This window comes from Microtus oregoni, unplaced genomic scaffold (assembly GCF_018167655.1).
Source record: "Microtus oregoni isolate MIOR12 unplaced genomic scaffold, Mior012 000015F_ref0000493, whole genome shotgun sequence".
Classification (NCBI taxonomy): Eukaryota; Metazoa; Chordata; class Mammalia; order Rodentia; family Cricetidae; genus Microtus; species Microtus oregoni.
This window is the reverse complement of record NW_024543074.1, coordinates 38860094-38930404: the sequence shown is the minus strand read 5'-3', so window position 1 is coordinate 38930404 and position 70311 is coordinate 38860094. Positions and strand designations below refer to the sequence as shown.

The 70311-nt window shown below is 51.7% G+C and overlaps 1 protein-coding gene across 1 annotated transcript; it reads left to right on the top strand.

Annotated features, from left to right (window-relative positions):
* The first annotated feature begins 17372 nt into the window (after positions 1-17372).
* On the top strand, positions 17373-42481 carry Wnt9a (Wnt family member 9A). The gene is made up of 4 exons (XM_041663918.1): positions 17373-17490; positions 36508-36764; positions 37448-37710; positions 39868-42481. The coding sequence occupies exons 1-4, from the start codon at positions 17396-17398 to the stop codon at positions 40348-40350; spliced, it is 1098 nt and encodes a 365-aa protein (XP_041519852.1). The 5' UTR covers positions 17373-17395; the 3' UTR covers positions 40351-42481.
* Positions 42482-70311: the final 27830 nt, after the last annotated feature.

The following is a 70311-nucleotide window of genomic DNA, read 5'->3' as shown; positions in this document are numbered from 1 at the left end:
GAAGCTGCTGTTCTTGGGCTCAGATTCTGGAACCACCACTTCTAGTTCTGTTCAAGGCAGTATCAGCCTATTCAAGAAAAAAAACCAAAAAACCCAAACTGACGATTTTTGGCAAGCCTTATTATTTTGTCGATTGGACAGGCAAAGAGAATTCTCCAAAGTCACACACTCTGATTCCTCCTGACTGAGCCGTATGCAGAATTTTGTAGCCCAGGGAAAGACCCTAAGGAGTTTTGTAATTTGAGAATAAAGTACGAGTTTGGATGCGCCCAGCTTCTCCCTGGGGCACCTGGGGTATGACAGGTAAGAAACCCCTCCTACCAGGCACTTGAGGCTATAAAGGAAGGAAGCTCAGCAGGAATTTCGTGACATTTCAGATTGAAGAAAGAGCCACCATGGCCCAGCAAGTTTCAGGCTTGTTAATGGTGTACTGTCCATTTCTAGAACCCTTGGTCTTGAGTTATGACTCACCCTGGGGCTTGGGGTTGGGAGCATAAAGTGGTCTCTGGTGGTGGTGGTGTGGGATGGGGGGAGCACCCTGTGCAGCGTTGTTTCTCAGAGCAGGAGGTGGCCTGCTGTTTCTGTCAGTTTAGTACAGACTGAAGAAACAGGCTGCTCCCCAGGGCCCGCCCACCCAAAGTCCATATTTGGTTACCGTCAGTAAAGGGAGGTCATTATGTTGAGGATGCCATCCATGGTTTTATAGACCCTGGCTCCAGGAGTCACCTGGAGATGGCACTAGGAAACCCAAGTTACTTGGGTTGAAGTAAGTCTGGCCTCCGTCCACCCTTCCTAGTTTGAGTCACTGCTAGACCCCTATCCTCAGAGGGAAGGAGGGAAGGACTCTGGAATGAGGCAGAAGGAGAGCTGGCTCATCAGTACTTTGAACTGTCCCTTTTTCAGTGAAAATCCCACCCAATTATCGAATCGCTGGGAGAATCGCTGTGGATGGTGTGGAAACCTGAGTCCAATCAGAAAACTCCCAGCGCCTCCACCTTCCCAGTGCTGTGGTCTGGGGATTAGAGCATTGGTGAGGAGAGTTCCAGAGATTGCTGGCTCTCCAGACACAGGTTTACCCTAAGTGCCCACCAGCAGGGTGCATCCTTGTTCTCCACAGAACTTTTCCAGATTCCACCGAATGAGGCATGTAGGCACTCTTTCCTCAGGCCCCCCTTCCCACTCATGTCTACAAAGGTTTCTCGGCATCTTCTGTAAGAGGCCACCTGTGTTCCACCTGTGAAGGGCCAGTACCCCACCTCCTATCAGTACAGGGAGAGCTGGAACTGAGAGCCCATGTGAGAATTGAGCTCCGCCCCCTCCAGGGCTTGCAGGTGGTGCTCTGTCCTGCTGGACTTTTGCTGGGGAGTTGAATGATCACACCATGTCTTCAGGACCGTGGAGCAAAGCCAGCCAGGGCAGGTGGGGGTTGTTTGGGGACTGGGACATCCAGGACAGTGCAGGGAGGGGCTCTTCTTGACTCCTGCAGTACTGTTGGCCCCTACACAACCAGCTAGAGGGAGGGGGAGAACAGAGTACCTTGGCTTTCCAGGTAGGGGAGAAGTCTGAGGGATTGCTAGCCCTCCAAGGCCAGGTTTGCTCAGCTAGTACGCAACCACCAAGATATGAGAGGCCCTGCCCTTTTCTGGATCTCATCACCGGGCAGCAGAATGGCAGCCTCAGCGGAGCCTGGGAGATGGCTTCCCGGTTGGTGTGGACCATTGCAGTAGAAGGATTTTCTACTACACCAGAATCGCTGGGATTCTCTCTTCCATCCCTCCATTTCTGCATTCTTCCTTCCCCAGCTCTCCACTGCCTTTTCCTTCCTGCCTATCTTCCCTTTTGGGTCTGGAACTCACTCTCTAACTCAGTCTGGCCTTGGACTTTTGCGTCAGCCTCTGTTTTGCAGAAGCTCTGTGCCATTACTCCCAGTGTTTCTTGCTTGCTCTTTGACTAGCAGTCTGGCTTTGGAGGCTGTGCAATCCACAACACACCTGCATTTTGTCTCCCTTACTGGATGCACTTGCATTGCCTGTGGTTTCCTTCTTGTCTGGGGGTCAGGGTGTTCCTAGGAGCGCCCTCTGCTGTCTCAGAAGGAGCTGTCCGTTAACCAGCCAGTATGCTGCCAAACCACGAAAGTAAGGGGATAGAGCAGCATCTGTACCCTGGTCACAAGGGTGGGCACTTGGTGAATACAACATGGTGGATACTGGAAGGTGAGACCAAGTCTCTCTCTCTCTCTCTTTCTCTCTCTCTTTCTCTTTCTTTCTTTTGAGCGACCAAAATTTCATCTTTTTATGAAATCTGTAGATTTTTTCTGAAGATAATGTGCACTTGCGGTGTCCAGGCAGGCTCTCTGCTGGCAGGTGTCCTTCACACAAATGCTAAGGATTAGCTTCAGGCATTAGTTTAGTGCCTCGGAAAGAATTTTAGAAGCACACACGAGGAGTCAGAACCCTTCCTCTGAAGATACTGTCTGAAGAGTTACCAGCCACTGGCAGGCTCCACATGTCACAGGAGATGTCCAAGCCCTTGCCTACATGCGCAGCACTAACTGGACTCAGTGATTACTAATGACAGCTTAAAGAAAAGATGACATGAAGTTGGGAGACAGACGGGGAACACGGGGGAGGGCGGAAGTGAGGAAGAGTGGTTGGGCACGATCAATACATTGTATGAATGTACGAAACTTTCAACTAGTAAAACATTTTAAAATAAGAACATGAAATGGAACTGGGTGTTCAGGCCTTTAATCCCAGCACGCGGGAGACAGAGGCAGGCATATTTTTGTGAGTTTGAGTCTAGCCTGAGACCAAGTGTCTTTAACTACAGACCTTCTCCTAGGGCATAACTGAGAGAGCTGAGCTAGGGTGGGACAGAGAAGTGGGTGAGGATGTTGAGCCAGTATTACAAATGGTTTGTAGTGTCAGAGGTGTTTGAATTTTTTCTATGGAAACCACTTTGGAGCTGAGCCGCAAAGAACTAGCCGTGGATTTGATAAGACAAGACACCACTATGTATGAGTGGTCCTGGAGGAAAAATCATTTTTGTCCCAATGGAGTAATTAGTAAGCAGGCAGGATGGGATTCCGAGGGCAGAGGGGGCAGCCCCCTTCCACCCTACCCTGCAGCCTGCAGGAGTTCCCCTCACTGATCTTATGAGTCCTTCTCATAACCTTTTTACAGGAGTGGGTCCTCGAAGCTCATCTGCATCCAGGCTAAAAGAAGCACCTAAGGGCTTTCTGTAGTGAGAAATTAGATCCAAGAAATATTCAGAAGTTACCTTCAAAAAATCCACATAGATTGAAAGAAATGCATACTGATTCATGTGTGTGTGAATGTGTGTATGTATATATATATGTGTGTGTGCGTGTTTATGTATGTGTTTGCATGTGTGTATGTATATGTATGTATGTGTGTGTATGTATGTTTGTGTATGTGTGTGTGTGGTGCTGGGGACCAAACTCAGCATGCAAGTACGCTGACAGTGAGCCACATCCACAGTCAACACATGTTATTGTGATATTTTTACTTTATTACTTTATATTTTACGGATATTAAGTGTTTCCCTGAATGTATGCATGTTTAACACAATCACATTGTGCCTGGTACCCAAAGAAATTAGAAGTGGAACTTCTAATTAGATTACATTCCCTGGAACTTGAGCTACAGATGCTTGTAAGCCACCATGTGGGTGCTGGGAACTGAACCCAGGTCCTCTGCAAGAGGAGCAAATGCTCTTCATCACGGAGTCATTTCTTGAGCCGCCTTTTTATTTTTTATTTACATGTATATGTGTGTGTGTGTACGTGTGCGTGCACACATGTACCATGTACATGCAGTGTCTATAGAGGCTAGAAAGAGGGTGTCAGATCTCCTGGAATTGGAATAGATGGTTGCAAGCCACCGTGTGGATGCTGAGACTAGAACCTGGGTCCTCAGGAAGTGTTCTTAACCACTTAGCCATCTCTCCAGCCACACGTGCAATTTTATGTTCATCTTTTATTGCTGTTTGAGACAGGGTCTCTTTATGCAATCCTGGAACTTGCTGTGTAGACTAGGGTGGCCTTAACTCAAAGATGTCTGCCTTGGGGATGGAGAGATGGCTCAGAGGTTAAGAACTGCTCTTCCAAAGGTCTGCTCTTCCAAAGGTCTTGAGTTCAATTCCCAGCAACCACATGGTGGCTCACAACCATCTGTAATGGGGTCTGGTGCCCTCTTCTGGCCTGCAGGCATACACACAGACAGAATATTGTATACATAATAAATAAATAAATAAATAAACAAATAAATAAATAAATATTGTTTTAAAAAAAGATGTCTGCCTATCTGTGCCACCTGAATTCTAGGAGTAAAAACATGTACCACTGTCCTTAATTGATTCCATCCTCCCCTCCACGAACTGTAGTTCCCCTCTGACCAAAGGCAGCACCTTGATCCCTCTACTCTGTGGAGCCTGCAAGCTGCTGTGCACAACGCCTTTGCTTTTAGTGGTAGCAACAGCCTCCAAGCCCAGCTTCACACAGACAAAATCTTTGGGAGGAATTGGGAACCATCTGTACTTAGACGAAATATACCTGTATCTAATAGAGAGATTCCGCCCTGGAGAGCAGAAACCATTCTACAGCACACTGGGAGCGTTCTGGGGCCCGCTGGGCTGCCTTGGCACACACTTCAAGAAAGACAGCACTAGAGCAAGCAGGTGGAACTGTGCCCCGGATGCATGGGTGGGTGGGGCTGACAGGAAGGAAGAAAATGATTCAGTCATATCTGCTCCTGGATCTGTCCTTGAAGACTGAACTTTCCTGACCCTGGACTCTGCTCTCCCTCTACCCACTTCTACCCTCTGTTAAGTCGCTTAGCCTTTCTGTGTGGATTACTCTGTCCTGTTGATGGTGTGTTCTTTTCTTCATAGCTAGTGAGCATCCTGTTCACCAGGGACTGCTTTTTCTTCTTGTCCCTTCTCTCCACGTCTTTGTCTCTCCCCTGCCCACTGCGTCTTCTCAGGAACCAACAGCATTGCCACTTCCTTGACCATGTTTGTGGCTATCACTGACATGGACATGTCTTTGCAGGGCCTTTGCAGCAAGGCTTCCAGCCCAGGGTGCTCTGTCTATGAGGCTCACTTCACTTGGTCTTCTGTGCGAGGCTGCTGCTTGCACGGTCTATGTCTATTCTATACTTTTCCCCAGCATGCACTGCGGTTGTTGCCAGCTCATGCAGTGCTCTATTCAGGCTGGACTCTTGCTTGCTGTCTGGTTTTGTGCGGGGCAGGTGCAGCCCTAGCAGCCGTTCCATTTGTGGTGTTGTGCCCACCAGCTTTCTGGGTGTTCTGCTTGCTCAACCATTCCCCTTGCTTTGGCATCTCCTCCTACTGACTTAGTGTGCTTCTTCTGTCAGATTGTCTGTTTCTTACATTGGGCCTGCCCGTCCTTCTTTCCTTCCTTCCTTCCTTCCTTCCTTCCTTCCTTCTTTCATTCTCTCTTATTTATTTTGAGACAGGGAGCTCCTGTATCCAAGGCTGATTGTAATGTAGCTATGGATGACTTGGTCATGATGCCACTGCCTCTGAGTGCCTTGTTTTCTTCATTTACAGTAATGCTTACAGTCGCCTCCCTTCAACCTTTATTCAAAGTTTTACTTTCTCTGGTTTCAATCTCACTCAATTAACAACAGTCCAGAAACACTGCGGGGAAAATTCCAGAAATAAGCAATTTATGAGCTTTAAATCTTGCTCCCTTGTGTGCTGTGTGATGAATCTGCCTCGTGTGGAATGGGCATTACCTCGTTACCCCATTGTCCAACACCCCATGCTGTGGACTCTACCCTCTCCTTAAGTCTTCTGGAGATGGATAGAATCCATACCAAAGTGCTTCCATTCAAGTGGCCCTTCCTTTCCTCGATAGCCCAAAAGAGGAGTGATGCTGGGATTCAAGTATGCAGATAGATGCTCGAAAGTGTTTCCTTTGATTGAAATGGTAAAAGTAATCAATGAGGAAAGAAAAATGATTCTCTGCTGAGGCTGCTCAGAGCCGCACAAGACTGAGTCTTCTGTCTTCAGAGCCGTGAGGCGGGAAGCAGCTCCAGTCCATCTGAGTTTGGTTGTTTAGCTCCTAGTATGCCTCATTCATAAATTCACCTTCATCACAGGTATGTGAGGGGAATTAATATATGTAGGATGTGGTTGTTGTTGTTGCTTTCATGCATTCATGGTTTTTTCTTGAAGTGTTCCCCAAGGTTACAGGGAGCTACTGTATATCTCCCTCCTCTAGTTCCGACTCCGTGCTCTCTTGGTTCCTGGGGAAATTCTTAGTGCAATACAGGCTTCCAGTGAGAAGATTTCTCCAAGGCCCTGGGAGGATGAGAACAGTAAGGGCACTGCTGTAGGCCTGGGCCTCTGTCAGGGCTCTGTGGACACAATGTAGCAGCTCTCCTGATGCCCTGGAGGTTGTCCCCACCTCTCTGAGGGTTACATTCCAGCCCTCTAAGGTGGGGATAGAGACCGTTGGGCTCAGAAGATGAACTGCTGTCTGGGCTGCTTGGTGGGATGTGCCGGGCGGATTACATCTCCGAGGAGAAGCAGCTGTGGTGATTCGGTTGAGTGCACAGGAACTAGAGTCGCCATGAAGATAGACCCCTGGGCATGTCAGTGAGGCAGTTTCTAGGTTAGGTTAACTGAGGTTGAAGGTCCGCCTTAAATGTGAGCAGTGCCATTCCATGGGATGAGGTCCTAGGCTTCTTGGAAAGGAGACTTGTAGCTGAGCACTGGGAGCAGCTGCCTCTTCGAGCTCCTGCCATCTTGGACCGAAACCTCAAACCATGAGCCAAGCAATGAAAACGGTGACTAACACAGCCGATGAGCTGATGCGAGCCCACACCGTGCAGGGCCACTTTTCTGAGTTGATCTCTGACATACTCATTTCCGAACAAAGATGGCAGATGCAGTGCCATGGCTGCCTCCCCACTGCTCTTCCTGGAGAGACTGCAGAGGAGAATTAAGCCTCTCTTTCTCAGTTTTGGCCTCAGCATGGGCTTTCTCCTCTCATGTGCCCATCTGCAAACAGCCCTTTTGGAATACTATTTTAGCCTTTCCAGCTTAGTCCTTGGTATCGGTCTGTTTTGGGTAACCTTGAAAGAAAAGAAAGCTTATAAGTGGTCATTGTTCTGGGGGTTTGCAGCTGAGAGGTGCATCTGGTAATTATACTTATTTATATTTATCTCTTCAAGCCTCGCTCCCTATTCCTATAAATTTAGTGCTATTTGTTCATGGGACTCACTGTGGACCTTATATAACTCTAATCACTCCAAAGGCTGCCAGGCGGTGGTGGCGCATGCCTTTAATCCCAGCACTCAGGAGGCAGAGGCAGGCAGATCTCTGTGAGTTTGAGGCCAGCCTGGTCTACAAGAGCTAGTTCCAGGAAAGGCTCAAAGCTACAGAGAAACCCTGTCTCGGAAAAAAAAAAATCACCTCAAAGGCTCCACCTCTGAACATCACAGTCAATTAGATTTCTACCCTCTTAGGACCCCATAATGAAGATTAAATTTCAACCCATGAAATGCATTTATATCATGCTGATGCTATCTCAGACTCATGGACGTCACCAGAGGCTCAGGCCAGCACATCATGTAGGAAAATCAGGCTCACAGTGAGGTGGCAGAGTGAGATCTAGTCTAGATCCTGGTCTGGGGGTCCCTACCCCAAGGATCCTCCTGTGCTTTACACCCTTCCCCTTCTGTCTGTTGGACTGCCGGATACTTTGCAGCCTTCTTCTCCGAGAGCAAACTCCAAGTTGTCTGGACCCTCCCTGCAGGTGTGTGGCATCGTGGATCTCCACACAGAAGACAAAATCAGACAGAATCTCAGTTCTACGGGCACAGGACACTCCAGCTTGTCGGTGGAGCTAGCTAGCATCAAATAATCCCTTGTTGTAGGTGGGATGAGCTGTGAGATCCTGGGGCCCAAGCAGCTGGATAGATGGAACACCTTTGAATCCTGGAATGCTATGATTATTGAAAAAAGGACCATAGTTGGAGCATTACATAATGATTTTTAAAAATGGAAATTGGATTAAGAAAAATCACAGCATGAAGGCTTTCTAGAACCCAGACTTCTGTCCCAGCAGGTCAGAATCTGTAGATTCCTGTCTGGAGTTCTGGTTCCCGGGCTGCAGCAGGAAGTCATGAGACCACTCAGCCTTTCTTAGTGACAGGGTTGTGCTTTTCAGCCAATACTGCCACCCCGTGGAGACGCTCGGAGCAAAGCAGCTTGGAAAGGAGCCTCAGCGTCCCTATCCCTTTGCGGTAATCCATCCCTTTAGGCATGGATGGATTTGGTGGTGTCTCCTCTTACTACGCTCAACATTCCCGTGGCCCAGGTCAGATTTTGCTTTGTGCGGTTGATGCATCTCATGACAGTGGTGACAAAAACGCCTCCCTGCTACGTGCCAGGCTCTGTGTGAGCCAGGTTCGTTCCCTTGGCAGATATAAGTGTCACCACCCTGAGGTAGAAGTCAGCTGACATTCCTGCCCTAGACTAGCTGTGTGTGTGTGTGTGTGTGTGTGTGTGTGTGTATGTGTGTGAACAAAATGAAGCCAATCTGCCAAAGAGGTGTCAGCAAGCTCATGTCCACCATAGCACCATTCAACAGTGCCCAAGAAGCAGGAGCAACCCAAGTGGTCACGACTGATGAATGGCTAAGAGAAATGTAGCCCACTCTCTCCTATCTGCTGACTGTAAAAATGGGTGCCTTTTGTGACGTGACCTGGATTACAGGACGGTATATAGAGGAGTTAAGCCAGACACAGAAAGACAAGCGCTGTGTGCCCTACATGCGATTGGGAAACCAAAAATGTTTCTCTTAAAGCAGGAGTGAAGAACAATGGAAAAGTCCCCTTGTGCTCTGCCTTTCTCCTGCCCCACTGTTAATAGGGCAGACCCGCCTCGAGGGGCGGCGGCATCAATCAGAGCCTGAGGCCGAGGCTCTCCCATGCAAGTAGACTGTGTGGGCCCTGGTTCTAGAGAACAGGAGTGTGGGGCAAGGAGCAGACAGGGAAAGTCACTGGACTCGCCCGTGGGCTACCATCTGCTTAAGGGAGACTAAGGTATCAAGACCCTACCTCTGCATCTTGCGTCTGTGGACCAGCCATTCAAGAGCAGGGAGAAAGCCAGACATACCTTTAGGATGTGAGCTCAGCTTTAAACCCTTCTGTCTCCATGGCCTGGAAGTTGTGGGCCCAGCTTGTTTTGGCCAGAACAAAAACTAAGCTGGAAAAACTAAGCTGGGGACCTCACCTGGCCAAGGGAAGCTCAAGCTTCATGAGTGACGGGTACGAGTTAGGGCCTGCAGGGGGCAGTGTTGTCTCTTGTTGCAGTGGAACTGTTCTCGCTCTGTCATTAAGAATACTTCCAGCCCAGAGTTAAACCCAGGAGAAAGATCAAGTCACGGAGGTGGGGGGATGATACGACATAAAATCCATTCTGCAGAAGGTAGGAAGGTGCCATGTGATCGAGACTTCCCCAAAACCTCACCGTTAGCGCTGAGGTTTGCATACTACATCCCAGGAAGGCTCCGTTCTTGTCTACTGACATAGCCTCCACCCGACCCCTCCCCGCAACTGCACCCCAACCTCCGGGCGCGCGCGCGCGCGCACACACACACACACACACACACACACACACACTGCGGTCTGAACTTGAGCCCTTGGCACCTCCAGACCCTTCACTCCATCTCCTCCCATCTTGTTTCATTTCTCTGCAATCTGTTTCTCTCTTTGGAGGAGGGCGGGGGGGGGGGTTATACCTTCTCCATCTTTCCTTTACTTCTTGAGTTTGTCCATCTTCTCACAGACAACACCAAAGGAAAGAGGTTTAGTTAAGAAACAGGTTGGAAGGCTGAACATCCCGCATCCGGCAGCCCATCTGGCCTCTAGAGAGGGAACAAGAAATCACGACAGGAGCATGTCTAGGCAGAAGAGATTTTGTTGATAATCAGGAGACCAGGGAGATTGAGGGATTTAAAAACAAAGTCTTGGGTACCAACTAGAATCATAAATATCTCTGCCACTTTAAAGTTTCAATGAATCAGCCACTTTCTAATTCCTTGACCTCATGTTTCAAAAATAATATATATATATATATATATTTTTTTTTTCGGTTTTGTTTGTTTATTTTTTTGGCAGTCTCACTGTGTAGCCTGACTGGCCTGGAACTCACTATGCAAACCAGGCTGTTTGCCTCCTGATTGCTGGATTAAAGGTCTGTACCACCACGACTGGCAAAACAACAACAAACTTTTTTTTTGAAACATGGTCTCGTTCTGTAGCCCAGGCTGGCCCCATATCTTCAATCTTCCTGCTCCCATCTTCTGACTACTGTTATTAAAGGGATGTTTCCCAGTCGGCTTTATTTACTTCTCATTTTATGTCACTGTGGTCAGAAAGGACACGTGCTATGTGCTGGAATTGCAAGTGAGACCCTCCCCCCAAGCCTTACTTAGACATGCTTTCTTTCTTTTTTCCTCTTAGATGTATTTATTTTATAGACTTATTTTGAAATGTCTGCACACCACATTTGTGCAGTGCCTGCAGAGTCCACAAGAGGGCATTAGCTCTCCTGGAACTGGAGTTAAAGACAGTTATGAGCTGCGCCGGACTGGGTCCTCCGCAAGGATAACAAGCGCTGTTAACTTCTGAGCCATCTCACCAGCTTCTAGGTAACGCTCTCCAATAATGCTACATAGAGGGTCAAGCTCCCAACGCTTGAACCTGAGGGACACACTCACCCCGTATCCGATTCAGCACATCTTTCCAGGGGCCTTCCCTCTCCTCACGTGCTCCTCCTGGACCGTTCAAGAGAAGACAGAATGGGCGCAAAGAGGGCGCAAAGCTAGCTCAGTCGGTGAAGTATCTACTGTACAGGCACAGGGAGCAAGGTCAGCATCCACACAAATGGCCAGGTGGCACAAATTGATAGTCCAGGTGTGGGGGAGACACTAGGGACAGGGAAAGGCAGACTGGTAGGACAAAAGACAGCTGGATGGCTGGGCTGGAGAGATGGTCGACTGGAAAGAGCACCTTTTGCTTTTGCAAAGAACACGGCATCCACCTGCTGTTTACAACAGTCTGTAAGTCCAGTTCCAGGACATCTGACACTCTCTTTTGGCCTCCAATGACATCAAACACACACGTGCAGGCAAAACACTTATACATGGAAAGTCAAAATAAATAAATCTTTTTAAAAATCCTCAGGAGGGGGGCTGGAGAGATGGCTCAGTGGTTAAGAGCACTAGCTGCTCTTCCAGAGGTCCCAAGTTCAATTCCCAGCAACCACGTGGTGGCTGACAGCTATCCGTAATGAGACCTGGTGCCTTCTTCTGGCCTGAAGGCCTACATGCAGGCAGAACACTGTATACATAATAAATAAATAAATAAATCTAAAAAAAAGTCCTGAGGAATGACACCTGAGTGGAGGGTGACCTTGGTCTTCCACAACAGCCAGATCAACCAGATCAACTCTGGCACTCAAAAGGTGTGATTGCCAGGTCACCTCACATCATAGTGTGCTCTTTCCTGTGTCTCTTCCATTGGCAGTTTGCTAAGTTTCTTGATGTTTAAAATTTAAAAAAGGTTACTCTTGCCGGGCTGTGGTGGCCCACGCCTTTAATCCCAGCACTTGGGAGGCAGAGGCAGGAGGATCTCTGTGAGTTTGAAGCCAGCCTGGTCTACAGAATGAGTTCCTGGACATTCAAGGCTACACAGAGAAATCTTGTCTCAAAAACAAAATAAAACACAAGTTCTGCCTAAGTAATGCACGCGTACTTTTTATGACTGCACTTTCAGTGTAAGGCTCCATAGGCCCTCAAAGATTTTGCTCATTTATCAATAGTTTCTTTCTTTGTTTTAAGGTTTTACTTCTTCATACAGTTCTCCTTCAGTGAGGGAAAGCGAGAGACGAGAGAGAGAGACAGAGACGACAGAGAAAGAGAGAGAGGAAGGAGGAGGAGGAGGAGAATTCAAATCAGATTTTCTGGGCAGCATCCTGGAAAGGCCAGTGTGGAGTGAGACAGGAACAGAATTCAGGATAATCCATGTAGAGTAGAACAAGCCTGTAATCCCAACACTCAAGGATGAGGCACGAGATCATGAGATCTCAAGCTCAGGACTAGACCCTTATCTTAAATGGCAAGACTATCTTTTTTGAAAATTCAAGAGAGGATAGAAAAATGCCTCAGCAGTTAGGAGCACCGGCTGTTCTTCCAGAGGACCCAAGTTAGATTCTCGGTAGCTGTATAGTGGCCCACGGCCATCTGTAGTCCCAGGGTCTCTGATGCCCACTTTTGACCTCTCAGGGCACCAGGCATGCAGTGGTGCACAGACACACATGTAGAAAAAACACACATGCATGCGCGCACACACACACATATTTAAATAAATTGGGTTTAAGCCCCACGGTCAGAAACTCTTGGGATGAAGCTGAGCAGAGTGGTGCAAACTGCAATTTCCACATCTGAGGTGAAGGCAAGAGGTTCAGGAGTTCAAGGCCAGCCTGAGACATACAGGACCCTGTTTTAAAAAACCAACAACAAAGAAGAGGAAGAGGAGGAAGAGGAAGAAGAAGAGATGGAAGGGGTATAGAAATTCATTGACAGAGTGTTTGCCCAGCATGCCACAAAGCCTTGGACTCAGTGCTTAGAACTGCATAAATTGGCATGATGTCCAACTAATCCCAGCATTTGTGAAGAGAGTTGGCAAGATGAAAATTTAAGATCATCCTTAGCTACATAGCAAATTCAAGGCCAGCAAAGCAATAACAACAACAGAAAGAAAGAAAGAAAGAAAGAAAGAAAGATAGATCATGGAAGGGGTTTTCTGGGTTATAGTGTTCTGTGGGTCACCAAAGAGAACAGAGCCAAGGGCTTTGAGGTTGGGATGGGGGAACACTGAGGACAGAGGCCATGAGGGTTGGCGATCCACAGTGGAGATCCTATCCTGTCTACACCGCTATCACCATGTGCTCAGTCAGGTGTTGTGGGCTCATCCTTCTCTGGAGTACACGATGCCAGACTGAGAAGTTCCTGCCTGGTAACACAAGCATTGTGAAATTAAGCAATGAGACCCCACCTTCACAACAGAAGAGCTGGAAGCCACTTTCTGTGCCCCAGCCAATACCCACAGCAAAACAGAGCCTGGGAGTTGTGTCTGGAGTCTGAACATTGCTTTGTAAAGACAATTTAATAAAAGTCTTACATAAAGGGGGGAAAAATTTCTTACACTTGTATCCCAGAGGATTTAGTGGTGTGGATGAATGTTTTTCTCGACAAGTCTGCCTCTTGCCTGGCATCTGTCCCAAGCCAGGTCTTGGACTGGGTGCTGCCCAGACAGTAGGTATGCACATGCAGGCTGGGATGGTAGCCAGGACATTGGTTGGGACACTGGTCATTCTCTCACTGACCGGCAGAGGGCAGCCTGGCCTTGCAATTTAGCTTCCCATGCTTGGCTGTGGCTGTGTTTCTCTTCCTCTCTCTCCTTCTCTCTCCCTCTCCACCTCTCCCCCCCCATACACACACACACACACACACACACACCACCACCACCACCACCACCACCGCTGCCACCACCACCACCACACACTATCACAGCCATGAGCTCATTCTGTCCGTGTCTGGCAATCTGGGTGGGTTCGTTTCTCCTCACACTCTGTCCAGCTTCATTTCAAATGACTCATGCGTGGTTTTGACTTCTCCCCCAGGGAGACCCCTGCCCAACCTTCTCAATTAGGCAGTGTTTCCTGATAAGTGGCCCCTTACCCCACTCCTCCCAGACCACCCGAGATTGGCTCCCCTCGTTCCAAACGCTAGCGAGTGTACGGGACAGGGACAAATCCCACTCCTTTAACCTCTTCCTGCCTACTGTGGGACCTGCTGCTGCTGCAACCCTGGTCTGCAGGAATGGTGGCAGGATGCCCGTGGGGTCCGTGGAACCCTGTGAAGTGGGTGGAGCTAGGGCAGCATTGGCACTTGTCCCTCTCAAGCCTGTATTCTCAGTGGAAGACAGTGACACTTTAGGTCCCTGGGAATTCATGTGAGTTCAGAAACTGAGCCCAGTAATCTTGAAAATATCTGGTCATTCCCTTTCCCTTTGTGGCTGGTCTCCTTGGAAAAGAGCTAGAGGCAGGCTGGGCAGCTAGCAGGGTCCTTTGTCAAGGGGACCTGATCGTTCCTTAACTTGGGGGTTCTGGGCCTGTGAGTGGGCTCATGCTAGATGATCCTACAAAGAGTTGTGAACTCAGCTCAGATCTTCGACCAGACTTTTGTTCCTCTCAGTCGTGAACACGGCGGCATCTGGCCCCTGCCCTGTATTTGGATGGCTACATAGGCCCAGGTGGTCACTGAGGAAGATGACAGTGAGCCTTCCAGCCCTGTACCCAAAAGGAAACCAGAGGGCCACTTGGCCGTTCGCCAGGGCACAGTATTTGGGAGGAGACTGGCCTTCTTCAGCAGGCTGCCCTTCCCACACTCTGAAAAGCCAAGAAATCATCTACCTGGGGAAAGGGAAGAAGGGCAGAAAAGAAAGAGGGCAGAGATGGGAGGGAAGTGGAAAGGGAGGGAGGAAGCTTCCCTTGCTCACCTGCTGCACCTTAGGCAGGTGAGTGCTACCAAACTCAGGGGGCTCAGTTTCCCACCCAGCAAGGCTCCTTTAGGGATTCACTCTCTCCCACTTCGTGGTTCCTTCAGGCACTGCATTTTGACCAACACCAGAAAAGCGCCAGAATCTTCTGTTTCCTGAACCTCTTCACTCTCTTCCTCAGTGGCCCCTCCTTTCTACCAGTCTTCAGCAGAGACACTGACATGGGCGGGGGGGGGGGGGCGGGGGAAGGGGGCAGAACCTCCACAAGGCAGGGCTCTCTCCGCCCTGCCCCGGTGCTGGGCTGACTGGTGGCAGTCTGGGCAGATGTAGAGGGACAGGTAGGCTGGGGTGTTCCTTTGGGGGTGTGTGGGAGGGCAGAGCTCTATATGAAGAAGCACCTCAAAGACCTGTGAGGGACAGAGAAGAGCCACTGTGCCATGCAGTTATGTTGCGGAGCAAGGCTGCCCTAGCCCTGGGTGAGACAGCACGCAGCTTGAGAGTATGCTGGGGGCACACGTCTCCCCAAGTTCTGTTGAAGGTGGGACAGCTGTGTATCTCCACCATCCACTGCCGTCTCCCCATCTATGGGAATGGAAGGTTGGGGTAGCCCTCAGACTCAGAGCTGTCATTCTTATGCTGGACATGCATCCTGCTACCCACATGCCTTGGCCCCCTAGAGGTGAGCCAGGGCTCTGAGTTTGACAGGTCACTCAGAGATAAGCTGCCCCTACCTCCCCCTGTCATGATCGAAACCCTCCCCAGTATCTAAAAGATAGGTCATCCTTATTAACACCCCATCTCCACAGAGGGCTGAAACCAGGCCTCTCTGTGCTGGGCTGCCCGGCTGCTGCCTCCTTCCTCAGCACTTGCTGGGTGGCCGAGGTGCCAGCTCCACTCTCGCCGAGTCTGTATCGCCTACAGTGCCTGGCGACACTCGTTTACAATCTCACACATCATTTTTCTTGGAAGCAATCTCGTGCCTTTAAATATGTCATCGCTCGGGGTCTCCAGTCTCCTGCCTCTTCCCAGGAGCAGAAGCCAGGCCTCCAGGTGGAAGTCTCCCTGATGCCGAAGCCCCCAAAGCTGCGGAGGCTGGGGCTGCCTTCTGGGTTCATCTTGCTGCAGAAGCACCACTGGACGGCTAAGTGGGGTGGAGAAGGAAGGGTTCCCAGCAATGGGGGGGTGGTGGTGATGTGAGTCTGCCACACCCATTAGGAAGGCAGAGTACAGCCTACAGCGTGAGTGGAAGACACTGCTCACTAAAGTGGGCCTTTGATGGGAAAACCAAGGCTCAGAGAGGAAGTGATGGGCTCGCTCCACCCCTCACCCGGCCAAACACCCACCACATCTGGAAACTTCTGTCAGGACACAACATATTCGCTTGGGTGGTCCACACCCACAGGAGTAACCTGCTTGGCTCTGGCCCCGGAGGAGGCTGATGTGATTTGTTTCCTCTCTCATTTCCTCTTTTGGTTCCTTTGGAGCACCCTTCCTGTGACAGGTGACTGAGCCGTAGCTGTGCCCAGCTAGACAGCCCAGCCTCCCAGAGACGCTCCAGTCCTTAGCTGTGGAATTCCGTTCAGCCAGAATCAGCCTCTTGAAGTTCAGAAGGTGCTGGCCCGTAGGGACGTTTGCCTTCCACCGGAGTGGAGCTTGCCCCTTCAATCCCAGGTCAGTGAGGCTCCCTGGTGTTAGTGGCTCCTGAGTTTTATCAGTCTGGCTCTGGGGTGTGTGTGGGTCCCTGTCTTGCACAGAAGTGCATCTCGAGCATGGAAGGCTGACATATGGTGGGTCCCCAAGGAACCCAACCCCTCATTCTTGTTCTCCAGCGCTTAGTATGTCCCTGCATAAATCCTACCATCCCCCTTTCACGGAACTTGTAAGCAGCTTCCTGGGTGCTCTGGGCATCTTAGTTCAGGTCTGACTTATCAGACGATGCAGTCTATGAGGATGAGTCACAGCTCTGGGCTTCACAGACACCAGTCACGGTCAGCAGCAGTCCCCCTTCATCTTCCGCCCTGTTTGGGGGAGAGGGGGGAAGAGGTCCCCGTGTCAGTGAAATTTGCAGCTGGTCGTGAGAGGGACCCTAAGGACCATATCGCCCCATGTTATCCACAATCCCGCTCTGCAGAAATGCCTTTTTGATCTCCCTCGAGGGGTCGCTTTTCCATTCCTCCAGCCACACACAGCACCCCAGCTTTCAGCAGTGGCTCCCTCCTTGGCAACATCTCCAGCGAGTGGATTTACGCCCCAGCGCTGTAATCCGGTAGCTAAAATCGCCCCCAAGACATCCAGTCACCACCCCTCAAGCACAGTCGTCCAAGTTTCTCCGACTCTCGGATGCCTTTCCCGGCGGCCAACAGCCGGCCCCAACTGTCGGGAGACTCTCCGGAGCTTGCACTTGTGTCCCGGCTGCAGACGCCTAGCCCCGGGGTCTACCCTTGCTCGGTGACCCGGTCCCCGCCCCGCCGCTCCTCCTGGTCCCGTTACTCGGCCGGGGTTCCCACCGCGCCACGTGCCCAGCCCTCCCCACGGCGCGCCCCAGGCCCGCCCCGCGAGCCGAGCGGCTCGGCGGCGTCGGCGGGCGCGCAGCTCGGGTTTCGGCCCGCCCCCGGCGCCGGCGTGACCCCTCCTCCGGGGCGCGGGCGGGCCAGGCCCAGCTGGCCGGCGCCCCGCCCCGCGGCCGCGGCTGCGGACGCTATAAGAGGGCGGCGGTCGCGGCGCGCCCTGCGCGGAGCCCGGAGCGCGATGGTCAGCCGCCGCGGCGCGGCAAGATGCTGGATGGGTCCCTTCTGGCGCGCTGGCTGGCCGCGGCCTTCGGGCTGACGCTGCTGCTCGCCGCGCTGCGCCCTTCGGCCGCCTACTTCGGGTAGGTGCCCGCGGCGGGCGGCCGCGCGAGGGCGGGCAAGGGCGGCGGGGCCGGACGGGGGCATCGAGTCCGGGGCAGCACCCGCCAGGTGCTCTGCGGGGTGCACGGGTGGCTTGGAGTTGTTAGTTGGCAGCGAGCGCGCCTCTCGGTCCGCAGGTCGTTGCCCGCCGTGCGTCCTAGAGGTAGAGGGGCCGGTGTCCCCGACGGGCTTGCGAGGGGCCGCGGTCCACGGTGACTCCCGAGTCGCCGCCGCCGCCTTAGGCCGCGGTATTCCTGCCAAAAGGCTGGAGCCTCCCTGGCCCCTGCCCACTACCCCCCTTCTCTCCTGGAAAAGTTAATTTAACAACAACAAAAAAACACGTACAAAATCCAGATGTTCCTTGCACTGAGCCCCAAAGGGGAGGAAAAAAAACCCTCCAAGCTGGAGAAATTTATTTTTCTTGCGCTTTCTTCTGGCTCCCGCCCGAGCCCGGCTCCGACCTCGGCCCTCGGGAATACGTCTGGGAGACCTGGCCCGGGGGGTGATCGCCGCCGCTGTCCCGCAGGGTTGCCGCCTGTACTCGCTTGTCTCTGCGCTAGCAGTTTTGCCGCGTTGTTGGGCGTGTTTCTTCGCCTTTAGTTCCTTTCGTCCCTCCCCTTCTACTCCTTTCCCAGGTCTGGGATGCCTGAACCCAGCGATCTTTAAAGGGATACCCTCTGCACTTTGAGTTCGCCGAGGTCCTGGGTGGCACCATGAGAGGCAGCGTCCCAGCTTTCTCCGCCCTCCCTGCTTCTCACTCCCGCACTGACCCTCCTGGGAGCCCTGGTTGGCCCCTCAGGTCGCAGCCCTGGTCCTAGGTGCCCTGAACTGCTCTTGGGCCGCCGCCCTTCGCCGGTCACCTGTTCCCTCGCCCCTGGCTGCGGTGCCCGCTCGTAGCTTTGTGGCCGGCAGAGGGCCCCGTTGGTCCAGGAATCTGGCACCCGCCAGGGCAGGGAGAGGCGGCTGGGCCGAGAAGCCCTGCAGGTGTATCCTGTTCTCAAAGAAAATAAAATATTTTCATGGGAAAATTTCCCTTTGTGTTTTTCTTTCTCCTCGTTTCTCCTTGTCTATCCATTTCTTCTGGGTTGTCTTCCAGGGTCAGTTCCATGTCTCGGTTCCCAGGGTCTCTCCCACCCTGGCTTCCCTGGCTTCCACTGTGGATCCAGTCCCTGGGCCTTGGCCTGGCACGCCCCTGCACGCCATCTGTGCAGCCCTAAGCCTCACCCGCGGGCAAGAGGGAGGGCTGAGGATGGCCGTCTGGCCACAGGTCCGCGGTGAGTCACAGCAGCCCATCAGCCAGCTGTGCCTTCTTCTCTTCTGGCCCAGCCGGGCTCCTGACACGCCCTGGGCTTGCATGGGCGGCCACTTGGCTCCTTCTGGGATCTCTTGCTGCTGGCCTTGTGGCTCAGGATTCAGAATTTACAGATGATGGGGTTAGGGTACTGGCTGCACTTCCCCTCATCAGTCTCTCTTTCTCATCCTCTCCTTGTTGTCTCTAGACCTTGTGCCTTGGTGAAGTCTTCTGGCTAGGCTGCTGTGGGGGTCTTGGCACCCTTTGATTCAATGGCAGGGTTTAAGCACAGGGCAGCTGGCTCCCAAGCAGGTAGGGACTGAAGACATCAGTATTGCTATGACTTGGGTCAACCTCTTCCTAGCTCTCTGCCCCAAAGGGCTCCTCAAGGAAAGCAGAGTGCTTTTCTCTGGCAACTGCCATAGAGACCTACTTTCTTGGTTTGGAGGAAGAACTCTAATAGATCAAAGATGAGCAGAGTGGATACCTGTTGAACCAAGAGCCTGGGAGGATGGCTAGCTGACTTGGGCCTCTCTCAAGCTGACTTCTGAGGAGTATGTATAGTGTTGCTTTTTGGATGTTGTTGTTGTATGTATGTATTGTTGGGGTCACAAGGTGTGTCCTAGGCTGTTCTGTGTCCAGGGGGGCCCACCCCTGCCTCAATCAAGGAAGGAGATGAGTCTGGAAACCCTGAAAGGCCTGGCGGCCTGGAGCTGGAGGGGGAGCCTGTGGGTGCGACCGTGAGAATGTGCTGTGCTTCCCAACTAGAGAGGGAGTAGAGAGTAGGGAGAAGGAGTTGGAATCTGGGGCTCTCCTCTCCCTTCCCCCTCTCCAAAGCTCTGCCTGGCACGGAGGCTCCCAGGCAGGAACACGGCTCCAGTTACAGCCCAGGAACCCAGAGAGGAGAGGCTGGCCCGGGGGAGGGTCACGTGGCTACAGGAGCCCTCCCCACCCCCTCCCAGAGCTGCAACCCAACCCTACAGCGCTGGCTGCCCTTCCCTTCTAGAGGCCTCTGGCCACCCTGCTGCTGGACCCCTCCAGGCTGGCCACCAGCCATGGGGAAGGGGCTCCCCTCTCTTCTTCCCTTGGCTCAGTTTTGCATCCCAGTCGGTTGAGCGGATCAGCAGGTGGCAGTTCCAGTAGTTTCTTCCAGAGCTGCTGCCTGCTGCAGGCCTGTGTTCCAGAGGCTGGTCGGAGGTCACATGTGGGTTGGGGACACAGACACAGACCCTCTGGAGGCTTTGCTTCGTTCGCCCTCTACCCCTCTCTGGAAATCGACCGGTTAGAGGCTTGGTGTGAGCCGCAGCGGTCAGGAACAGACCCGGGACTCTGTTTCCCGCTAAACTGCCCTGGCATCTAGAAAGGAGGCCCCAGACTAAGTGGAGGTAGGGATTAAGAGCTCCTGCAGAGGCCTCTGGGAGCTCGGAGACTTTGTAAAGAACTAGGAAGGTGCGTTATAAGCCTTAAGACTCGCTTCATTTCTCTGTTCTGGCCATGTGTGTCGATTTCTCCTAGGGAATGCCTGTATGTCCCCTTCTGAAAGGCACCCTCACTTGGGATCACTAGGGACTCTTTGGGGCTGTGTGGGATCAGAGCCTACGAAGGCCCTCTTTTTGTTATTGAATATAACTCACATCCCTAGAAACTCCTCAGCTCAGTGGTTTGGGGTATATTCACAAAACTGTCAGCCGTCACCACTGTCTAATTCCAGAACATTTTCCTCACCCCAGAAACCTCATACCCGCTCAGCAGTCACTCCCCGCTCCCCTCCCTCCAGCCCCTGGCAACCACTAATCTTTCTGTCTCCATGGATTTTCCTACTCTGGACTCCTTGTAGAAGTGGGACCATGCGTTCCGTGGCCTTTTGTGTCTGGCTTCTTTCATCCGGTGTCGTGTTTTTGGAGGCTCATCCATGTTGTAGCATGAATCAATGTTTCACTTCTTTTTATGGCCGAATTGATTATACAACAGTTAAAAAAGCAAACTTGTTTGTCAGTTGATGGCTCTTTGGGTCATTTCCACCATTTGGTTATTTCTAGTGATGTCGCTGTGACTATGGATGTACCCCCCCCCCAACATATCTGTGTTTTCAGTTCTTGGGAAGTTCCTATCTAGAAGTGGAATTGCCAGGTCCTCAGGCAATTCTGCTTTACACTTCTTGAGGAACTGCCAAAATGTTTTCCCAAGTAGTTACAATATTTTATATCCCTCCCATAAAAGTACAGGGGTCCAGTTTCTCCATGTCATCACCGCACACATTCTGATTTTTTCATTGTTTTTTTTTTTAATTCTAGCCATCCCAGCGGGTGTGAAGCGTGTCTCCTTGTGGCTTTGATGGCTGATGACACTGGTTGCCTTTTGTAGGCTTCATGTTTGGTTGGCTGGGTTTTTGTTGTGTTTTTTTTTTCTTTCTTCTTTTTTTTTTTTTTTAGACGGGGTCTCTTCATTATTTAGCCCTGGCTGTCCTCGAACTCACTAACTAGTATAAACCAGGCTGGCTTCCAACTCAGAGAGATCTGCCTGACTGTTCTGGAGTGCTGAAATTAAAGGGATTAAGGGCCATGGCTTTTGCAGGCTTCTTTGCATCCCTCCTTTGGAGAACCATCTGTTCAGTTCTTTTGCCCTTTTAAAAGTTGGGTTATTTGGTTTGTTGTTGTACATGAGAGCTCTTTACATATTCTGGATCTCTCCTAGATAGAGAAGTTTTATTTTTTGACTGGAGAGCAAATGGGTTCTTTCATCCCATACACAGAGGTGGTGGCAATCCTTACCTGCCGTTCTTGTGCCTGCCCCGGCCTGACTGTAAGGGTGAAGGCGGCATCCTTTATTCAGAGGAATTCTGGGTGTTCAGGAAACTAGAAGAGAAAGATCCCCTCAGGTCAGAAGGGCAGGAGCCTGGAGCCTGGATGGGAGTACCCTGTGGCCATCTGCCCAAACCTGATGGCTGTTTGGACTAGAGGCACCCAGTAGCTCCTAGAGTCAGGGAAGGCTGGGAAGGGTTCCAGACAGGATGCTGGGCCTGAGAGCGCAGACTCCCCGAGCTATATGGAGCCTTCACTGTGTGTGCTGAGGCGAGAAAGAGGTTACAAAGAAGCCAGGAGTCTGGGTCCAGCCAGGAGCCAAGTAGGCATGAATTGAGGAATCCATGGAGGCTTAGGGGCAGATTGGAAGGTCAGGCCTAGGTCAGGGTTGGCAGTTGTACTTGGGGTCAGGTGTATCCACGGAGCTGCTGGGCTCAGAACACTCCAGGATGCTCACAGGTCTTTGGAAGGTCAGCAAAGTGTGGCACCCAGGCAGTGGGGCTTTGCAGGGCAGCAATGGGAGCAGAGAGGCTGGCCTTGGAGGCCTCTGCCAAGGGGCTCTGTGGGTGAGACCTTTTGGCAGAGGATTAGGAGGAACCAAGAGGTGGATGAGGAGAGAAGAGCTCCCTGTGGCCTGCTGAGGTGGAGGTGGAACCAGCATTCCTTTGCAGCTCCCTGAACAACACCCTGCGCCCCCCCACAAGTGGCCAGCTGAAGTTGGAGTTGCCTGGCTTCCCAGCTAGGCTGTGTGGCAGTTGTGGCATTAGCCCCAGGTGGGAGCTGGTTATCTTCATTCTGCCTTAGCAACCCCTTACACCCTCCCACTCCAGTTCCCCGTGAGTCTCCCATCTGCATGTTCCTGGAATTGGGGGCAAGTTTTGCCTTGGACACCCTCACACTGGTCGAGCTCAGACCCTCGGACTAGTGTGTGCAGTGTCCCTTGTGTGTCTTGAGGGAATGGGAAATGGTGTTCAGCAGCAATGTGGTGGGATTTAAGGTGAGGCCAGCCCGGGGCCACCTGGCCCCCCTCAGCTGTGTGAGCAGATGTCCTACTCACAGCCGGCAGCCGTCTGGATGGGGAGACAGCTGGCCTAATCTTACTCCTGTCCTCACCATACGCTCTGCCTCCTGCCTTTGTGGCTCGGGGTGCCTGTCCTGGCAGGACCTGGTAGGTGCCGGGCAGCATTTAGGTGGCCTAAGGCCCCAGGCACCTTCTGCCTGAGCCTTTGCCTCTCTGCCAACTCCCAGGTTTGGCCATCATGGGTAAGGTGTGCAGGTAATTTGTACCCTAAGAAAGAATGTACAAGGATAGATTCCTCCCGGGGAGGCCCTGAACCCTGGAGTGTGATGAGCTGATAAGGGGTAGGTGGAGGCGGGGTAGCCAAGCCCGCCTGGCTCCTTGCTGGAAAGACGACACCTGTTGACAGGCTCCCTGCACTTGCCCTCTGAGTCCAGCCTGCCGGGCACCCGCTGCCTTTGTGTATTGTGCCGTGTGGCGGGTGCCCTGCTGGTGCCCGGCTGGCTGCAGCAGGCTCTGGGCAAGGCACAGTTGTCTGTGTAGTCAGGGAAGCTTCTGGCATGAACCTTAGGTGCCTGTAGATGAAGCCAGGCCCCCTGAAGCACATAAGTGAACTGTTTGGGGGAGGGGGAGATTCTTGCTAGGAAATTGGGGTGAAATCAGCTTTTGCCCAGCTTACTGTTTCCATGACAGACCAGATACGTTGCTCTTTGCCTGATTCAACTCATAGGAGGGTCTCCTATGAGTCTCTTCTTAGCTGTTCACTGTATCCCCTAGGTTCTAAGGTCAGTGGAGGACCCTCTGTTCCCCTGGGGGTGTCTGCCTTTCTTATTGATCTCATAGTCTAGCCTGGTCTCCTACCCTGACTGGAGTCCTGACTTCACCTACTAGATGCGTCTTAGAAGAGGTGTGGCTGCCCGCTGCAAGCTCATGGCTCCCCAGCTGGCATGCCACCCTACCTTCTGGCATGTCTGAGGTCATTATGAGGAAGTGGCCTGGGCATGTGGATGAACACTCATGGGCAGCCATGCTCTGTGAGGCCAGCTGGGAAAATCAGAACGTACACCTATGGCTGACTGCCCCCATGGCAGGTGTCAGGGGATAGGCTCACTATCCTCGCCGATCTGGGTGGCTGCAGACTGCCCTACCCCTGTGACCCACAGGCCTGGCCCCTCTGGCAAGGTCCCTGCTGGCCCTATGCCCCTGCCCACAGGAGGAAACCCAGCTGCCCAACTGGCAGCCTAAGTACCTTGGGTCAGGCAGCCGGACGAGGAGATGGAAAAGGCAAGCCGCAAGTTCTGCGTTTGTTTTTCATCTCAATACCTGAGGTTGGAGCAGCTAGGGGAAGTGGGCTGGAGGTCTGGCCCAGGACAAGATGCTTGCTAGGAGCTCCCAGAGCCTGAGGATATTGGAGCCATCTGCATCCTGGCAGATGGGGATATGGAGATGGGAGCACCCTAGTCACAAGGCTGGGAAGCTAGGGGTATAGAGCTCCAGGGAGAACTGCTGTGTAAGGTCATGGCTGCTGAGGGGCGCACAGATCTCCTGCTTTCATTGCCTAAGGCCTATGGCTGGCCTTTCTGAAGGCTGTTGCTGGCCACAGAGGTAGCTGTTCTGGGAAGTTCTGCTCCTATCTTCTTCCCAGGGGTCCAGCACAGCACTGGGGCCCCACAACATGTTTGCCTGTGATGGATGGGGTCTGCTGGACAGCACCTTGGATCCCGGGGTGGTAGCTGGATGGTGCTTGCCTACCCCACAGTCCCCAGGAGCTTGGCTCCTCCAGGGCAGTGGGCAGTGAGGGAGGGAGACTGGATGGTTGCCCATTTGCAGCCTTCGACCAGTGTCTCTGTGGAAAACATCTCTGGCCTTGTCCTGGGCGCATTGCCACCGCCAGGGACTTGGAGGAACTCGGGCTGGAAGCTGGGCTGCGGGAGGGCGGAGGGTTAATCTCAGTTCCGTCTCTCAGTGCTGGAATTTGTTTTGATTTTGTTTCACACAGAAATTAAATGCTGTCTGGCGGAGCTGAGGTTTCCTCGGCTGGGCGCTGTGGCTTCTGGAACTGTACCCTTGGCTCCCTCCACCCTGGCCCAGGAGAGAGCTGGTTCCCTGGCAGGGTGGCCCAGGGGTGGCCTGGCTTGTTGGTGGGATGGAGGACTGTAGGAGCAACTCTGGGGCTTGCTGTCATAAGGGGGACTGCCCATCTGTCTGCCCTGCTCCTGTTTGAGGGAACAGCTTGGGCTTCAGAATTGAGATACACTTCTGTCTTGGGCTATCCTCAGCTCTTGATCACCAGCTCGTGCTCCACGGAGGCTCCTAGGCCCTTCAGCTATCACAGCCTCAGGCCCGTCCAGGACTCAGGAGCAGTCACTGACTATGAGCTCTCTAAAGAGCTAAAAGGGTCTCTCCGCTAAGTTCCTGCAAATCAGTGAGGGGCGGGTTCTTGGTAGCCCACCTCTTAGCACCCTCGGGGATCAACAGTCTTACATGGGTTCTACTCCGTGGGACTTTGTGGGTTGGAATGGCAGTTTTGTCTCATGTGGTTCAGGGTGCTACAGACGTCTTCCTTCTTTCAAGCTGGTCTTATATCTTATATGGCTGCCGCTTGAATGATGGAGAAGGCACGAAAGCCAGGTTGGGATGGCTTGGGTTACTGGGGTTGTGTGGGCATCCCCTGGAGACCATGTTGGACTTCTTGCCAAGGAAGAAATCTTAAGTCAGGTCTGTTTGTGGCTAGGTTGGGAGCTGCTGTTGGATCCCGGTCTTATCTGGCTTCTCCTTCTAGACAGTGCGTCTTGGCCACACATTACTTTAGCCTCTGTCCTTCAGGGTCCTGCCTGTGTATGGAGTGAACACACTGACCGGCGCCCATCAAAATGAGAACATCTGTGGGCACAAGTACCTTAGTTGCAGCACCTGAGATGGACCACATCTTGTTGAAACCAGTTGAAGCTGGATTTGTGTGTGTGTGTGTGTGTGTGTGTGTGTGTGTACATGTATGCCTGTGGGCATGTGTAAAAGTGCATGAACGAGTGTGTTTCTTTGTGAATGCGTTTGTGATGTGTGTGTCTTGGTATGTGTACGAGTGCACCTGTATGCATGTTTTTGTAGGGTCGCCCGTGTATATTAGTGTGTATGTGCATATATATGTATGAGGATGGTTAATGTCGAAACTATCAAAGGCCAATAAGATGAAGCCCATAGATATAGACCCAGAAAGATTAAACAGTGTTGGCTTAGAGCCTCTCACAGGAGAAAGGACAGCCCAGGCCAGTGCCTGCTACAGCAGGGAACACTCAGTGCAGACTTCCCAACAAGCACAAGGGCCCCGAAGCTTGTAGGACACCTGATGATGACCTGAGTCTCCAGCACAGCCCAGGGTCCAGCCTTGCTTGGACTTAACTTATTCTGAGCTTGAGACTATCATGGCTACAGCAACCTGACTACCTGACATGGGAAACATTTCTGTGGGCTGTTGTTGGATTCCAGTCTGTACAAGTGACTACACACCAGCGTGGTGTGTTAATGCAGCAAGAATTTGTTTTCTGTCTGTTCTGGAGACTAGAGGTCTGAATTCAAGATATTGGCTCTTCCCGAAGGCGCCTGTGCAAGTCCTTCCTGTCTCCTCCGGGGACCCTCACTGTTTTCTTATGTGTAGGTGCACGCATACATGTGAGTGTGCATGTAGAGGCCATGTCCACACCAGATGCCTTCCTCCACACTGTGTTTTGAGACAGGATCTCCTGCTGAACCTGAAGCTCGTCGGTTAAGCTAGATTGGCCATCGGGACCTAGGGACTCACCTAGCTCGGCCACACCACCTGAGCACTGGCATTGCAGATGCATGCCACCATGCCGGGCCTTCACAGGGTGCTGCAGTTTTGAACTTAGGTCCTCATGCTTGTACAGCAAGCCTTGGACCCACTGAGTCATCTCTCTAGCACTGCTTACAAGGACGCCCTCTGCTCATTTCGGGGGCCTGGACTTCAGGACTCTGACCTTCATGATAGCTGCAGATTCCAGATGGCTCCTTGAGGCTCTGGGTTGATGTCTGTCTTGTGGGGTCACCATTTACCCCCATCTTCATGTTTTATACTTCATCTCACATTGTTCATGTCAAAGACAGCAACCAGCACACAGCCAGGGTAACCAGGCACGCGCGGAAAGGCAGCCACAGCCACACCAGGCTCTAGAGCACCGCACTCTTGCTTGCTGTGCTTTAAGTAGAGGGTGGGGGAATTGCGATGAAAGCAGATAGGCTAGGAATCTCTGTACAAAGAGAACCCACAAAAAAACTGACCCAGCAGTTTGGAAACACCAAACAACCAGGGGGGAAAGTGCCAGTGACAGATGGATTGAGAAGCAGATTCAAAACAGCTGAAGGGAATTAGCACGCTGGGAGCCGGTCAGAAGAAATTACCCAGAGCTGGTGGAGAGGCAGACAGATGTGGGACAGGGGCGCTACCTCCCTGCTGGGAAGGTCCAGAGCAGAGGAGAGAGCTGAGCCGGACAGGGCTGGTGTTCTGAGGGAAAATAAAGCCATGCAGAAGAAACAGTGGATGGGTAAAACCCAGACAGAGAAGAAGAGTGAATTTCACAGGATTTTATTCAATTAGGGCACATCTGTGAATACTGAGGACAGTTGTGGAAGAGCCAGAGAGAACAAGGCACACATGACATGATGTTCATGGGAGCCAAGGGGCTGACACTCACATTGGCGGCTCTCCCACCCCATCCCTAGAAGTACAGAGAGAATGGCCTCTGTGAAGTGGCAGGGGAGACAATGCTGACTGGAGCCCGATGTTTCCTTGGCCCTGAGCTGTACGTAAAGTACATAATAGTACATCCTTGGTGGCAAGGATGTGAACAGGTGACCTACACTTGCATTGGGCTTGAATGAGTTACAACCTTCGGGGTATTAACTACTAAACTGCAAATGAAAAGAGGGGAAGTTGTGGGGGAGTCCCTAAAATGAATAAAGAGAAGGTTTAAAGCAGACAGGTGTGGTTCACACCTGGATGAAAGAAAGCAGCAAGCCAAAACCGTGACCTTCTTAGGGTTAGCACTCCACGGTTAGGCTGAGCAAACAGCAAGTGAGCAGGCACAGTGTGACGAAGGTTCCTAGTGAGACACTCATCAAAACATGAGGATGTGGGAGTTGAGAGCATGAGTGGAAACACACCAACTCGGGCACAGACAGCGGGGGGAATCTAGAGAGACAAAAATCGGACCAGTCTATCAGGCATAGCCTTGAATTGTGAGGCACAGTCTGTGTGAAAACCCAAGACTGTGACTTGGCCCTGTATAGCTGTCTGAACTGGTGATGCGGGCTCTGTAGGATGAACTCAGATTATGAGTTGGATTCGGCTTCTGACTCAGGCTCTGTATTGGTCCATGGTGCTGTGACGTGGTCTCTGCGTGGCCTGCTGGGGCTGGAGATGAAGCTGCAGGTTAGCCATGACTAGAATGGTGACCGTTGATGCCTTCTGTGCTTGGGTTTGAGGTGGAGTGAGGCTTGGAAGCACTGAGCGGAAGTCCGTCAAGAGGAGTGAGAACCTTTTAAGCAAAGACAAAGGCAGTCGTGGGAAGACAACTGGCCGTGGTAGAGTTGCATTCCTGGAGGCAGAGTGTGGCCGTGGCTGCCCCCGGATGAAGGGCCAGGAGAACTCAGAAACCCTGTCTGATGATGTAAGGTGGCGCAGCTGCTTTGGAGAACACGCTGACAGTTCCTGGAAGGTCCCTGGCCCAGCAATTCCATCCCAGGGACACACCCACGAGCAACAAAACAGGTCTGCAGGATCTCTAAAAGGCAGGAACAATCCCAGTGCCCATCCATCAGTGAATAAACAAGCAGCATGTCCTTCCACACAAGGGAATGTTTCCTACTAAAGTAAAGGACTCTCGATATTCTTTATCGTGGGTGAGCCAGGAGAACGTGACCGAGTGAAATAAACCAGCCACAAAGGACAGCCGTGTTCTGGCTCCATTCATGTGAAGTACTCAGTCGGGGAAGTGCTTCCTGTGCAAGCACAGGGCCCTGGATCCCCTAGGACCTGCGTAAAAATACAGGCATGAAGGTGTGTGTGTGTGTGTGTGTGTGTGTGTGTGTGTGTGTGTGTGTACCTCTTACCCCAAGGTTAGAGACACAGACTGGAAGGCTCCTAGGGCTTGCTGGCTAGGCATCCTGCCCTCCTTGGCAATCTCTAGATTCAGTGAGAGACCCTGTCTTAAAACATAAGGTAGAGGGCTGGCAAGATGGCTCACCAGGTAAGGGTGCTGGCTGCCAAACCTGGTGGACTGAGTTTGAACCCCAAGACCCACATAGTGGAAGGAAGAAACCAACTTCTGCGAGTTGTCCTCTGACCTCCACACATGCTCCGTGGCACACAGACACCACCACCACCCTACACAAAGAAATTAAAATTTTTAATGTTTTTATTTTATGTCTATGCTGTTTTGTCTGCATGTGTATATGTGTCCCACGTACATAAAAGTATCCATGGAGGCTAGAAGAGGGAGTCAGATCCTCTGAAACTGGAGCTACAGACAGTTGTGAGCTGCCATGCAGGTGCTGGGAACTAAGCCTGGGTTATGTGTAAGAACAATAAGTCCTTTTAACTACTGAGCCATCTCTCCAGCCCCTGAATAAATAAATGTTTATCCAAGTAAATGTTTCTGTTTGTTTGCTCGTTTGTTTATTTTGAGATAGGATTTAACACTGTAGCCTTGGCTGTCCTAGAACTAGACCTAAAAATCGTCCAGGCTGGCCTCGAACTCAGGGATCTGCCAGCCTCTTGTTTCCCAAACCCTGGAATTAAAGGTGTGCACCACCACACTCAGTTATGGAGGAAGTCCTGAATTTGATGCTATTATTACACGTATCTGTAAATGATACATTAACAGTCCTTAAGTGTGTGGATTTAGTGGGAGGTGGTTTATATCCCAGTGTGAGTGTGACAGGTGACAAGAGAAGAGGTGGCAAAGTGGTGTGCGAACTCTTCCAAAGAATTGGCTCAAACCGATCTTAAATTCTTCCATCGGATGTCAGCTCTTCCAGGGCATATCAACAGAAGGTTCACTAAGAACTGAGACTCAACAGAAAGAGCATGGAAGAGAAGGGCACACAGGTGAGGCCCCCAGGCAGAGTCTAGTCATGCAGAAGTTCTCTGGGCTTTGCTTCAGAATAAAGGCACCGCCAAAGCTGTGGCCTTCTGTTCCTCCCCTCTGCAGATAAGGGGGGTGTTCACTCCCCAAAAGATGCAAGCAACTCTTGATTATGCGTGGCTTTCACTGACGAGTCTGGAAGGAGACCCAGAGAGCTGTTCCACTCTGTTCAATGTGTCTGGTCCCGTTACGAATGGTGTGATGTCAAGAGCTGGCCTTTGATGTTCCGGAGTGACACAGACTGTCTGGTTCAGCCTCGTAGACACTGGGAAGATGCTAGCTGCCTCATTTCCTTCATGAAGTGGTCCAAAGTCTGGGCACATGTGTGGGTACCTGTCCCAGCTCTTGCCTCTCTGTTCTCTAATGTCTTTGGGGTCATTCTTGTGTCAGGTTGGCTGCATCTGGATGACAGATTTGTGATGTTGATTTGACTGTATTTCTGTCAGTTCTTAGAGGGCTTGGCTGTATGTTTTTATACCTGCTGCAGGGGCCCAGATCAACTCTTAGCTAGCCAAAGACCACAATGATACAGGCTGGGAGGCTGAGTGTGGGATACAGTCAGCTGATGCCGTGACACTATGCGGAGGGCTCTCACTGCTATATGGAAGCAAAGGGAAAAAAGTGGCATTGGGGTGGAAAAGATATCCTTGCACAGTTAGTGGGAGCATAAAATAGTTAAACCATTCCTGAGGAAATTAAAAATAGAACCAGCTCTCTCCCTTCTGGAGGTCTCAAGGCAGTGAACTCACTCTGTTCAAGAGCCTGTCTTCCTACATGCTCTATGAGGGCGGGCACTGTCCAGCTTCTGTTCTGTGCTGACCTCACTGGCTCTGCAAAGACTGCTCCAATAGTCACCCTGCAGTAGATAGGTCTCGAGCTTCCTCCTCCTTCTTCATCGAGATTTTGTATCTTTTTACCAACTTCCTGCCCAGCACACCTGGTAACCACTGTCAACTATTCTGTATTGAGCTTTCTCTCCTTGCTCTTCTGAGTACACTTGTCTTTCTGTACTTGACTAACTCCACTAACATATGATCTTCAGTTTCTAAACGAATGCCATAAATAAACATAAATGACATCAATGACATGATCTCCTGCGTGATGCGGGTGTGCTGTGCTCTTGCTGTCTGTGGAGAAGTTGATGGACACCAAGGATGCTTCCATTTGTCCGTTCTTGTGACAGTGCAGTAAGCAGAGATGTAGGTGTCTTCGACGTAGTGAGTCCATTTCCTTTAGATGTATGCCCAGTAGGGTAGCTGGAGCGGTGGTTTGAATGAGCATAACCCTTAGGCTCATATGTTTGAATATTCAGTCCACACTTGGAACTGTTTGGGGAGGATTAGGAGCCATGGCCTTGTTGCAAGTGGGTGTAATCACTGGGCTTGGAAGCTTCAGAACCCCATGCTGTTTCCAGTTACTGCTCTGTCTCGTGGTTGTGTCTCAGCCTCAGCTACTTCTCCAACACCATGCCTGTCTGCCTGCTGCTATGCTCCCTGCCATTAATGATCATGGAGTCATTCTCTGGAACTGTGAGCCGCCAATAAACTCTATAAATTGCCTTGGTCATGGTGTTTTATCATAGCCCTGTAAGAGTAACAAAGACAGGATCTTAGGATAGTACTAGTTTGGTTTTTGTCTTTAGGGACCTCCCTGCTTTCTTTCACAATGGCTGTACTAATTTCCGTCCTTCCCAGTGGTTCTTATTGAGGTTTTGATTGACATTTCCCTAATCATGAGGAGCAAGGAATGTTTTCCTTGTATGAGGTCTGTTTTGGAGTCATCTCCTTGGCTAGTTGCTGTTGTTGTTTTTGTTTTTTGTTTTTTTTATGTGTACTGGTGTTTTGCCTGCAAGTGTGCTTGTGGACTGTGACCATACAGCACCCACAGAGGCCTGAAGAGAGCATTGGGTTCCTAGAGATGAGTTACAGACAGCTGTTAGCTGCCATGTGGATGCTGGGAAATGAACCCAGGTCATCCGGAGGAGCAGAGTGCTCTCAATCACTGAACCATCTCTTCAACCCACCTTGGATAGTTTTCAAGGGGTTATTTCTTGCTACTGAATTGGACATTAGCTCCTTAAAGTGTTTCCTCCTGCTCTGCTGGTGTCTCTTTCCCTGTGGATTGCTTCCTTGTCCTGTAGAAGCATCGTGCCTTGATACGGTCCTGTTTTCTGTTGTTACTTCCATTTGGTGTGCTTATAGGGCCATGTGAAGACAACAAACAAAACTACCAAGATTAGTCCATTTCCCTTGTATTTTTAGTAGTTCGTTTAGACTAGGATTTAGGTAATTGTAATTCACTTTTGGTCTTCGTCATCTTCTAGGTTCATTTATTTTATTTTATGTGTATGAGTGTTTTTGTCTGCATGAGGGTATGTATACCACACACATGTCTAGTGCCCATGGAGGTCAGAGGAGGGTGTCAGATCCCCTGGATTTATGGATGATTGTAAGTCACCATATGCATTCTGGGAATTGAAACCCAGTCCTCTGCAAGAGTAACAAGTGCTCTAAACCATTGAACCGTCTCTTCTGAGACAGGGTCTCTGTCACTCAGACAGGCCTCAGTTTCACTTTGTAGCCAAGGGTGACCTTGAGTTCTGATCCTCCTGCCTCCACTGCCCAAGTGCTGGAATTACAGATGTGTGCTCTCATGCCCGATCTATAGAACCCATGGGCTTGTATGCCAGACAGGCACTCTGCCAGTGAAGCTGCAACCTCTGCCCCCTGTGTAACTCACTGTAATTGGTGTGTGTGTGTGTGTGTGTGTGTGTGTGTGTGTGTGTGTCTGTCTGTCTGTCTGTCTGATCAGAATGAGGGACCTATGTGTAGACAGATACAGAATCATAGACAGACATGGTATGTATGGACTTTAGTTACCAGAAAGACCATGTAGAAAGAGAAACCCACACCCCTGCCTGGAAAGATGTGTGTGCCCAGCTGGGTGACTGTGCTGAGCTGTGCAGCTGGCTCTGTCTGCCATGTTAGGCCAGACACCACTAGGGCTGGGCGGCAGCTGCATTGAGCCTGGCAGCAGGTGCTCTGTGTGTGGCAGGCAGCTGGTCCGGTGGGTAGGGCCTATGCCATGCCAGGACAGGATACAGGGGATGCTGTCTGGGCTCCAGGGCCACAACCTCTGGGTAGACAGCCATAGAGGCAGGCACTTGCCACGTGTTTGCAAAAAAGCCATCTTTGCTCAGGGATGCACACAGCTGTGCAGGAAAGAATGTGCTCCCCCTCCCCAGGTGGCCTGTCCTGAGTGTTTCCCTCTGTCTCCAAGCCCGTCTGCAGGCTGCTGGGCATGCCATCTGTGGGGCATTGGGTGGGCTCCGTGTTGGCACAGGGCTGCTGCTCACACCAGGGCACAGTGGATGAAGCAGATCCAGCCCTTCCCTACTTCCTTCTTGCACACTCTTCCAGCACTGCATTCTGTCGCATGTGAGGGCCATGCGGCACAGTGACTTAATATCTTAATATCTTATGTCCCGAGAAACCTATGGCATGTTATTAGTCCAAAATGCATGGAATGTACCCACCCTGCCAGCATCCCAGCTCAGGCCAGCACACACTGGAGCCTAGCTTAGTGGGTCAGAATCAACACCAAGTCTGTTTCATCGTAAGCTGACCTCCTATGTCACTTCTGAGCATTGGTGTTCCTCTTAGGATCCTGGGGCCAGCTGCAAGGAGCTTTGTGCCACACAGTGCACAGGAAAAGCAGAAAGCAAATCCACAGTACCATCTTTCCTGGATTCCTGTCACTTTTGTGCCATTGTAAAGTCAAACTTTTCTAAGTGGGGACCTTGTCTTGGTTAGGGCTACTATTGCTGTGGTGGAACATCATGACCAAAGCAATTTGGGAAGAAGAGGGCTTATTAGGCTTATTTCTCATCACCGTGTATCAGGAAGTCAGGACAGGAACTCAGACAGCAGGACCCTGGAGGCAGGAGCTGGTGCAGAGGCCATGGAAGGGTGCTGCTTACTGGCTTGCTCCCCATGGCTTGCTCAGACTGCTTTCTTATAGAACCCAGGACCCCAGCCCAGGGGTGGCCCCACCCACAATGGGCTGGCCCTCCCCCATCAATCACTAATTGAGAAAATGCTCTACAGGCTTGCCTATAGTTGATCTTATGGAGGCATTTTCTCAGCTGAGGTCCCTCCTCTCCAGCGAGCCTAGCTTGTGTCAAGTTGACATAAAACTGGCCAGCACAGACCTTCTGGAGCTCAAATCTCTCCTTACCTCTCTTCTTCTTTTCTCTTCTCTTCTCTTCTCTTCTCTTCTCATCTCCTTTCCCTCTTTCTGTTTTTCTGTCTGGGTCATGTTTCTTGGCCCAGGATGACATCGAACTCGTAAAACTCCTCCCTCAGCCTCCTAAGTGGTTGGGATATTTGGGATCTGCCTGTGCCATCATGTGTTGGCTTTTTTTTTTTCAGTGAAGATGAGCACCTGTGATCTAAGAGCAGTTGTAGTTTATTTTTTTAAAGTGTTTGTGTGTTGGGGGTGGGGAGCACGCATGTGTGCCACAGAATGCGTGTGGGTGTCTCATGACAACTTTCAGGAATTGGTTTTCTCCCTCCACCATGTGGGTTCTGGTATCAGACTTAGGCTGGCAGGCTTGGCAGCAAGCGCCTTAACCTGCTGAGCCATCTCATTGACCCCTGCACCAGTCCTCTCTTGTGAAATTTTTTTTGACAAGTTCTTTCTGTGTAGCACTGGCTATCCTGGAACTTGATCTGTAGACCAGGCTAGCCTTGAACTCACAGAGATTTGCCTGCCTCTGCCTATTGGGTGCTAGGAATAAAAGCGTGTGCCACCACTGCCCAACTATTTTCATTATTTTTCAACTAATACATAAAAAAAAATTGTGTCGACTAAGGGGGAGTCAGTGATGCTTTCATATTGCAGGTGCTGTTTGGTTTTGAAGACTAAGCAGTCTACTAAAATACCTTAGTTCTTCCATTTTCAAAATCTTTCTAGCTTTTTGGGACACAGTGCATTACTGCCATCTATTATGTTGGTGATGTTTGCATCCCAGTGTCTGAAATACCCAACAGAAACAACTGAAGGGAGGGTGTGTTCAGGCTCACTGTGTCAGAGGGTTTCAGTCCGTTGTGGTGGGTGAGGCGTGGTGAAACAGTGTGGCCCAGGCTGTTTACCTCACTCTGAGCCAGGAGGCCAAGGATGTGAGCCTTGCTACCCAAGGCCACCCCTACGGCCTACATCAACCAGCTGTGCCACACTTCCTGGAGCTGCGGAAGGAACCCAAAACAGTGCCGCCTGCGGGAGACCAAAGCATGAGCCCAGGGCATTTTACACACGGAGCATAATGCAGTCACTCTCAGAGAGTGCTGCACTAGGACCTCTTCTGTCTGCTTTCTGTGATTATCCACACATGTGCACACACGCACACATGTGCGCGCGCACACACACACACACACACACACACACACACACACACAGTCATAGAGTTAGGTTTATTCTGGGATATAAGTTGCAAACAGCTTTCAAGATTGTCTGCTGTCCTTTTATTTCTGGGCCCTTTGCAACACCCCAAAAGTTTTTAGTTCTTTTAGGTATTCAGATACATCCACCCCTTACACCCACACTCAGTCTCAGGGAAGGACACACTTCATCTTAGTGATCTTATGACCCTTTATCTTTTCTTCCAGCGCTCACGTGGGCTATTTTTGCGATCGATGCTGGTCTCCTAGCAACCTTGCCCTGACTAGGTGGTCCCCGCCTCCTTCCAAGCCCTCTCACCAGACACTACAAGCCCCCAAATCCTAGCCCTGTTTCTGTGCCCCTGAATGTTGTCATTCTGATGACATGCCTTCCAGATATCTGCACTGAGTCCATCAGAGTAAAAAAAAGGGTTCTGAGAGAAAGTCAGCCCCAGCAGGACAGTAGAGGGGCAGGCTGGCCCAGACAGGGACCCTGGTCTCTTCAAGTCCCTGTTTACATGGTGGAATTCAGGGGCACCCTGTCTTCAGTCCCCTCAGGCAGAGCATGAATTGATGCTGTCTGACCATGTCCAGGCTCTCCAGGCATCGGGATACTACACAATCTCTTTCAGCATTCGTTCCTATCCCTTTTTTCCTTTCTGTTTTTGCTTCTGTTCGTTGTTCCCCTCTACCTGTCTAAAAGCTAGTTCTCCACATAACCCTTAGGTGCCGCTAACAGTGAAGGTTTGGGGCTTGCTTCTCCAGGGGCCAGTGTGCCCATGGTCCTGAGGCCGAGAGACTACCATAGTCAGATCATTTGGCTCTCAGACAGGCTTCAGGGAGTCAGGGAGAAGAAGGGAGTCCAGGACACTGCTGGCTGGTAATAGCACAGGGGAGGAGGGCAGTATGGACATAGCCTGGGGTCCTGGCCCCTTTCCCACCATAGTCCTGCGTTTCCACTCGAGTCCTACACTGCTGTGCTCTCAAGAGAGTGACTGGGGACTGGTCTTTCTCCGTCAATGCTGGAGTCAACCGGAACTGTCGGGACAACTGCAAAGCTGTTAGAGGCCATGCCTAGGCACCAGGAGGGCCTTGGGTTCCACGGGGGTCCCTTAGGCATTCTGTAGGGGACAGGGCAGTGCTGATAGGTGTGAGAGCAGGCAGCTTCAGGGAAGGTCTCTATGCACTACCTGATTGGCTGAGTTTACTGGTTCCTCTGTTCCTGGGAAGACAGCCCAGACAGTCCTCCCACACTGTGACGGATACTCACTCTCTCCTCTCTCTCCCTAGACTAACAGGCAGTGAACCCCTGACTATCCTCCCCCTGACGCTGGAGGCTGAGGCTGCAGCCCAAGCACATTACAAGGCCTGTGACAGGCTGAAGCTGGAGCGCAAGCAGCGTCGCATGTGCCGCAGGGACCCGGGTGTAGCCGAGACGCTGGTGGAGGCCGTGAGCATGAGTGCCCTGGAGTGCCAGTACCAGTTCCGCTTTGAGCGCTGGAACTGCACCCTGGAGGGCCGCTACCGAGCCAGCCTGCTCAAGCGAGGTAAGCTCTCGCTGGCTCCCCTTCAGCCATACCCTCCAATCTCTCCCTGGCACGGGTGTGCAGGTGGCACCTTACCATCAGCTTTGACGGAAAGCCTCGGGCCTCGGGCAAATCCTCCTCCTTGCCCCTTCTTCCACTGGGCACGGGAGCTCATGGGAGTCTCTTCATAAAAACTGGAGACCTGAGGGAATAGGGGTTAATTCAGTGGTAGAGTACTTGCCTGTATATGTAGATGATAGATGATTGATAATAAATAGATGATATATAGACATGGTAGGTAATAGGAAATATACAAATAAATGATTGGTAGGTAGATGACAGAAGATAGGTAGGTGGATGGATGGATGGATGGATGGATGGACAAAAGATGATACACAGATTAGTAGAGACCTAAGGTCTAAGGCTGGATTTGTCAAGGACCCCAGGAACAGGCCAAGACTTTGGGGACCTGGTTGAGATCCGTGACCACCAGGCTAGAGGTACCACAGTAAGCACTGAAGCCTTACCCACTCCCTAACCTGTCCTACACTACTGAAACCTCGGCATTTCTCTCCAGGTGCCCACCAAAGGCACATGCCCCAACTCCTAACCTAGCTAGCACGCATGTAAAACTGGGCTGTGGGTTGCAAAGCTGCCGTGCCTGCCTGTTCACTGGGCTTCACTAACTCAACTGCTGTCCCCAGGCTTCAAGGAGACTGCCTTCCTCTATGCCATCTCCTCTGCGGGCCTGACACACGCACTGGCCAAGGCGTGCAGCGCAGGGCGCATGGAACGCTGTACCTGTGACGAGGCCCCTGACCTGGAAAACCGTGAGGCCTGGCAGTGGGGTGGCTGTGGAGACAACCTCAAGTACAGCAGCAAGTTTGTCAAGGAGTTCCTGGGCCGGCGCTCTAGCAAGGATCTGCGAGCCCGAGTGGACTTCCACAACAACCTCGTGGGTGTGAAGGCAAGCTGGGTGGGGCGCAGGGCAGGATGGGGGCATTGTCAGGTCTGAGAGGAGCTGGGCCTCAGTGAGCATTTTAGCGTCAGGCACTAAGTAGACCTACATAGGGCAGGTGAAAGCGGCTGAGTCCAGGGAGGCTGGGCATGGAGTGGATGAAGAGCCGGTGACTAGCTGGGGGAGTGTAGTGGGAGTGGGTGGGGCCCAAGAAGAAGAGGGGCTGGGAGGGGGCAGGAGCTGGCTCTTGTAGTTGTGCAGTTCCAGCCAGGCAGGGTCCTGGAATCCTGCTGAGCTACGGGACAGATGGGGTCACTGGTCATGGAGGTGCCTCGTGGTGGTCGAGGGAAGGGTCTTCTTCACTCTCTGCTCCTGTTCCTGGGATTGTCTCTCTGGACAGGCTGCCCCAGAAGCTGGTGGTTTGTATCCTACCGGCTAAAGTGACTTACAGAGTCACCACAGAAGTAGAAGGTAGCCACAGTCTAGTAGATGGGAGGTTCCAAGGAAGAGCTAAGGGTACAGGACCATTTGCCCAGGGTGCCCAGTAATGTGTGTAGCCAAGACTCTGTTCTGAAAGATGGAGACCCAACTCTGAAAACAGGCAAAAGGGGGATTTTAGTAGCTCTCTAGAAGGCCTTTGGGGAGCATGGCCAAACTCTGGAGTTGCTTGGCCTCTTGAATGTCTTGGATATCACGGCCCTGAAGCTCCTGGTTTACCTTTGCTGAATGGGAACAAGAGTTCACCCCAAGCACCCCCACCTCATCTTTGAATGACCCAAATGTTAAACTCTAGCCTGCGCTTGGGAAAACAGGGTCCATACCCTCCTCGGGAGCTGGGGGCCTTTCCTCCTCCCCTTGCCTGGCTCTGCATCTCCAGTCTAAGGAGGACAGCAAGGTAATTAGAGCCCGTCCTGCCCTGAGCTCCTTGTTATTGAGTAATCGGAGTTCTGAATCCCCCACTTATTAAAGGATTGGCCTGCCTCCTTTGCAGCCAGGGCCTTCTCAGGGCTAGGCTAGTGGGGAGGGAAGCCCGGGAGGGCAGATTCAATCTTCAAGGCCGAGCTGTTCTTTTCTTTCCTGCCGGACCCTCCCTCCCCACCTTACCCTTTTGAGCTATTAATGAAAAGTCAGAATGTGTGAACGTGCTCCCTCAGCTTACTGCTCCCAGGCAGCCGCGCTTTAATTAAATCTGCCCTGCTTTTTCAGGAAAGCGTGCTTAAGTGGGACTCTGGTTGCCTGGCAGGAGAGTGAGGAAGTAGCTCCATTTCTTAATCCCTCTCCAATGGACGCTCCTGGGGGCCAGCTTGGGAGCTCAGCTTTGGCTTAGGGTCCACCTAGGAAGAGGTTCTCCCCTCCCTGACATTCTTCTGCCCCACAACTCTCTGAGATTTGAAACAGCATTTGGAAGGACCCTGGGCATGAGAGGCCAGGCAGAAGATCCTTCAGGCAGAGCCCTGAGAAGGGAAAGGCCTAGCCAGGGTTCCCTGGCAGCTTACCCAGACCTGGAATTTTGGTGTTCAGCCATGCCTGCTCCTACCTATGGCCATGGGGCACAGGGTGCAGCCTCTCCTGGGAAGTCAGCCCTGGAAGTTCTCCTAGGAGCAGCATTTCCTTAAGAAGTTACCTTTCGTGAAGCATACTTTCCCCCCTTCCTGTGCATCCGCATCCACCCCTCATAGGCTGACCCTCAAGGGGGTAGGGCTTGAGTTTGTATGTCCTCGTGGAGCTGGGTACTGAGGAGGGTTGTGGTCAGCCTAGACAGCCCCAAGGGAACCTTGTCTTCACCGGCCCAATGAGCCACTGCTAAGATCAGAAGTAGGAGTCCCTGGCAAGGCTGGAATTATTGATGGCAGGGCAGGGATGGTTATAAGGTTAGCCAGGAAGTGTCTCAAAGGGGTGTGGGCCAGCCTGTGCTCATAGAGGCGTAGAGGTCCGTCCTGGAAGTCAAGGCACTGGCCTTAAGGCCTCTGTCTCCTGGCAGTCCTGACTGGAGGGGAAAGAGCCAGCCTGTGATCCTAGCTGCTGGGCTTCCTGTGTGCTGCACAGTGCTGACCCCTGCTGGCCAGGGGTTGCACGGTGGGCAATAAAGGTAGGCAGAGGTTGGGGCCTCTCTGATGTTTCTGGGCCTTCCTGGCAAGCTCCTCATGCTTCCACTCCCCACTGCAGGTGATAAAGGCTGGAGTAGAGACCACCTGCAAATGCCATGGCGTGTCTGGCTCCTGCACGGTGCGGACCTGTTGGCGGCAGTTGGCGCCCTTCCACGAAGTGGGCAAGCACCTGAAACACAAATATGAGACGGCGCTCAAGGTGGGCAGCACTACCAATGAAGCCACGGGCGAGGCCGGCGCCATCTCCCCACCACGGGGCCGGGCCTCTGGGTCAGGAGGTGGTGACCCACTGCCCCGAACGCCGGAGCTGGTCCACCTGGACGACTCGCCCAGCTTCTGCCTGGCTGGCCGCTTTTCCCCTGGCACTGCAGGCCGCAGGTGCCATCGTGAGAAGAACTGCGAGAGTATCTGTTGCGGCCGTGGCCACAACACCCAGAGCCGTGTGGTAACGAGGCCCTGCCAATGCCAGGTGCGCTGGTGCTGCTACGTGGAGTGCAGGCAGTGTACACAGAGGGAGGAAGTCTACACCTGCAAGGGCTGACCTCAGGCCCTGTGGCCCTGCCACGAGGGGCATGGGCTTTGTACACAGCACCAGAAGAATTCTCCACCCGCAGGAGCTGACCCTGGCCTCTGCCAGCCTTTCCGCAGGGGCTGTAGTCACTGCACACAGTGCACAGGATCTTAACCTGCAGAGAGTGAGCCCTGCAGGGCCAACCTATCCTGCTGCGTGGGGCACAGGTGTCACAAACAACACAGAAGGTCTGCAAGGAAGGAGAGGTGCCCCTAGCACACTTGGGCCCTGGTATGCCGACAGCTGGTTGGCTGTCTTCCTTCTCAAAGGCCCAGAGGGCGGGGCTGGCCCCTGTCTGGCCTCCTCAACCCTTTTGCTTATGCCTTGGGCCCGAGCTTCCTCCCCTTGACACGAGAGCGTTGCAGTAATGCTTTCTCAGTTGCCTCCGTCCCTGACACACCAGTCCCTAGAGTACAGCCCTTGTCAGGGACCAGTGTGTCGACTGCCCCCTCCCTGCCTCTTGGCTTTTCCTCTGAGGCTTGGAGGGCAGGTGCACCGTCATAATCACATGGCTGCCCTTCTGGGCCAGCAGCCTGGTGCCAGCACTGTCTTCAGAGAGCCAAACCACTAGGAGAGGGCAGCCACTCCGTCTCCAGGGCCCAGCCTCTGGCCCTCTGACCCTGAGCACTTCCTTGGAGTATCAGAGACTTTTAAATTATTATTATTTAACTAATATAGTAATTATTATTTTCTCTATCCCCTTGCCTCCTAATCTGTGGCTCTTTCCTCTGACCTGTCTCAGGCCCAATCAAGCCAGTCTGGGAAGCCCCGCCTTCCGTCCCTCTGTACTGTCCCTGCTTGCTCTAGTTTGAAACCACTAAACCAGTGTCATGTTTGGAAAGAAATGAAGCAATGGGCCTAACCATGGCCCTCAGGGCTTTTGGGAACCTACCCCCATCCTACCTTACCTGGGGTTCAGAGGCTCTTGGTGTGGTTCTGTACCCTGCAGGTGTAGTGACCAGGTTGCTGGATATGGATTGTGAGGTCTTGGGTGCTGGAGGCATGGGCGTGGTGACAGAGGCAGGATTAGCTTTTCGAATGTCCATCTCAGGAAGCCACGCTTGCTCTGTGTCACCAAGGGAGGTATGGAGGGACAGACACACTTGCTGTCACCAGGTCTTGCTGATGTCTACACTGAGCTGGTGTTGGGTGTGCATGCATGGGTTGTGTGAGAATGTGAGTGTATGTACTCTGACCTGTCGTGGCCAGCATCCAGTTGGCCTGTGCCCTCTGCAATATGGTGACTCCCTGGCTCCCAGGAAGCCCAGCTTTAGGTTTGTGTGGGAATCCCGTGGCTACGTGGGCTAGAGTGTGGGCAGTGAGGCAGGAACTACTGAGGAAGGGGTGGCTCCCCTGGAGCTCCAGGGGTCCAGAATGCCCAAGCCTGGGGTGGTGGTAAGACTGTGTCTTAAAAGGAAAACTATTTATGTGGATGAGGGCCTCTGGTCCCTCTTGGATGTGTAAATAGCAAAGTTTATTCTCCTGTGGTTTATGATAGCCCACCGATGAATGCCACGTTCCCAGGATGAGAATCTGAGTGGCATACGCAGTGACTGGTGGGTGGGAAGGGCACCCCGCACTTCTCAGAAGTCCGTACCCAGTCACGCTGTCACTACCGTCTGGAGCTTCATCCCTGTTAGCTCCGGAGAAAGGAGCCTGCCAGTTCAGAGGAAGAATATTTTTATTGAATACCACATTTAGCTCTATGTCCTCAATATTCAGAAAAGTATTTTTTAAAACAAGGCAGAATGAAAATGTCTGCCGGCTGGTTTGTTTCTGTATAAATATATACTAGAATGTCTTTCTGGATGAAGCAACTCCCACAGGCCAGAGCCTCTTGGATCTTCTCTTCTGTGGGCAGTCGGGTGAGAAACTGCCCTGCTCCCTCTGGCCACCCAGTGTATGCTGGCTCCGAGGCCTGCTGCCGGCCTCCCTGGCAGGGCGACGGACACACAAGGGAGCGCGGTCTGTGTGTGGAGTCCTGTGCAGCCTGTGATTTCTCTACCTCATCTGTGTGGCGAGTAGGTGTGAACCTGAGTGACTGCAGAGAATGTATTTATTTAACAGCTTTGTGTAACAAAAACAGAAACAAATGGAAACACTAAATAAATGTATTTTAAATTATAGACAACCTGAGTCTGCTGTTTTCATAGAGGTCGTGGGGGAACCTGAGAGGACAGGGAAGAAGAAGATGTGGGAAAGGCCTGGGGGGTGCGGGAAGAGGAGGGAAAAGGAGGCCTGGAGATGGGGAGAAGGGTTCAGACTGAAAGAGAATATGGAAGGAGGAAGAAAAGAAGGAAAAAGTATCTTTCTGTCAGGAGGACCCAGGGTGAAGATACTTGCTAACCGTGAAGGACTGATCACCCTAGTCTGTGTGTCCATCCCAGATGCCAGTCTCTGTCTCCTGTGCTGAGGCTGGGTGGGAATTGAGGCTCTTCAAGGAAGCCTTCTTGTGGCCTAGAAAGGGACCCTCCTAGGTCTATGAACTAGGTCTAAGGGACTATGGAGCATCTACTTGATCAAGATGTTCAGATCTGTAGCCGTGCCTCCAAGATGATGAGGCCCATGCCCATGCTGGCCCTTCACTGAACCTCTGATCACAGACTGAAGCCCACCAGCTGTGTTCCCCTTCAGCTCCTCAGGACCCTGTGACTGACAGACAGCAGGGGTAAAGAGGTCATGGTTCCTTCCTGGGATTTTGGGGAGCTTCATGGGATCATTTTTCTGGGTAGGTATTGTGAGTGCTGGCTGAACCCATCTGTGCAAAGTTGCTGGACAGGCAGGACCAGCCATCAGGTGGGTCTGATCTGTTTCCACTCAGGCATATAGATTGTCCACCCCCAGGGGGTCCTGGTCATTCTCTTGGAGTCTTGGCTGCCAGCTATGTAGGCTATATCATTTATGCATAATGTCCCTTAGGCATCTAGCTATTCTTTCAGGATCGATGAGCATGACCCTGTGAGTGTGAGTATGCCTATGTGTGTATGCCTAGGTCTGTGTGCCCACAGATGTCTATACATGTTCAGAGGGGCCGTATCCATAGATCTGTCTGTATGTGCTTGTGCATGTACACATAGGAGCCATGTCCCATGTCTGTGTCCACATATCTCTGTATCTTGTGACTGCACATGGCACCCATAAGCCTGTCCTTTCATGTACATATGTGTATAGATATGTGTGTGGCACATTGTGTCTGCATGTGTGGCGTGTCTGCATGCATATTTATTTGTGTGCATATGGTTGTAGTAGGGGCACAGTGCAGGCTGTAGCTCACCTCCTAGCCCCTACACAGTCTTTGCCTTGCACAACCGTTCACCACAGTGAGGTTTAGATCCACCTCCATCTTATTTTCTCAGTGCCTGGGCTCCCGTTGGCCACTGAGGCAGAAAGACCTCTCCCGTTGAGTTACTTCCCCAGGTGGACAAGACACCCTTGAATCCTGAAAGGGACTTCATACTCTTGGTTGGAGAAGAGGTTCCCCAGCAATTCTTAGAGGGCAGAGTATCCAACCATGAGTGCTGACCAGTGAGCACAGACAAGGGGTGGATCCCAGGAGATGATTCTTCTATGGTATGGCCCCAGGGTCCTTCATAGGTAGGGACACAGGCCCAGAGCCTGCAGGTGCTAGGGGCCAGCCAGAGACCAACCAGGCAACTCCCTGAGCTGGGACCAGGACCGGGGCAGGCATCTGGCTCTCCTCCCAGCGGGGCTGGCTGGTGTGGGAGATGGCTGGGGGATTAGGTAAGAAGGAGGCACTTAGGTAATGTCTCAGAAAGGCTTGAGTGTGCAGCAGTGGGAAGGTATTGGGTTGGATCCCGTCTTGTCTGTAAGGCTGACTTCAGACACCAAGGATGAAGGTAGAGAGGAGGAGGGACTGAGAGGAAGAAATGAAGGAGGAGGGAAGAGAGAAAGGGAAGATGTAGGAAGGAAGAGAGAGAGAAGGGGGAGAAAGGGAGGAGGGGAGGAGGGGAGGGGGAGGAATAAGATGAGGTAGATAAAGGACAGGCTGGAAGAAGGGAAAGGAGGAGGCTGGACCCTGGAGCCCATATAACCTGCAGTGAGCCTTTGGTTACGCTGGCTGTGTTGAGGAACATGAGGACCCCAGTTCCTGGCCCAGGTTGCTCATGGTAAGCTCCCACAGGATGTCAGGGTGGGGATGTCAGGGTTGGGAGTGCTAACAGTGGAAAATTATGAACAAGTTGAGTTGGGGCTGGGGTCTAGTCTGCCCGTACGTGCACACTCAAGCCCTGTGTGCCCCCGCTCCCAGCTTACTGGAGACTGAGTTGACCTGGTCTGACCTAGGAGAGCCCCTCCATGATCCCTCAGCACACAAGAGAACCTCGAAGAGACTTGCTGCTCACTTTGTGGGACTGGGGCTGGTGTGGAGGCACATGTACAGGGGCTTTCTAGTACCCTGGACCCTGGAGCTGCTTGGAGACTGGCCACACTGGGGCACTGTTCTGCCCTATCCTTCATCCGCTGCCTGCTAGGGATGATGGGGCTCTGTTCCTGGAAGGTTGGAGCTGACCCCAACCTGTTGTCCCAGAGAGATGCTGTCACCCAGGGACAGCAGGTGGAGCTTTAGGGTGCTCCTCAGCCCTGGACAAGATTGGTCTTGCCTCCATTTTCCAACCTCTATCTCTAGAAGTGGGGTTAAGGGTTACAGGTCCTTTCTGGCAGCTCAGAATTATGGCCCCGGGATCTCAGCACAGCAAGGACTGGCCTGGAAAAGGGCAGTGGTCCTATTCGCAGTTTTGCCGGCCTGCTCGGGGATGGGAGTGGGGGAGGGGTCCAGCGAGTTGCCAGGGAAACAAGACCAAACAAACACTTCTTCCCCTCACAGGCCTACTGGCCTGCTGGGGGGCCTGTGGCAATGACCTCATCTGCCCACCCAACCCTACTCCCAAGGCCAGGCTGAAGGTGGGGGGTCCTGGGCTGTTTGTATTGGGCCCAGATCCATGGAAACGGCGGGGGCTAGGGGTGCAGGGCTGTTCCGGCTGCAGTCTGTCAGTAGGTGGCAGGAATAAGGACAGGAGTGGGAAGGAAAATAAGAGGGCAGAGAAAAAAGGAAAGGGAGAGAGGGGAGAGAAGAAGGGAAGCAGGAGAAGAGGAGGACATTCCAGGGAGGAGCAGAGAGAGGAGGTGGGGAGGGCAGAGAGGTCGGGGCAGGGGTGTGGAGAGCCATTGAGCTTGTGGAGTGGGGGCACAGAGAGGGTCTCTAGAAGATATGCCCTGGGGTATAAGAAGAGCCCTGTAGAAGCTGAGGGTAGTCGGATTGGAGTGAGGCAAGGGTGTGGGCACAGGACCTTAGGGCATGTGCCTGGCATAGGGTGGCAACTCCAGAGAGTCTTCTCCAACTTCCTTTTGGTTTGTTTGTTTTTTGTTTTTCAAGACAGGGTTTCTCTGTGTATGTCTGCTGCCCTAACTCACTCTGTAGACCAGGCTGGCCTCGAACTCAGAGCTCCACCTGCCTCTGCCTCCCGATTGGGATTGAGGGGTGCACACCACCGCCCAGCTCCTCCAATTTTCTAAACCAAGACCTTCCCTGTGGGAGAAGACAACAAATGATGGCAACAGTCCACGGAGGACCAGCCTTTCCAGGACCAAACCCTCCAGCCGGGCCCACAGTCAGGTCTTCTCTGCTCTCAGAACACACACATCTATTGTTTTCCTGTCTATCTTGAAGTTGACAATCTAGGCGCTCTGTCCCCGCTTGCTCCTCTTCTATGGTACGGGGCCAGAAGCGCACTGACTGTAACAAGGGTAACTGTCATGTTCCCCTTGTTCTTCCCTTGTTCCTTGATGGAGGACGTGATAAGGAAGCCCCTCCCCTCTGGGGCCTTCTGCTAGAAACGGTTACGTCATACACTAGTAAGCCCAATTCTGTCATCTCCAGGACCAGGTGCCATTATGCGAGGACTCTGTGTGTTTGCGGTTTTTAGCGTCACTAATGGTCAGCGTTCAGTATGCTGCGCAGTGTACTCCTCACCTGGAGAGCTTGGGACCAAAGGGCTATTCAGAAATTAGATGTGTTTTGGAGTAGAGGACATTTGACAGATGGGGTAAACATCCCTAATCTGAACATTCCAACCTCTGAGATCTGAGGCACTCCCAAAGCCGAAACTTTTAATCATATAGCCGGTTACAAAGTTTCCAACCCCAAGATAGCTCAGCAAGTAGGGCTTACCACCAAACCTGATCTGAATTTAATCACCAGAACCCACAAGGTGGACTGGGAGAACCAGTTTCCCCAAGTTGTCCTTTGGCATCTATACATGTGCCATGGTGGGAGTGCGCACACACACAAGCACACACACACACACACACACACACACACACACGAACATTAAAGAAATCAAGCGAAAAACAACCAGGTCAGCTTCTCTTGGCCACCTGCCAGCCTCGTGACCACCTGACACCTTTCTGAGCTAGGGATGACAAGTCTGAAAGTCCCTCCTCTGATGAGCAGACAAAGACCAGATGCTGAGAGGTCGCCCTTCTGCGGAACGCTTCACCCTTCACCCACTTTCTGTCTGGAACACGAGATCTGGTGGCAAAGTCACAGCAGCTATCTTGAGCTCACGAGTAGGGAAGCCACATGCTGAAGCTGATGGAGGAAAGCTAGAGAAAGCGTGGGCTCCAGCGCTACCCTTTGTTTCTGTTGCACATGTGACTTATGACAAACGAACACTGACTGGAGGTGTGGATCAGGGACAGAACACCCGTTTAGCATGTGCAAGACAATCTCCAACCCCAAAATAGATAAATAAATAAGTTTATTTTTGTTTTTGTTTTTTGAGCCAGGGTTTCGTTGAAGATTTGGAACCTGTCCTGGAACTAGCTCTTGTAGACCAGGCTGGCCTCGAACTCACAGAGATCCGCCTGCCTCTGCCTCCCGAGTGCTGGGATTAAAGGTGTGTGCCACCACCGCCTGGCCTATAAACAGATTTTTAAAATTTAAAAACATTATCTGTTTGAGTAGGTTTAATTGGGAAAAACAAAACCACGTTTTTCTGTGATGGCCACACAAAGCTCTGGGGGTCAGGCACGTTGTACAAATTAAATCTCAGCTGCAGCTAAGCTTGAAGTCAGGTTGATGGCACAGGCCTGTGATCCCAGCTACTACAGACGCTGAGGCAAGAAGATCAAGAGTTCAAGGCTGACCCGGGCAACTTAGTGAGAACTTGTCTCAAAATAAAATAAGGCTGAGATGTAGCTCAGTTGCACAGTGCTTGCTTGGCTTGTGTGAGGCTCTGAGTTTAATCCCCCACACCAAAACAAACCTAGACAGTCCAAGGAACAGGCATTTCCAGTCCAGATATCCACACCTACCAAGACAGCTTTTTATAAAACAGAAATCAACATAAATTGTGTACTGATAGGTACACAGTATGCACATTAATAGGGCCCTGTGCTATGCTCTTCCCACACAGACATGGCATGATGCCCAAGTCAGGGTGAGTTATCTCCTCCAGTGTCAGTCTCTGACTTCCACATGGACATGCACACACATATATGAGCACTGTCATACATGTATACTCCTATATGAGAACACACACACATGCCACACACACATACATGGAAAATTAGCTCTGCGTGGTGAACAGAAGGCTGGTGGAGCTGGGAGCCTGAGGCCATGTATGTGCAGATCTGACAGAGCTGAGGTTGGGGAGTTGGGACAGATGGTGCTGAGTCCTTGCTGATCCTCTTCCTAGAGATGGCTGGGGCTCAGCCGCTGAAACCGCTGTGCCCAGGAGACACCTTTACCCCCTTCTCACTCCTCTGTCTCACTTTCCTTTTTCTCTCCTTGGCCTTTTCCCTACATTTTCATTTCTTCCCTCTTCTTCCTTTTCCTTTTTTAAGATTTGTCTTTATTTTATACATATGAGTGTTTTGCCATATATGTATATGTGCCCTGTGTGTGCCTGTGGAGGGCAGGTGAGGGTATCTGGAGTTGCAGACGGTTTGTGAGCCACTCTGAATGCTGGGAATTGAACCTGGATCCTCTGCAAGAGCAGCAGGTGTTTTTAACCACACAGCCCTCTCTTAGCTCCCTTCTTTTTAAAAACGTACTTTCATTTTATGTGCACGGATGTTTGTGTGTACTGTGTGTGTACCTGGACCTTGCAGAAGCAGAAGAAGGAATCGGATCCCCTGGAACTGGAGTTACAGCTGGTTGTGAGTTACCATGTGGGTGCTGGGAATCAAATCCAGGGCTCTGCCAGGGCAACAAGTGCTCTTAAACATTGAGCTGCCTCTCCAGTCCCTTCTCCCTCTTTTTCATTTGAGTGATAGACTCCCCCCAAAAAAGTGTATGTAGTGTATGTATGTGCTGCATGTCTGTGCACAGATGTGGTTGTCCGTGCACAGTGTGTCAAGACCAGAGGTCGGTGTCTGGTGTCTTTCTCCAGGGCTTTCCACCCCACTTTTTTGAGACAGGGTCTCTCAGTGAACCTGGAGCTCTCTGATTCAGCTAGGCTGACGGAGCAATCAGCAGGCAACTCAGCAGGATGACTTGAGCCATCCTCCCATCCCTTCTTGTTCTCTTTCTTCCTTTTCTGTTTTTTTTAAATATGTGTTTCTTTTTCTCCTTTCTCTTATTTTTCTTGCCTTTCCTCTTCTTTCCTGTTTATTTTTTCTTTTTATTTTTCCTTCTTTTCTCTCCATCCACCCTCCACCCATCCATCCAGTAAGCACTTATCAAGAGCCTTGCTTATTCTCCTGCTGCAAAAACTGAGATTAAGGATGTCAGTATTAGCACTTAAGGATATGCCTTCGTGAAGGGAAGTGTGTCCTACAGGAGGAACATGTCCCCAAACATCTTCACACAAGCCACTTGGTCTTTAAGTGAGCCTTACTGGCCTCGATCCCATCACCACGATCACATGAAGAGAAGAGGCTCTGTGAGGCTCACACATGGAACCCCTGCCATGGCAGGGAGACACACTAAGTCATGGACATGTCAGAGCGACAGACCATGGATCATCTCAGAATGGCACAGGCCTGGGGAGCTGCTGGTACGGAGGACGGATACTAGGTATCTACCATATTGGCTAAGCTTGGCCAGCATGAGGTCACCAGAGTGGCCATAGGGTGACTAGTGCGAGAAGGATCATAACGTCATCCCAACATAGTGTCTGGCTTCAACAAACTGGGATTCCATGAAAACATCCCTAATTCATTCCAAGGGGAGGACCCCAGTGACTCAACCACTTCCCGCTGGGATCATCCAGGTCCTACCTCTTACCATCAGGATCCTGAGGAATCAGTTCCTTGGTGGACAAATCACAATCCGAGTTGTGCTATACCCAAGTCATTTGCTGAAACAGCTTTATTCAAAGTACAGTAGAACAAAAAATTCCGTCCACCTGCAGAGTTAGGAGGCAGCAAGAAAGCAATGACGAGATGCTCCGGCACATGCCTTTAATCCCAGCACCCGAACTTCTGAGTTCGAGGCCAACCTGGTCTACAGCGTGAGTTCCAGGACAGCCAGGGACACACTGAAAAACCCTGTCTTGAAAAATAAAAACAAATACACAAAAATAAACCCTATCCAAGGTAAATAAGAAAGAGAGTGAGAGGTGACAAGTGATGGCGTAAGTGAGAGGTGGTTCCCCAGGAGAGCCATCTAGGGCACAAGCGCAGAGAGCAGGGGGCCACTCTTGCTGCAGAGGAGTCCTGGAATGGAGGCAGGACAAGGATGGGGAAGGGGCTGGCAGGGGACAAGGTCTGGTCTCCTGATGCAGTGACAGGATTTCCTAGCCAAGAGCCTAATTGTGGTGAGGTTTGGCCTGGGGATCCAGCCAGAGCATTAAGGTTATGGCCACGTGCATAGTACAGCCGAGGAGCCACCGACTGACCAAGGAGGAGAAGGAAGAGGTGGTGCTGGTTGACTGTATGGGGGGGTCAGAGCCTCATGTTAGAGGGGTTCATCCCAGGGTAGAGCCAGGGGGACTCCCGGAGGCTTCTATTCCTCCCACTGGTGGGGGTCCTTATCTGGAGGCAAGCTCACCCCCAGAGGCACACCCCTGCATCTAAGAGACAAGCTGAAGAACAGGGATTTACACAAACATTGCTCTGCAGGGAAACTGGCTGGGATGTGGCCCCCTGGACTCCCGTGGAAGCGTGTCAGAACACGTCAGACTCCTGTGTACTGCTAGCAATGGGAGCTTCACACTGCTTGCAAAACTGGCCAGGGTGTCCTTCTGATGTGGGATTCCCCTCTGTATGCTGTGAATATTTTTTATTACCATTGGTTAATGAATAAAGTTGTTTGGGCCAACTCTGCTTAGCAGAGTAAAGCCAGGCGGGAAACCAGGAGAGAGAGAGGGAGAGGGAGAGGGAAAGAGAGAGAGAGAGAGAGAGAGAGAGAGAGAGAGAGAAGGCAGAGTCAGGGAGATGCCAGAACTTTAACCGGTGAGCCACAGCTTCATGGCAATACACAGATTAATAGAAATGGGTTAATTCAAGATATAAGTGCTAGCTAGAAATATACCCGAGTCATTTGCTGAAACAGCTTTATTCATCAGCCAATAAAACAACACATATACAGAAGGACATCCCTCGTCATCCTTCAAACTATGATCAAGGTGAGAACCACGTGTCTATTATGCCTGGACTAAACCTCTGACCCTGAAAGTGCCACCTGCCTCTCAAGCAAGGGACTGGAGCCATGCAGTTGGGACTGGGACTGGCAGGGAGATAGGCAGGAACAATGTGGAGGGAGCCAGGCAGATGTATACAGCTGTGTACTGAGGAGAGATGCAGAGCCCAGCCTGGCCAGGAGTTTGGCTCCCATTAGGAAGTGGAGGCTGATAGAGTGTGGAGCTGAGGACTTGACATTTAGCCAGAGGCATCCTGAGCTGTGCTACTACCTGGAGTAGCACCCAGGAGCTTCTGGGACTTGCACTAGGAACTTCTCTTCTGTCCTAGGCGCCTTGGGGGAGGGACTATGAAGCTGGTCTGTGGCCTTTGGAGACCTTGCTCCATGGGGAAGGAACTGTGGTGCTGGTGTGGTGCTCTGTGGTTGTCTGGGACTCATTTCTGCAGAGCCCAGGTCCCCAGTGACCCAGCATCCACATAGATCTGTATTCCTCTGTGGTGCCTGGGCTCAGGCCAAGGTGGCTGAAACCCCACTTGGGGGTAAAGGGAGTTGGCAAGGCCAACCCAGAGATGATTAGAGTTTCATGAAGTTTGCAGCCAGAGGGGCGGAGTGATGAGCTGTCCCCACCCAGTCTCCAGTTGGCCCCAGTACAGGGCTGTGGGCTGGGTGGCCAGCTCTGGATGTTGGTAACTGTCATTGATAGCATCTACTGCTGATGACATTTATGGTGCCCTTGGGGACATTTCCTATGCCAAGTAACTCAGCAGGGCTCACACATGGAGAGGGAATGTGTGAACTCCAGGAAAGCAGAGGGGGTTGTAAAGGTTTATGGTGGGGTGCCTGGCCACGTGGTCTGGGGGGACAGGGAGCTTCTCAGGACTACCCACCCACTACAGTCAAGTAGGCGACTCCCTGTTTGCTCTGCTGGGGACAGTAGGGCAGACTTGACATCTTCCTGTGTTTGCCTACCAGTACATAGCGGTGTTCAATGCATGCTTTTATGTCAGAGAGACACAAAAAAGACAGGGGCCCCTGTCCATCCTATCGGCAGTAGCTGTGAAAACGGGCTCATTCTGAGACCTGTGAGACATGGCCCACCTGGGGACTGGGTAGGTAGACACTGCCTTGCCAAGTGCCCTGGACATATTACCCTAGAACCTGCAGGTCCAGCCACCTTATCCTCCCCTCTAAGGATGAGAATTCTTACCTGGACTATTTCCCCTCAAGTCTATCCCTCCATGTAGGAGAGGTAACGAAAGAAAACAGGGCCAGGGTTTCCCCACTCCACCAATGCTACCCCTGAAGCGCAGGAGAGGGTCAGTTTGGGTAGCCAGGGTCCCGTGTGGCCAGTTGGGAGTTCAACAGATATCAGCCAGGTGACTCAGGGGTCAACCAGACTTTCAAGTTAGAGTGCCAGTCAGAATCAGCTGTGTGAGCCAGGGGTCAGCCAGAAACATAACCAGTGTGACTGTTAGGGGCCAGCCAAAAGAAAATATATATTCCATGCTCCTCCTGGCAATGGCTGTTCTTAGCCACCCCAACCAGAGGACAGGAGGGGGCTGATCCTGCCTGCTAGAGAGCCTGGTAGGCACATTGGTAGGGTCTGAATAGATGGGCGCCTTGCTGCTGGGCAAAGCCACACCCAGGGAGGAAGGGAGTAGACAGGTCTTGGTTCTGAAGACCTTGAGTCCAACAGTCCAGTTTAGAGCTGCCTCTCCCAGGAGTGCTCAGGGCCCAAAACTGACATTTTTCAAGATGGTAGGAGTGGGAATTTAAGCCACCTCCTCAGCTGGAGGTTTGGGCTTGCCCCTTTCAGGCTGTCCCAGCCTTGTCTCAGAGTCACAGCAGACCTGTGAGCCACAAGACAGACCCCTTCCTGCTGGGGCCCAACCTGACTGCTGCTGCATGGCCTTTCAAGATCAGTCTGAGGTCCCAGGGTCTCTCTGCAAGGTGCTCTCCGAACCTCCTCCCAACCTGCCCTGCGCTAGGGCCTTGGGCTGGGGCTGAGCCCACCTCAGGTCACAGTGGGAGAGTGGAGCACTGTTTGGCAGCACCTGTCCCCAGGCCTGCAGGATGAATGTTCTCAAAGACAACACTTACGTCACTGATTGGGAGTGGGAGTGAAGCCTAGGGGGCCAGAGCCAGCTTGAGAGCCCCATCCCACTGCAGCCCCTTCAAGCCCCAGCCTAGCCAACTCCCCTTTATCCCTCTACTCCATCCCTCCAGTCACTTCCTGCCTTACTTATTTAAGCCAGAGGCCCAGCAGACTGGCCCAGAGACATGGAGAGATGGAGAGAGATAGTGAGAGTCAAGGGTAGACGAGACAGGGGGATGGGGAGCTAGAGATGGAGAAATAGCTAGACAGAGATAGAGACAGTAGGAACGAGATAGAGAGAGATGCAGAAACACAGCAATAGAGATAGACAAAGAGAGGACGGAGAGATGATGAGACAGAGGCAGACAATGAGATTCAGAGAGATGGAGATAGAGAGACAGGAACAGTCAGAAGAGATGGGGAGACAGTAAATGTCAGAAAGGTAGAGACAGCAAGATAAGAAGAGAGAGGAGACAGAGAGATAGAGGACAGTCAGAGAGAGACAGAGATAGAGATGGACAGAGAAAGACAGACAGGAATAAGGAGATAAGTGGGGGGAGGGGAGAGAGAAGAGACAGAGACATACAGAGAGATAGAGAGATGGAGGTAAGCAGAGAGACAGAAGGGGGAGAGGAAATCAGAAGAGGGGGAGGGGAAAGGGCAGGAGAGGGGAGATCTGTGGATAAAGACTCAGAAGCGAACTGGTCCTGCTCATCCAGTGACTTCTCTTCTCCCATAGCCTCTCCTTTCATTGCTAAGGCACACTAGAGCAAGAATTCAGTCTGCTCAGCCTAGAGGATGGGGCAGCACTGTGCCTCTGTGGCAGGAGGCTCAGCCCATCAAGCCCAGTCAAGAAACCTGAGGCTTCAGGCTTTCAATGAATCCAACTATGCTCTGTTCCTCTGGACAGCAGCTGGACCTTCCTCAGGCCCAAGAACCAAGTCCTGACCCTCCAGGCCTTCTTGTCTTCCTGTCAAATTCCCCAGACTCCAGTGCACCACCTGCAGGTAGCCTCAGTCAGGACTGAAAGTTGGGACTCTCCCTTCCTTGGGGTTCTCGTGGTGTTCTCAAGGAGGATGCTTGCAGGGACAGGGTACCTGGACACGGAGGGAAGAAGCCTCATTCATCCTTTCTGTACGCTGAGAGAGACAACGGAAAAGGCTGGCTGCCAAGAAGCCAAAGAGGAGCCCAGGAGCCAGCAGGAGGAGGCCTGGCCTCACGGGGCTCAGGGCCTTTCTTTTCGCCTGGTTACGGGGGCAGGGCATACGAGGACTATTTATGTAAATGCCATACGGTGTTGGATTCTCCCAAGATGAAATCACACTGCTTGGCTCAGGGTCTGGGGAGCTGGCCAGGAGGGCTGAGTTGGCCTGGGGCTGCACCAGGCCCTCAGTGAGAGAACTTAGCAAGGAGAGGCATCTGAGTCCCATGGCTGCAGGGACTGCAGGGTACAACCATCTCTGGAGCTGCAGAAGGAACAGCTGGGGACTCCCTGCTTGGGCTCAAGGGTATATTTAGACTTCTTGCTCCAGGGCCTAGAGTAAGAAGGGTCAGGGTCCTAACATCCGGGGACCATTCTGAACCAGCCAGACTCCTGTGAGATTTGAATCATCCCAGCGGACTGAGATGTGGAAGAGAGAGGGTGCTTCAACTGTGCCAGGACCTAGGGCAGCCCTATGGATGGCTTATCTTCCAGATTGTCAACTCCTGGAAGCCAGGCAGCTAGTGAGAGGCCTTGAAGCCAGCAAAGACACTACCATTATACACCCCACTCACTGAGGGCTGGACACAGACCTAGGCATACCCAGATGCCTAGAGTTTTAAAGGTTTATCTTGCATGAACATTCTATGGAAGTGTGGACACTGAAGGGGTATGAAAGGCCACCTCAGAGCATGAGGGATAGGCCACCAAGAGGACATGTGGGGTCACCTCAGAGCATGAGGGATAGACCACCAAGAGGACATGTGGAGTCACCTCAGAGCATGAGGGACAGGACACTAAAAGGACTTGTAAGATCACAGGCCATGTGATACAGGGCATTAAGAAGACATGTTGGCGCACATGTTTAATCCCAGCACTCGAGAGGCAGAGGCTGGCAGATCCCAGTGTGTTTGAGGTCAGCCTGGTCTACAGAGCAAGTTCCAGGAAAGGCTCCAAAGCTACAGGAAAACCCTGTCTTGAACAACCAAACGAAGCAAAGCAAAGCAAAACAAAACACACACACACACACACACACACACACACACACACACGAAGACATGCTGGGTCACTTCAGGAGATGAGTGTATTAATTACTTCTTTGTTCTGGATAAAATCCCATAACAAAGGGAATTTATAGAGAGAAGCATGTATTTTGGCGTTTGGTTCCAGGGAGATATGCGCCTATCATGCAGAGTTAGAGAACTCACATCTTGAATCATAAGCAGGAAACAGAGAAAAGCGACCTGGAAATTTCATGGAGTCTTTAAATTTCAAAACCTGGCTTCAGTGACACCTCCTCCAACAAGGCTGCTCCTTCTTAATCTCCCCAAGCAATGCCATCGACTGGAGACCAAGTGCTCAAACATCTGGGACTATGAGGGACTTATTCAAACCCTACAGTGAGAGACGGGGCATTAAGAGGACATTGGGTCACCTCAAAGAATGAGGAATGGGACATCAGAGGACATGCGGGGGCACTTCAGATCATGAGGGACAGGACACTGAGAGGGTAGATGAGGTCATCGCATGGAACAAGGATGAAAGGACAGGGTACAAAGGCTGGCTGGCCATTCTACATCAGGTGGTACTGGGCAGTCGGCTGCGCTGGCCTGCTGTGTCTGTGGCAGAACTGGCAGGTCAATGGCAGACTGCTCTGTGTGACCGCGTTCCAACCCAAGCTCTTAGGCTCTTTCTCCCAGCAGGGATGGCATACCAGTGCAGTAAAAGGAAGTGTGTGTGGTCACTGAGGCTACATCCTAGATAGGGGGCGGGTGGGGTGGAGAAGGGGCATGTTCTCTCTCTCTCTCTCACAGGTACTGTGGGATTGGATACCTCTTGTCGCCTACCTGAAGGACATCTCCTGGTAGTACATCTGGCGACCAGAACAGCTATGATTTCCCCTCTGTCCTGCAATCTCAGAGTCCTGGCCAAAGATGAAGGCAGTTTTGCAATAACAGGACTGCTTATGAGCCACACTCCCCCGTACCACTCTCAACCCCGAGGACATCTGGGAACAAGAAGGGAGGGATGTGTGGGGTGACAGAGACAGGAGACTTGCCTAAAGGCAGAGATGAGAAATGGGGACAAAAAGGGAGGTGGAGACACCAAGAAGGGAGAGGGGGACAGGGACAGAGAGGGTGGAAGATAGCCATAAAGACAGAAACACTGGGAGACTGGGAGGGAGTTACAGTCAGGGTCAGGAGCACAGAGGATGCAGGGATACACAGAGTGAAGGAGTCAGAGACAGAGGGGATAGATGGCTCACACCTGCCATTCCAGCACTAGAGAGGCTAAGGGAAAAGGATGACCATGAGTTCCAGGACAGCCTAGGGTACCCCGATGTGAGGGCCAGAGGAAGACAGAGGTAGAGACAGAAGAGACACAGCACCGGTGACAGAGTAGAAGAGTTGGGAGTGGGGGAAGGGTACAGACACCGTGGGAGAGTCACAGAGACTGTGAGGACTGTAAGGAGAAACAGGAATAGAGGCTGGAGCAGCAATGACAGACAGCGAAGACGGGATCCACAGCAGACTGAGGTCATGGAGGTGACAGAGGTGTCTCACTGCACAGCTGGTGCTAAGGGACAGGGCTGCTGCTTGGGGTAGCTAAAGGACTTCCCTTGCCCTTTAGTTTCCACTTGCCACCAAGTCCCCAGATTCCTCACTGTCCTGGGACAGGGACCAGGGATCAGAAGAGAGTGTCTCCCTTTCTTCCGCTAGTGCCTGGGACTCCCTGGGTCATCCTCTTTCCCCATCTTAGGCCGTGACACTTGCCACATATGTTAGTGATACCAGGTAACATTGGTGCTTGCTGGGTGGAGGCAGCAAGGCTGTATAGTGAGGTGACAAATGGCATTTGTCACAACTCTTGGTGGGGGGCACACCTTGGATGCTGAGTGAGGGGATTTAAGGCCTCAGATTCAGATCCTGAGCTCTGGGGTGGAGAATTTGAGGTCTGACATTCTGATTAAGGTTCTACTGAAGAGCAGCTGGGAACACTGGTGCCTCCTGCCTGTGCCCTGGGAAGGTCCTGCCCTCAGTCAAGAAACAGTTTGAATCACCAGGGCCAGGCCTGGTGGGTGTTGGCCTAGAATGGTACAGTGCATGCTCTCTAACATGCTCAGGTGGGCATGTCAACTTCTGCTCTTCAGTGGTCACTGCTTCTGTACACAGGTGAGGAGGCACACACAGTAAAATGAACAAACCAACCACAAAGTGGGACCAGTGTGGTGGCATGTTCCTTTAAATCAGGAGGCAGAGGCAGGCAGATCTCTGAGGTTGAGGGCAGCCTGCCTGACCTATGTAGCAAGTTCCAGGCCATTTTACTCCCATGGGTCTTGCCCAGGGTCAAGCCTGGCTCCAGTAACCAAAATCTCCCTGGGTCTCTGGGATGGAGTCTTACCTCCCTTGATACCTGGTCCATTTGCCATCTGAGCCGCATACCTCTCCTGGAAGGGAACCTCCCATTTACCATTGTTACTCCAGGACTAGAGGCAGACCTGAGGATGTTTCCATGAGCCCAGGCTGGGGTTGTGATCCCAGTAGAGGACAGGGCTAGAGCCAGTCTGAGCTGGTTGTAGCTGTGAGGGTCTAGAGTGTGCCCAGCCTGTAGAAAATCACCTCTGGGGGACCATTAGCCATTATGGTCTCTGCTGGTCCGAGATGTAACAGTTCTGGCAACCTTAGAAGACTGGAGGAAGAGAGAGAAATCTTGGGCCCCTTCTCCAGGCATCTGCCGCCTGCCTTGGCAACCCTCCCTCTCCCTCCTAGCGAATTCCCGAAATTCCTTTCCGATCCCCTTGCAGGGCTGAGTGAGATGCAGGCGGCTGCACTTCTCCCGGCATCTGTTGACCTATGGCCTCCAGGTTGGATAAAGTCCTGGCCTCTCAGGGCTTTTCAGCCCTCAGAGCTCCACCAGGGCTCTTAAGATCCCAGCCCACACTCCTGGCTCTTGTTGGGCAAGGGATTGATGGAAGACTGCTTTGGAAGGAACTAGAAACCTCCACCTACTAGGAGGACCCACTAGGCTGGCCAGACTTCCTAGTGTCTAATCCTGAGCACCAGGGTTCCTGAGAACCTGCTCTGGATCTAAGAATGGATGGGGAGAGAGAAAGAGAGAAAAAGAAAGAGAGAGAGTGGGCGGGGCACAGAGCCACAGACACCGGAGCTAAGGAAGACAGAGTCACAGAAGAAGATAGAAAGAGAGAGAGGAACAAAAACAAAAGACACAGATAAAAAGCTAGGAAAAGAGACAGTGAGGGAGAGAGAGATGAAAGAGACTGAGAGATCCATGGAATCAGAACCAGAGAGACAAAGTGAGATGGGGCGAAACAGAGGAGAGGTTCAAGAAGAAGAGAAACAGACCCAGAGACAAATTTAAATAAAAGGAGGGAGGAAGAGAGAGAGAGCATAAGATATTAGCAGAGGGGGCTGGAGAGATGGCTCAGAGGTTAAGAGCATTCCAAAGGTCCTGAGTTCAATTCCCAGCAACCACATGGTGGCTCACAACCATCTGTAATGGGGTCTGGTGCTCTCTTCTGGCCTGCAGGCATACAGACAGAATATTGTATACATAATAAATAAAAAAATTTAAAAAAGATATTAGCAGAGATGTGTTGAAAAGAGACGAAGACAAGCAGAGACAGGAATATCAGGAGGTTGAAAATCAGAGAGAGTAGAGCTCTGTGCCTACTGTGGGCACTATTGAACTATTGAGGCCCCACCCAGCCCTCTATGTCCAGAGGTTGGGAGGTATTCTGGAACAGCAAGTGACATTGTTCTGGAACAGTGGCTGTGAGAGATGATCCCACACAACCCCAAGCCTGACTTGTCATGCCCTGCTGGCCCCACAGGGCTCATGGTGGCAACGGTATAGTCCTTACCCAACTATCATGTGTGGCCCCTCAGCTATCTGGAAGCCCGACAGGGGCAGGGTGGCTCAAGGGTGGTATGTGGTGACCAGCCAGGGTAGTGGCAGGTTGTCGTGGCATCTCCCCAGGTCTGCTGGTTCTGCTGAAGACCCTCAGAAGAAGCAAATTGTTTCTGAAGCTGGTTTACCCTGAGCCTCAGTTTCTCCTTCTACACTACCAGGCAAGGGTATACATTATTGAAGTATCACATGGAATGGAGGCTCGGGGCTATATGTAGGATTCCTATAAAGGTCTGTTGAGCCCCATTGAAAGATTTACAGTGACGTGACCCTGGCAGGTCCCCTGGCGGATGGGTGACCAAATTTTCCCCCACTCACCTCCTGGTCCTTTACCCATCAGTTGCATCTTCAGCCTCAGTTTCATGGGGCCACCTTCTCTAGCACCATCCTGGCCTGTGGAATCTAAACCAAGATGCCATCCTTGCAGATGCAAGGTATGTGGGGGTGGGGGTGGGGGGCGAGAGGAGTGAGGGATGGCAAGCAGAAGGCATAGCCCAGAACTGCTGCCAGCGGCCTGAGGAATTCTTATATCCTTCAGGGAACTCCAGTCTGGTACAGGCAAATTCTTTTCAGTATTTTAAGCTTTGTATTTGAATATATTAATTATACAGAATAATAAATTTCATTAGGACATTTTCATACATGTATATAAAGTATCTTGATCATATTCACCCTGTGTGTTGGCTAGTTTTATGTCAACGTGATCCAAGCCAGAGTCATTGGAGAAGAGGGAGCTTCCGTTGAGAAAATACCTCCATAAGATTAGGCTGTAGGCAACCTGCAAGGCATTTTCTTAATTAGTGATTTATGTGGGAAAGCTTAGCTCATTCTGGGTGGTGCCATCCTTGGGCTGATGGTCCTGGTTTCCTGTAAGAAAGCTATCTGAGCAAATGATGAGGAGCAAGCCAGTAAGCAGCACCCCTCTATGGCCTCTGCATCAGCGTCTGCCTCCAGGGTCCTGCCCTGTTTGAGTTCCTGCCCTGACTTCCTTTGGTGATGAACAGTGATGTGGAAGTGTAAGCCAGAGAAACCCTTTCTTCTCCAAGTTGCTTTAGTCAGGGTGTTTCATCACAGCAGGAGTAACCCTGACTAAGACACCCTCTCTTGTCCCCCTTCAAATCCCCCTGAGCTCTTTCCTCTTTCCTTCTACTGTGTCTTTAATTTTGTAACCCACTTAGCTTAATTAGAGTTGCTTACATGATCATGGGCAGGGATTATTTACAGGCACATGGGTAACTTACCAGTGGCTACAGCACTGGGAAAAATATCCTTCTCCCGTCAGCTAGGAATGGTTTAGGCCTCGTGCCCCCTCTCCTTTCTGTGACAGTGTTAATGGGCCCAATCTCGTGCAAGCAGTTATGGTTGCTGAGGGTAAAGAGGGCAACAGCGACGTCATGCTCAGAGGACACCGTCCCACAGTTCTGCAGCACTCCACCCTTTCCCTGGCTCCTACGCTCTTTCCATCACCTCTTCCGTGATGTTCCCTAGGCCTCGAGTGGGTGACAGAGCTGGATTCCTGACCTGGCCACAGAAAATAACTTCAGGGTGAGCCAATATGAGATAGAGTTGGAGTTTACTGAGAAGAAAGTTCAACATGAATTTCAGCACAGAGATTAATAAGAGAGAGGGGGAGGGAGGGATAGAGGGAGGGAGGAAGAGAGAGAGAGAGAGAGAGAGAGAGAGAGAGAGAGAGAGGCACTCAGGAGAATGATGAGACATGCCCAGGGGCATGGGTATGCCTTTCTCAAAGACAGTTTTGATTTTCTTCACAAGAGACATATGACAATCAGTTTGGGTGGGATCTAAAGCCACGTTTCCAGGGTTGCTAAGGAACCTAAGTGAGATCAAAGGGTAGTTTCTTATGTATTGTGTAGGGTTGTAGTTGATAAGGTAAAACCCTACTAGGTCACAAGAGTTGCTGGGGAAGTTAAGACATTTATATTATAAACAAAATAAAGCAAACAAAAATGGTTTAGTATTATTTTTAAGATTCCCAGAGGGCTGGAAAGATGGTTCAGTGGTTAAGAGCACTGCCTGCTCTTCCAGTGGACCAGGCTTCTATTCCCAGCATCCACATGGCAAATCACAACTATCTCTAATCCCAGTTCCAGGGGATCTGAGGTACCCACATATATGTAGGTAAAACATGCACACTAAAAATAATAATTAAAGCATTTAAAGTAGATAAATAAATAAACATATAGTAAATTTTCAAGCCATGTGTAGTAGTTCTTGCCTTTAATCCCAGCATTTGGGAGGCAGAGGCACATGGATCTCCATGAGTTCAAGGTCAGCCTGGTTTACAGAGCGAATTCCAGGACAGCCAGAATTACATAGTGAGACCCTGTCTTAAAACAAAACAAAACAGCAGCAACAACAAAAAGATTCTCCAGAAAATATGTGGGAAAGAGTAAGGTTATACTTGAAGGTCCTGTAGACTTAGGCCTTAGCTTGGAGTCCTTGCTATTCAACATAAAATATCTCTATATAAAAGGAATATTATTTCTGTGTCACCAACCTATTATGTGATGTTTTACACTTTTGGCTTTTTGGGGGGGTCCGCCACCCAGGTCCCAAATAAATCACACAGGGAGGCTTATTCTTAGCTATGAATGCCCAGCCTTAGCTTGGCTTGTTTCTTGCCAGCTTGTCTTAAATTATCCCGACTACTTTTCACCACTGGGTTTTTATCTTCCTCTATTTCTGTATACCTTTCTTTCCTTCTTACTCGTGACAGGCTGGGCGGCTGGCCCCTGATGACCTCTCCTTGTTCTCCCTCCTCTCAGAATTTTCCCTTTATTTATACTCTCTGTCTGCCAGCCCCGCCTATTAGACCTTGCTCCTGCCTCGCTATTAGACCATATAGGCACAGTAACAGAGTTAAACAAATGCAGTGTAAACCAAAGTCACACACCTGAAAATAATATTCCCCAACACCCATCTTCATAGCACGTGACTGTGCTGGCATTCTTGATTCTCAGCTGTGGAGAGGCTTCAGCCAGACTTCTTTTCCCTTCCCATGCCCCCTTAATTTCCCTCAGTGCTGCCCTTAGCGGGACCATGTGGGCAGCATCCCCTAACTTAGCACCTGGCTGATGGTTTAATTGTCAAGACAAAGGGTTTCCAGAACCTGCCTAGGCTAGTCTGGCTCCTCTGCTTCCCGCTGAGTACAGGAGGGCAAGACTGGTTTCTTGCTAGTCTAGGCCTAGGTGACTGACTCTCCGAGTCTCAGGTAAGGAGGGGATGCAGACCTCAGTGAGTGACATCGTGCCCTGCTTTTCAGATGGGGAAACCGAAGCTGGAGATATACCATCTGCTTTGGAGAGGATACGTTCTGGGCTGAGTGGAGCTGGGTGTCTTAGGCCTTGCTCTTATTGGGATGTTATATTGTCCTGTCTGGGTGAGAGGTCACCACACTGCAGGGCCCAGCCAGAGAAGGAACCCAGACTGGTTATCTCTAGGCCCCATCCATGCAGTTTTAGCTTTTACCCTCTGAGGACAAGCAGCCATACCCAGTGGAGGGATGTCTGCCTCCTTCCTTGCTGGGTCAGCAAGGCAGCTTCCACTAAAGTTCTCTGGCTAGGGCACAAGGTGACTGCCCCTTACTTACTGCTGAGACAGCTCTGGTAATAGGTCTGACATCACCTATTACTCTCTTCGAGAAGTAGGAAATCCATCCAGGAGAGGTCTCTGTGGAGGGGCCTAGCAGGGACATAAAAGAGGAGCTTGTGGCAAGGACTCAGAAGGTAGTCTCAGCCAGTAGTCCAAGCACCTTGGGGTACCCGACAGTAGGTCTAATGGACAGGGAACCAGAGAAAGACCAAGGCTTCTAGCCAGAAGCCCCCAGGTCTCACCTAGATTGAGGGTAGAGATGTCCTCTTGTCAAGCAAAGGAGCCTAAGCTGCCTCTTTGTGTCCCTGGACACCAAGTCCCCAATCACAGAAGACTCTAGTTACTTCCCACTATTCTTCTGGCTACGGAGATTCATCCAGCCTATGTGGTTCTGGGGCAGTCAACTGAGAAGGACCCATCCCACCTATTTTCTAGCATTCCAAATGTTGTTTGTTTGCTTGTATGTTTGAGATGTGGTCTCAAAGGTAGCCTTGGCTAGCCTGGAACTTGCTATGTAGGCCAGGCTGGTCTCCAACTCAGATTCTTGTCTCTGCTTCCCAGTGTTGGGGCTACAGATGTATATTACTGCACCTGGTTTGTATCCTCAAGATGTCCCTCCCACAGGTGACTTTATCCTGTAGAAGACTCCACTTTTCCTGTGGTAGTTTGAATGTAATTGCCCCCGGTAAGTTCATAGGGAGTGGCACTATTAGGAGGTGTGGCTTTGTTGGAATAAGTATGGTCTTGTTGGAGGAAGTGTGTCACTGAGGGGGTGGGCTTTGAGATCTCATATACGCTCAAGCCACACTCTGTGTCTCAGACCACTTCCTGTTGCCTGTCAGTCAACATGTAGGACTCTCGGCTACTTCTCCAGCACCATGTCTGCCTGCATGCTGCCATGTCCCGCCAGGTTGATACTGTACTAAACCTCTGAAAATGTAAGCCACCCCAATTAAATGTTTTTCCTTTATAAGAGTTTCTGTGGCCATGGTGTCTCTTTATAGCAATAGAAACCCTAATAAGACATTCCCTGTCTGTGGAAAGAAGAAATCCTGTTTCCCAGTGTGAGGACAGAAACAGGAACACACTCTGCTTGATGGAGCTGAGCGTGAGGGCAGACATTAGTGGCACAGCCTGATGTCACATGCAGGGGACATCTGTAGCTTCTCTATGACAACCCTCACCTGCCCTCCACATTGTATCCTGAGGCTGTCACCGATTCCTCCTTTGCATCCTCTGTGACCTAACACCTGGAAAGGGGCAGTCTCCTGCAGCCTGTCCCGGGACACATAGCAAGTGCACTATGAATGGGAAGGGATATGCAGAGAACTCATTGGGCATCCTCTTTCAGGACAGCTTTCCCTCCAAGCTTCAGGAGCTCCCTCGACAACACCCAGGAGTCTGCTTCCCCATGGTGCTGCAGCATCCAACTGACTGATCTTCCACAAGAACCCAGCCGAGATGAAGTCTCCTCGGCTGCCCAGGCTCCATGCCTGCACTCGGCGCGGCTGCAACCACTGAAACGTGTGTTATTTCACCTGCTCGATTCCGGCATTCCAGGGCAGGGCTGGGGAAGGTCATAAAAACGTTGTGGTAACCTATATATTATTTTTATGCCAGTGCTTAACACAGCATGTTTGACACATGTGCAGGAGCCTATCATAAATCAAGCCTGGGGTCCACCCTTGCGTCCATGCAGGGGGTCGCCTGGCCTCTCACACGTGTACACAGGCCCCAGCGGCTGTCCTCCTGGGAGCCAAGCTTCAGGCTGCTCTGAGGTCCAGCTGCTGGCTGCTGCCCCTCGCCTCCCACAAAGCTTCCCTGAGCCAGGGAAAGGGAGGGAGGCCAAACTGGGAAGGCTTGGGCCAGAAACGCTAAGGCAAAATGCATTTTGGAGTGAGCAGCCCTGGTGCATGTTTGCACTTACATGAGTTTGCCCACCATGCTTGTGTGAGAGTCCGTGTGTGTGCACAATATTATGATCCTCTGTGCACTGTGTATGTATGAGTGTGTTTGTATATGAGAGAGCACACTCTGCTTACATGTGTATGCCCAATCAGGCTTCTGTGTCTAGGCGTGTGCACATGGGTTGTGTGGGTATGCTTATGTGTTCACAAGCAGGCTTGTGTGTGTGTGCTTGTGTTTATAAGCATGAGGACTTTATATGTGTTCATGAGGGGACTCCTGTGTGGAGGGATATGCTTCTGTTCATATGTGTGCATGTATTTGCTTATGTATGTTAAAACAGTCTTGTGGGTACAGGTATGTGCTTATGTGTGTGCATGAATATGCTCATTTGAGTGCATGAAGTGTGCTCATATGTGTGATCGAGAAGGATACTGTGTGAAGGTATGTGCATATGTTCATGTAAGCATATGTTTGTGTGCACAAGCAGGTTGGTTTGTATGTGCACATATGTGCTGTTTATGTGCATGAATATGTGCTTGTACTCTTGAACACACTTGCACAGGTAAGTGTGCTCACAGATATATTGTCCCCTGTGCTGCACTCTCCCTGTCTGGTGCCTGCGAGTCAGGTCTTTTCGTTACCTGCCCTACCTGTTCCTGGCCTCTTGTCCTCCTGGAAGTGGAGGTCTTGCTCTCTGGTCAGACAAGAAGGTGGTATCATCCAGGTTCCGGGAGTATCTTAGTTACTTTCTTATTGCTGTGAAGAGACACTATGACCAAGGCAACTTATAAACGAAAGCATTTAACTGGAGGCTTGCTTACAAGTTCAGAGGGTGGGTCCACGGCCACCATGGCCAGAAACAAGGCAGCAAGCAGGTAGGCATGACACAGAAGCAGTAGCTGAGAGCTTATGTCTGATCCACAAGTTGGAGGCAGAAAGAGAGACAGAGCCTGTGTGGTCTTTTGAAACCTCAAAGCCCATCCCAGGAAAAACCTCCTTGAATAAGACTATACTTCCGAATCTTCCTAAACAGTCCTCCAACTAGGGACCAAGCTTTCAACTATAAAGAGCCTATTTGGCCTTTCTCATTCAGACCACCACAAGGAGCATCTCTACCCTACCCATGAACTGGGGGAGCAAATGGAGCTGGGGCTCCCCTGCTCTGTGCCCATCTGCACACAGGGGCCGTCTCTGCTGTTTGGTAGACTCGGTCACAGATAAGCTGGAGGCTGAGGGAGAGCAACGACCTCTATAGTTACCTTCTTTCTAGAAGGTATACTAGGGTGGATTGGTGGCCCCTGGACTTGCAGCCTCCCCAGGACAGGCCCTATGGGGAAAGGGGACCCTTTATGAAGTGAGCAGGGCTCACTAGTCTTCCTGACTTCTCCTGCCTACAGAAACAATGAGCTGGTCTCTGGATCCTGCTTCTCTGGCCTGAGGACCCTGGTCAGGGCACAAGTGGTACCATAGGAGAGGTCACAGAGACTTCTGACATGAGTGCAGGTCCAGGTCTTATTTCTCTCTGTGGTGGAAACAGTGACCTTACATCCTGGCTCAGGGGCAAGTTCAGTCAGAATGACATCCCACACATGAAACTCTGGGACCCAGGGGTAGCAAGGTTGCCACCCATTCTTTGTAGGCACACATGTGCACACTCCCTTCACAGATCTGGGACAACTCACTCTGGGAAGGCTTACTGTGTCCCCTCCAGGCCTGCTGAGGACCACCCCAGAACCCCTTAAGGATATTCTGTTGCATCATGACCCCATGAACCTGAGAGGTTCACTGCAACACTGAATAATCATACTCCACAATGCCAAGCCATTGCTTCCCCGCGATTTTCATGGGCTAGGGTTCAGGAATGGCTGGCTGCTTGACCAAGCCAGCAGACCTCCAAGGGTCAGATGGAACTGGAAGAACTGTCTTGGGGAGCAGACTATGTGTGGTGGCTAGCTATGGAGGCAGGATGCTTCCGAGTGGGGTCTTTTGGCATGGGGGGCTCTCCACGCTATGATGGCTTCTTATTCACAAACTGAAGCTGAGTTCTGGGGTCACATGTCAATCCTGCCTCACTCTGTGGATTCCACAGGCCACCCCATCCTTCAGGCAAATCAAAGTTTCCAGGATAAAACTTCTTTGCTTCAAAGTCCAGTCCTGATCCCAGGCAGAACACAGTGGCAAGGAGGATGGGGACTTCTCCTGCCAAGAACATCTTGCGTAGCCTGGAAGCCAAACTCGGGGCTACAAGGTTAGCCTAGACCAAGAGCTATAGGGAGTGTTAGTGACTTTTGAGATCACTCCCAGCTGTCCTGTAGAGTGGACACAGGTGGTCTCCCCACTCACTGTCCCTCTGTTGTCCCCTTCTCTCTCTCCCCTTCCACCTCCAATCCATGGACCTCCAGGACTCCAGCTTGCCACACCTGCCTTTCCAGATGCTGCCCCTGCTGAAGATGTCTCCTTTCCAGGACTTTGGCGGAGAGAGAACAGGATGAGAGGCGGGGGACCTCAGTTTGACTTATGGTACCAGAGGCACGAATGTCCATCATGGCAGGGAGACATAGCAACGAGCAGCAAGCATGGCGGCAGGAATGGGAAGCTGTGAGCTCACATCTTGAACTGCAATCATGAAGTAGAGAAAGGAAATGGGAATGGTATGGAGTCCTCAAACTCTGAAGGCCTACCTCCAGTGACGTACATCCACCAACAAGACCACACCCCCAAGCCTTCCCCTAAAGGGCCAAGTGTTCAAATACACCAGCCTATGGGGAGCATCCTTTCCAAACCATCCTTCCCAGACACAACCCCACGGAAGGACAAATAGGGCATTTCTAAGACACAGATGGGGGGACATAGTAGAGGGTGGGAGGAGGTTTGAGATATGATGGAGGAGGGGGAGGAGGAAGGGTCCTGGAGGGGGGCAGTTCCTTAGTGCCCTAGGCCAGAGGTGTCTGGCCAGAGGCAGGCTAAAAGCAAAAGGGGTGGTTCCTGAGAGGGACTGGCTGGTGTGGAGTGGCCTTTAGGAAGAGCATGAATGAGCGGGGTTTCCAAGCAGGGGTCCATCCTGCAATTGGCCAGCTGTGGGTGTGGATGTCAGCTCAGGAGAAAGTGATCTCTAGGAGGAAAGCCATTTGTTGAGCCATCTGACCCAAGGGCAGTCAGATACATGTGACCACAGGGGTAGCCCCAGGACCCAGCCCCAGTACCCCTCGATCTTCTTCCTGGGGAGGAGTGCAATAGCCTCTTTAGAGCTGCCCAGGAAGGGGCCTACCAGAGGGTAGAAATGAAGATAGAAGGTGTTCCATGGGATGCCCTTCCCAGAATGCTCTGCCTTCCCAGTTTTCTGTCTGCTGTTTACCCAGAGCACAGGCCTGGGAAGGGGTACAGTCTGTGACTGAGTGAGGAGAGGGGGCCCCAAACCTGGGAACAACAGCACATCTCAGTGTGGGGTGAATGAGGGTATTGGGTGGCCACTGGTACGGGAGGACACTGGTGTGGGAGGACACTGGAGTGGGAGGACACTGGTGTGGGAGGACACTGGTACGGGAGAACACTGGTGTGGGAGGACACTGGTGTGGGAGGACACTGGTGTGGGAAGACACTGGTGTGGGAGGACACTGGTACGGGAGGACACTGGTGTGGGAGGACACTAGTACGGGAGGACACTGGTGTGGGAGGACACTGGTACGGGAGGACACTGGTGTGGGAGGACACTGGTGTGGGAGGACACTGGTGTGGGAGGACACTGGAGTGGGAGGACACTGGTGTGGGAGGACACTGGTGTGGGAGGACACTGGTATGGGAGGACACTGGTGTGGGAGGACACTGGAGTGGGAGGACACTGGTGTGGGAGGACACTGGTGTGGGAGGACACTGGTGTGGGAGGACACTAGAGTGGGAGGACACTGGTGTAGGAGGACACTGGTGTGGGAGGACACTGGTGTGGGAGGACACGTGTGGGAGGACACTGGAGTGGGAAGACACTGGTGTGGGAGGACGCTGCAGTGGGAGGACACTGGTGTGGGAGGACATTGGAGTGGGAGGACACTGGTGTGGGAGGACATTGGAGTAGGAGGACACTGGTGTGGGAGGACACTGGTGTGGGAGGACACTGGTGTGGGAGGACACTGCAGTGGGAGGACGCTGGTATAAGTGAACTAACTGTCATTGCCCGAAGCCAGCCATTATCACATGCGCTTGCACATACGTGTACACACTACAGGCACACACATTTTATAAGGACACGGGATGGAGGTGGTGTCTGGCTTCCGCTCCGACGCATTTTATTAAAAAGGAAGGGGGAAGAAAAAAGAAAGAAAAATAAATGAAAGTCTCCCACAAGGACCACACACGGTGGCCTGGTGTAGCCGCAGGGCAGGCTGAGCCCCAGCTGGCACACTGCACCGTCACTGCCACCTCCAACCGGACCCCCACGGCAGTAGAAGCCTAGAGGGCAGAACCGGCCTTGATAGGCAGAACCGTGAGCCCGCACTGGCTGCTCTCTGAGGCTGCCTTAGGGCTGTAAACTCTGAGGGACTAGAGTGCTTTTGGGGACGTATCAAGGCCTTGTCGTCATGGTGTACTTCTGGTAGGATATCATTTGCTCTCTTTCCTCTTGAAGTCCTGGTATATTGTGCTTAACACAGTTGGGGACCCCATCCTGGCACCCATTCTTCCAACCCAAATAATACCCCAGACATTCACTGTTTGTACACACATAATGGTGTGCTCTTACCCAGTGAGACGTCCAGTCCAGGCTCTGAGCCGGGTTTGGGGAGCTGGCCCCAACCACAGAAGGAAATTTCCACCCCATGGGAAGGGTAGGGACCCTCTCTGATGTTCCACAGTCTCCTCCAAGGCTGTGCACCTGTGGGCCATGCACCAGGAAGTCCTCTGTGGAGCTGGGGGCATTCGAGAGCCTTGTGAGGAAGAGATGATGAGGAAGAAGAATCTGGCCTAAGGTTCCCACCGTGGGGAAGGACTTGGCGCCTTCTTCTGGGGAGGGCCCAGATTGTCACCAGTTGAGGGAGTGGTCCTGGGCAGTAGCAGCACCCCAGAGTCCCACTCCAAGTATGTCTGTCCCTCACGCTGGTTCGGAAGGAGACAATCACTATGGACCTCACTGGAAAAAATGTTCTCATTGTGAACATAAGAAGGCAGCTTGGCCTCTGCCAGACGTGCCTGGAAAATGTTTAGGACCCTGGTCAACATATGAAATTTCCATCAAACTTTTATTAATCAGGAGGCGTTTGTTGTAAACCAACCCGTCTGATCCCTTTGGATGTCCAGGAAAGGTCTGGGCCTGCTGGGATCTCCTGCCTACTCACTCAGCCCCAGCAGAGGAAGGCTTGGAGCCCAGAGACCAATGAGGACCGAGCAAGGCCAAACAGGTTCCTCAGTAGGGCCACTGTAGACTGAGGGACGAGTATCCTCATGCTTTGAAAGAGCCTTCTTCCACTGTGCCCTCCCTAGGCCAGGCTCGCAAGGCTGTGGCTGGCTCGGCTGCTTCCAGAGGTTCTGGACTGCTCAGCTGTGATCTCTTTTATGGGGTGGGAGACTCATAAAGAACCAAGAGCCCCACTTAGG

Excerpts from the sequence above, each read along its gene's own strand:
- Wnt9a (XM_041663918.1), top strand. The coding sequence starts at position 17,396 with ATGCTGGATGGGTCCCTTCTGGCGCGCTGGCTGGCCGCGGCCTTCGGG. Across the intron at positions 17,491-36,507 it reads CCTTCGGCCGCCTACTTCGG|ACTAACAGGCAGTGAACCCC; the intron begins GTAGGTGCCCGC and ends CTCTCTCCCTAG. Across the intron at positions 37,711-39,867 it reads ACAACCTCGTGGGTGTGAAG|GTGATAAAGGCTGGAGTAGA; the intron begins GCAAGCTGGGTG and ends TCCCCACTGCAG.